Here is a 60138-nt window from a genome sequence, read left to right as displayed (position 1 = left end):
GCCGATCTTCCCTTGGATGGAAGACAATGACTATAATTTCAACCGTTATCCAACTGATAAATGTACATTGTACCTATATAAATATCCTCAATCCACCAATTAACACACACAACTTCTATCTATTTTCCGTTTTCACAAAAATTCACCTAATTTCTTCAATATATTACTTGTTTTCAGTCGTTACAATCAAAATTTACTTTTTATTATGGATCCTAATTTGGGAAATAAGGAAACACACTTAGATGCACTGATTTTTCTCCAACAACAAAAATCGTTTATGCAACAACTGGACCAAATGGATGAATATTCAGACGATGACCAACGCCATAATACAATTGTACACGGGGCAAATCCAGCGAGCTCTAAAACCAAGAGAAGTACTGAGAAGAAGATATACATGGAAATTTCAAGAGGAATGACATCAACAAATGATGCGTGATTTTATATTAATACTCCGATGAAGATTTTTCAACGTCGCTTCCATATGCCCCGACACTTGGTCATTAGGATTATTAGAGAGCTTTGTCGGGTAAACCCTAAATTCATCTATCAATTTGATGCACGTATTGTACGAGGAAATAATATTGAACAAAAAGTCATCGCATCCCTAAGAATTATAGTTAATGGTTTAGCAGCGGGAGCCTATGATGAGTATATGAAAATGTTGGTATTTTTTGCGAATAGAAGATGATATCGATGGGAAGAGAAGATTTCACAAAATGATAGGTAGCCTTGGTTGCATGCATTGGGTATGTCATGGATGTCATAATACTTGTCAGCTCAGTATAAGGGCCACTTTTCAAAACCAACTGTTGTTCTGGAACTGACGACTTCTTATGATTGTTGGATATGGCATGCGTTTTTCGGCTTCCCGGCTTCAAATAATGACATCAATATTTTGCATAAATCATCTTTGTTTGAAGAAATAAATTACGGAACTGCTTCAATTGCAAAGTTCAGGGTCAACAAGGGTTATTTTGTGGCTCCAGCATGATCAACTTTAGTTCAAGCTTATGCTGACATACCCAAATACGATGAGAACCGCGATAGAAAGTATTTTAAGCAGAAGCATATGAGGTGTATGAAGGATGTCGAACGAGCATTTTGAATTTTTAAGAGGAAGTTCCATATAGTTTGTGGACCATATCGTTTTCTTATACTAATAGAAATAAAAAGGGTTGTGCTCACTTGCATCCTTTTGCATACCATGGTAATCAAGAAAAGTCGACGAGATACTAGTTAGACAAGCTATCCATAAAAAGATTTAAAGAAATAAGTTTAATCTCGTTGGGTTATGCCAGCAAGAGAGTATATAATGGTAATATAGAGAATCCAAAACTGAGGTTTATATTTAAAACTAAGGGATGATCTCACAGTACACAACTGGGCTGTATTTGGAAGAACGAACCCTCACATGATTAGTTTTTTTTATTTTTTTAATCTTCACATTTTAGTTATCATTTCAATCATTTAAATTTTATTAATGTAATTTAATTTGTGTAAATGAACTAAACAAACATTGAAATTCAAACTAAGGATCACATTTGAAAAGAAAACAAAAAAAAACATACACCAAGGATTACATTGACATTTAAATGAAATATTACATCCATATGTTAAACCTAAAACTAAACAAGTGTAATGGCATTATTTTTATCCTCATCTAAGGTGTCTTCCTCCTAGTTACAATTAGTGTCAACTATTGTTGGGCGTTGTAGTTTCTTCTGTGTTTGGGTTTCATAAAATTTATCTTGTCAGAGTCGTATTTGTACCAAGATTTACCTTTGGTATGTCAATTCCTAGGATTTATTTTATGTGCGCTAAATAAATTATGTTTATCTGCTTTATGACCTTTTTTCATTTCCGAAGTCCTTTTCTTACACTCAACAATTTCAACAACATCGTTATTTTCTTGATTTTCAAAATATTCTTGAATGTTGAATTATGATGTTGATGATTGTGCGACGTCTTTTTTTTTAATTATTGGTTAATGAATATAGTGCTGACGAGTTTCGAACAAGTCAATGTTATTATCACCCAATGACTTTATATTGTACTATAATGATATAGGTGATTGTGCGGCATCTTGAGCTGCCTTTCAGTTTATTTTTGATCTTTTGACACCCGGTCCATCATATCTTTCTCCATTTCCATTAACACTAAGAATAGAATTACCATGATGGATACGCCAGTATTGGGTTAAGGGTTTTGTTTCTAGTGAAGAGTATGGAGATCCTAGAGAAACATTTGTAGTCTCATAAGGTGATTACTTTGTTATTCCAGCTTTCTGAGAATGTGGGAACAAGCTTCATACTGGAAACTGTTTTTTTCTTTGTCATTCTCTCGAGTTTTTCGTTACTGCAGTTTGAACATTTATAAATTAGTTATAACAACAAATTTAGCACGTTTTAAAAATCAATTAAATAATTTCAAATATGTCTTACCACATCAATTTCAGTATCACCACTCGCTTTGCAACGATTCATTTGCATCACCAAAGCTACCCAATTGTTCATGTCTTTGCTGATTGTATTTAAACGACCTGACAACCCAGTAGCATCACATTTTTTTAGATTTCTAGTTTGTTGACAAAGTTGTTTAAGTTTTTTTCCAAAGCATATTAAATTGTTGTTGAAGTACACCATTGATATGATCAAGTGTAAATGCTACATAACATCTGCCGATAGATTTATCTTCATCTGGATTATACTTTGAACCACAAACTTTTGGTGTTGAAGTATTTTATGTTGAAGTATTTTGTATTTGTGATGAAGTATTCATTTGTTGGATTCTTTTTCATTCTTCTTATTTGAACTTAAATAGTAAGAGTTTGAGATTGAAAGTTTGAAATGCAAAAGTTCCTGAGGGTAAAAACGTGTAATTTTACAATTGGAAATTGTCAAATTTATGGAGAATAAAATTAGACGTTGGATAAACTAGGCGACATCGTCTCAAAGAAAGCCGGTCGACCCTGTTTGCTCAAATTAAACATTTGCCACTTATTTGCTAGTTCCACTATGGGGGTGAAAATGAGCAAACTTGCTCATTTGCCCACACCACTAGACTTGCTCTTGGCAAATTGGTTTATGTTCAAGTGTGGTCTTCGTTTACCGACTGTGTAGGATCAAACCAAAAATCACACTCATCCTCTCAAATCTGAATTCCACTCGAGTTCCTTGAGTATTCGAGTCACAGGTCATCGAGAGCAAAGAGTATGCACCATCACATTCATTATACCTTTCATATATCGATACTTAAATCCACGGAAACCAAACATCCACCTTCAACAAACATAAACGTATACAGCCCCCAACCAACGAAAAACGTTCCTAGTACGTAAGTATCTCAATCTGCACTGCACTGCACCTAGTAATTTACATCTGGTCTTGCGTGCGCGTAGCTAAATACGCCAAGCCAAATGCATACGCAAAATCAAAAAGGTCAAAAAAAAAAAGTTAATCGAGTATTAATTATTAATTAATTAAGTTTAAAACAACATTCCTAAAAAAATCAAAAAGAACATAGGAGAATACTCATGGGCCTACTTGTCTGCCACTAGGAACACATAGATCTTCAACTTCTCCCTACATAATCATAAACCGGGTCCCACAAAATATTGGATGTATCTACACAAATCATCATCGTCATCTAAAAATGGACCCAACATCTTTTGCAACAAAAAACCATCCTCTTGGGAATGAAAAGAAACTTCAGCAAAACCCGTCAACTGTGCTGCGTTAAGTATAATGCGTCCATCTTATTTAGTTTGTCAAAATGTGACCTCATGAAGGAAATGATTTAGATGTACAATTTTGGCCCTTATTTTACCCGGTTAAATCGTGGCCTACACCAATTAATCAGGCTAGATGATAAAATATGGTCATTAAGAAATATTTCATAGAAACTCCTTACCATTATTTATGTTAATACATAATATATCCTTGTTAAATTAGTGCTAATTCGAATTATTAAATAATATTTAATCAAGCTAATCCTGAAATTAACTTTCATTAATGCATAATCAACTGTTGTCATAAATTTTAATTTTCTTTTGAAAGACTCGTTCCAGAATCGGTTTATGTTAATTAATTTGTAAATTGATTCTGGATTGAGTATTTTGAAGTGACTAAGTAAATCCAGAATCGGAGTTTGAACAATAACCAAATAAACCGATTTCCAAAATCGGTGTTTATATCTAGAATACAAAACAAGGATTGGACAAGTTAGGCATGATAAAGAGTAGCCAAGATTTTTCTAGGGAGAAGATAAATCTATGGTCATGGTTTATACACTTTAATTCCTCATAATGAATAATTTATTAATTTTTCATTTCATCATAAATAATTCCTTTTTTTTTTTGCTTATAACATATTTCCATCAATAAATTAGAGTAAAAAGTATTAATTATTTATAAGAAAAAGAAAATTATGGTTTCTACAAAGATAAACACTTATGGGACAATCTGAGAATTGAACTCGGGACCTCTCGCACCCTAAGCGAGAATCATACCACTAGATCAATTGCCCGTTGGTAAAAATTATTTCAATATATAATAGTGGTGGTAGTAGTAATGGGTGGTCAAAGCTATGGCGGGTGTTGGTGAGTGGTGGAGGTGATAACAATGGTGGTGGTGGAAGAAATTGTGGAGGTGGGTATTTTTTTTTTTTCCTGAAGCAAAAAAAAAGGACGGATAGCATTGTATTGTGAAAGATGTAGTTGGTTGTTTTTGACACGATTAATAAAGGTAGGTACTAAATAATACCAAACTATATATAACAAAATGATTATGAACATCGGATCAAATGGTGCCCTGCTATCTTTGGTAACCGATCATGTGAATCATTGATTTTAGTATTAAAATAAAATTAATTGTAATACAAAAGAGAATATAGCAAAAACATTAGAGAATAAATTAATTAACGACCTAAGTTTGTTCAACTTTATACATGACATTTGCGATTAATCGCCCAACATCCTTCAAGGGATGCGGTGGTTTTGTGGTTCTGACGGGCATTCGTGAGTAGTAATATACTATGTAATTTTGTGCCGCTACAAAACGAGTAACACTATAAAGTATAAGATGCGGTTGATCGTCTTAATGTTAAAATAAACTCGATTAAAATACATGAAAATTTAAATAAAAAACACTGGGATATCACGTTGTATAATAACTACTCTAAATTACATATTTAGCATCATTATTTCGCCTTTAAATAGATAAATTTATGGTTGTATTGAGATCCCGTAAGTAGTGCTCAAGTTGGCGCTTGGCTTTTTGAATGATTTTGAATACAATGAAACGCTCCCTCTCGGTTTCTCCAAGGAAAACCGAAACCTTCTCAAAAAAAATAAAATAATCAATCGAACAGCAGTTAGATGGAGCGCCATCACTACCACTGTAAACTTCTCTGAACTGCTACATATCCAATGAACTTTCCACATATTAATTTGGTGATTTCGTCCTATTGTAATTCTTGATAAGGCATGCTATTAAAACTCTAATGACGATTTTTGAAAGTATTTTCATATTATGAAATTCTATTATAAGTGTTGTTTATGCAAGTATTGGTTCAATTTGGGTTCTTCTATCTTTTTGTATTAAGTTGATGATTTTTTAAATTTGAATACATGCTTAGATAACATAATTTGATACATATAAGGTATTCTCTTTGTAACACCGGTGTTATTCTGTTCTTTTTACCCATTGGCACTCTATAATGATCCCGTATTTTTAGACATTATTTGACCAATGTTGGGGTATTTGTTTAATCTCAAGGCTGGTTAAACCTTATGTATTTTCTACAAATTGAAGGTGATATAAGTTTGTGTCGGATTGTTTTCCGAAACGAATGATATTTCTTCAAATGGTTAGTTCAATTTATATCGACACATACATCAATACGACTATATATGTTCTTTAGTGTTCCAAATTACTTGAGTAACACTAGATGTGAGAACGCCGCTCATGCACTACTTAGCATAGTTGATGCAACAGAAATTTATCCATGAATTTGTTAAATTTTGTGCTATCATTTTATGTTATCAATATGATTGAGGAATGATCTTTCACATGTTCTGATTTACTTTTAGAAGTTTATTTTTCATCTCACACATGTATATCTCAATCTTCCAATATCCAAGAGTTCTCTAATTTTATAAAACTCTCACATTTGCACAAAAAAATAGTTTATAGTAGGGAAAATATTATCGGTCTCTGCTTCACGCCGTAGAGCCTTAGGTATCAGTAATTTTGGAACCCATGAGTTCATAAATGTCATGGAATTGGGTTGGCAGGTTAGGCATATTTATTGTTAGAGAAAATATTTTCTTTGAAATTTAAAATTACGGTTGGATGAAATAGTAAACGAGATAATATCTATTTTATTTTATTTTTAATTTTCAAGTTGGGACAACATTGTTACTCTGGATGAATACTAAATAGAAATAACATGCTTAAGAAAAACAAAAAGGTAACTAATCATTTTCCTGGCCGGAACCTCTTTGAATATCAAAACTATTTCCCGTGGAAAAAATAAAATAAGTCGAATGCAAACAATGTCGCATTAGAGAAAAAGTCATCTTGTGCCGTTACGGAACGGGTTAAGCCCTAGTATATCTATATAATCCGATTATGCCTCACTTTCAGAAACAAAATATTCATTACATAGTTTAGGAAATTAGCGCAATACATATAGGATTCAATATGGGAATTCTAGAATTTGACACATCAAATGATCGTCAATGAACCTCCGAGCACGTAGGTACAACGTCGTGCATTCTTTGTGGTCAATGAACTTTCTTTCCCCATTACGAATTCTCCATAGCCCGTTGAAACGTTCCAGCTGGAATTCAATGAACTCTTATATGTTAGTATGTGAACTAGTGTAGTTGACATAGGTATAAAAATGATCGCATTACTCACTTTTTCCCTAAGAGGAGCTCGTGGATGATAGTGGTACACCATATTTCTAACTATTACGTACTCTCGCATTGCCCTTTTAATGTATTGGAATCGAAATGCCAAGTCTCTCCATTTGCGGTTGTTGGGATTTGCGGTACGCCCGTAAAAGAACTCTTTAACTTTCTTCCAAAACATTGAATAGATTTCATTCGGACGTTCACGGAATGTATTAGCAAAGGATTTGACGAGACACAAATCTTCAAACAGTTCCCATTCCATTTTATTGGCTAAGTGTGTGATATGGGAGTGGCTGAAAGAGGTTGTCCTTATATAGATAACGACTCAACCGCTATTTTTTTCAAATTCAAATCAAACTATCGGATTTTAGGTATGTCAACATAAACCGATTGTGTCCTTACAAAATCATATAAATTGTGCCTCTCAATAATCGTGCTTTTATAGTGCACATGTAAATCGATTGTCAAAGTTACAGAACTTTTCTTCATAAAAATCAGACTACATATTTATACATGTAAACCGATTCTAAAAGTTACAGAACTTTTCTTCATAAAAATCGGATTACATATTTATACATGTAAACCGATTCTTAAAGTTACAGAACTTTTCTTCTTAGCAATCGGGCTATATCTTGGTAGATGAAAACCGATTCTAAAACTGAACATTTGGAAACTGTCAGAATCGGTTTACATATAACTATATGTAAACCGATTCTGACAGAAAGAATGCCGGAATTCTCCATTTTTTCCACACACACTAAGTCATTCATAAACTGGAAACCAGATTAAGTCATTAATAAACAAGGAGTATCACCAAACATAATTCGACAATAACTTTAAGACAAGATATAAGTTTTGACTCCATAATTATCCATAATTAAAGACATAAACATGAATATAACCATTCATCCATGAACATCCCCACCACGACCACGTCCACCGCCACGACCACGACCACGTCCACTGCGTCCTCATTTACTAGGTTGGGCGCTGCTCGATGCACCTTCAGACATCTTTTTGGTAGGGGCTCTCTTTCTCTTCTTCTTTGGCTCATCCTCCTCCTCCTCCTTCTCCTTCTCCTTCTCCTCATTCTCTTCCTGCTCCCCAAACTTTGCACCAAATTCTACATCTTCAAGACCGTTTAATTCAGACTATTTATACATTAACGTCCATCGATTCCATTTCACATGCAGAACAATCGGTTTATAAGTTTAAGAACATAACCCGTTTCTAACAAGCATCGGGTTACTTCGACATTAACATAACCCGATGCTCTGAACACTGAAATTTTTTGATTTCAAAATTCTCGATTTCTAACCTAAAGCATGTTACTAAAACCTAGTTTAGAGGATTGGGTTGATAGAAAAGTACCTGACTCGACCCATTTCTTCCTCTTGTGCGATACGAGAGGCTTCGGATTGTTCTTGCACTTCCTTCGTTCTATTTCGAATCGCTTCAACAAGTCCGGGATTGTCGTCACTAGAATGATTCCTGTTAGTAGCATACTTAGTTCTTGGTTTCGACATTTTATAGAAGAAAGAAAACGAATAATCGTTTTTGAATTGTCGATCATCGACGATTTTGGTTTCAAAAAAATAAAAAAAGAGGGAGTAGAGGAGATGAAGAATCGGTTTTTAGGTTAGAAATGAAAACTGATTTTTGTTAGGTTTATTAAGGATTAATGGGGGTAATTTAGTAATATTAATAATTTTTTGAGGGTAATTTTGGTAGTTTACATAAATAATAGACACCCCTTATCATTGTGTATAGGTACATGAAGTAATCATAGGCCCCAATTTAGCCAGGTTATTTTATATCAAAAGATCACGATTCATCATGAGATATTGCGATAACGTTCAAGGTGTTAGCACAACTGCCAATGGTATGGGGATTTCAATAATAGATTATGAATTTTTGGTATTAAGATTTTGTGGTTTTGGTACATACTCCATGTTGTATTATGCGTGCATGGGATCGCATATTGTTGGGAGATATATATATTTAAAAACATAGTTTTGTAATTAATATCAAACTTAGAGAAATAGTGTGGTGGTATTATTTTGAGCTCCCACACTATAGACTTGGGTTCAAGTCTCACCCCATACATTTGACTAGGTATATTTATATTATTTATTTAAATCCGGGAGAGCGGGCCTTGGGGCTCTTGTGATTCATAAACTAATTTTTTGCATATTTAACTCTTGATTTCCAAAATCGTTTTTTTCAACTTAATATTCTCCAATTAATTCTATTAATTTGTGGTAATTATATTGTTACCGTTTTGTGACTGTTATGGAGGATTTTCAGTGAGCACTAATTGCAAGATTTTCATTAAAATCGTATTAAATTTCTTTTGAGTTATAAAAGAACAGTTGGAGAAGATGAAAGACAATTGTTTTTCATCTATTTCGAGTTCTGAGCAAGTGTAGAAAGAGTTGTTCTTGGTTCGATTTCTCACAGTGCAGAGAAATCGAACAAGATAGTTATCAGCTGTTTTATCCCATAGGGTTTTCGACAAGAATCGATTGCTAACACAAAATCAACAGGCAGAGTCACGAAACACCTTAAAGATAGCGACCTAGTCCGCGACTCAGCTGTTTGAGATCCGCTTTGATTTTGTAAATTGTTTCCAACACATACGGTCATATTCATCATCTCGAAAAGAACGAGATAAGGAATATGCCGCACAAGCCATATACTTGTCATGTCAAAGGCTAATAATCAGTAGAAGGCAAAAAAAAAAAAAAAAAAAAATAGAAATTGGATGCAGATTCTACAGACCGTTCTACTAATTTGGCTCATGAGTCGCTGATCCAAGCTTAAGAACTGAATCAACATTTCGTGATTCAAGCTCAGTTGGAAGTGGGTTTTACTGTTAAAGTTGCTGATACTTGAAAGTTGAAACTGGTCACCAACAACTAATAATAACCGTTACATCCGAGTTAATTCTTGTCATGAGTCATTTGAAATGTTCATGTGACAGTTTTGCTTTAATCTTTCAAGAAAGGAAAATCGTATTATCATCATCATCATCGTAGGCTTTTATATCATCCCCATAGTCCATACTACAAAACATGGAGAGGTGATGGTAGAAATACAATGAATAAATATGACTTGACAGAGAGATCTAGCTAGCTCATGGTGCAATAGAGTAGAGGATACGAAGATATGATTGATGCAGTTATCTAGGGGTAATCTTGGGTAAATAGGAAGTTCCATGCGTGGTGAAATGACAAATCAATAAACATGTCGAGACAAAATCAATGAGAAAAAGTTGTTTGTGTCTGTCTCATCATCGATAAGCAGAATCATAAGATTTCTCGCTAGTCCCATAAATTTAGTAGAACTAATCGAAAATACGTGAAATGTAGTACCTACAAAATCTTATAATTATTTTAATCAACAATAAGAAGAATTCTCATAAACATGATTAACTTAAATATTATTATTTTTTTTTAAAGGGAAATGATTAACTTAAATATATAAACATGAAAACATCAAAAATATATCCATGTTTTCCTTTTAGGTACACTACTGATTAGTGGACCTAAGGAAAGTGAGTCAGTGTCTGATTCAATGGGTTGATCGGACTTTTGAGTTCTCAGGTCATATATATAAGTAGAACTAATAGGATGATGGCCGGTGGTTTGGCACTCACCTCGCAAACCGGTGGTTAGTAACAAGGGATAAGTTGCAGAGTTTTTCGCCATTTACACCGGAATTGGCAGGTACAAAAATTTGCACTTTTTGGTAGATTAGTTAATGATCTTAGAGCAACTGCAATGGCGATCAAAACCAAAGATCAAAGATCAAATTTTGGGTTTAGTCCGTGTTGTCACGTAACGGTGGCGATTAAAATTTGGTCGCGCGTAATTTAAAGATCCGCCCCAAAAAAATTTCATCGGGCGTATCTCAAATGTCCGCCCAATCAATCACCAGGCGTACTTTAAGTTTACGCCTGTCAACAGGCGTACTTTAAGTTTACGCCTCATTTTTTTTTTTTTTTTTAATTTGAATTTTCATCGGGCGTAATTTAAATCTCCGCCCGTTAACAAGCGTACTTTAAATTTACGCCCAGCAACAAGCGTACTTTAAATTTACGCCCGACTATATTAGGATTTGGTATTTGGTCGCGACCAAATATGGTCTGGAATTTGATCTTTGGCTGGGATTTGATCTTTACTCCGTCCCACTGCGTCACGATCTCATCCCAAATTTTTGGTTATACTCGCCCACTGTGGATGCTCTTAGTCCATCATTCGAATAAGAAGAATTTAAGATGCATATTTCAGTTTCTGCGTTTATTAATAATGTTGATGCAGATTATGATAAAACTTGCAGTTTAGATAAACAGATTGTTCGGAACTAAATTTGTAACTGATGTTCACAATTAAAATATATATTCCGAAACTAGAACAAAGAAATAAAAACTCATCATTAATATCATTTTGTTTTTGTTTTGTTCTTTTCTTAAAAGAGAGGGGGTTACACTTTGACCAGAAGCATAGAAAAGCTGTTTAGTTATAAAAGCTAGCTTCCTTTCATTTATCGAAAGAAACTACTAACATAATTCTCAAGAAAATTATACTGATGATCCATCGGTTAGCTTCAGCCTATGGGAATGCAACGTCTTGCCAGGTAAAGCACTTAAGCATGGATAGTCCCGGTTATTTAAAAGATCCTAGGCCTCGGAGCCAGATGGTTATGTGTGTAACTAACTGCACACCCATATTGCTTAAACTGGCTTCGCCCTGGTTAGGTTATACCTTATTTTCTTTACGGACATTTTTAAATTTTAGTAATAGTGTTTAAATCGGTAGACATAATATCCGGCTGTCATGAACATGTGCGTTTCAGCTATTATTATTATTATTATTATTATTATTATTATTATTTTTGAAGCATAGATACTACAATTTAAATAGCTGGTAAATACTTCAGAAAATAGAAATAACCGACACAATATTAACCCGACCCGCCTACAGCTAGGATAACAGGAGATGGTCTAAATTTTGGACATGAGGTGACACAATCCTAATGAGAGGAATAATTCTGGCATCGAGATTAGTAACGGGGTGAAGAGGAGAATGATTAACGATCAAGATTCATTCTCTCATATCTCGATAATAACAATTGTGCTAAGTTCTAGAGTTTTCCATATTAACCCCCGTTAGATTAAATTGACCAGATCAGTGGAACAGACATATCGTATCAGTGGATAGTGCAAATTTATTCTAATTGGTGCATCGATGTAGATATCTTTCAGATGCATTTGATACATTTATCTTTTTATTTTTACACCAAAAAAAAAAGAAAAAGAAAGAAACAACAGTAGTAGACGTTCCAATCATTTCCGAGCTGACCTATGAACCGACAACTCGAGTCAGCAAAACACCCTAAAAGGGGAAAGTTTGCCGGCTATATTCCTACAGTATATCTATAATCTCGACACGTGTTAGTACCAGACGTTTTGACTTGTTTTGACGTAACAATAATAATGTTTTACGGTCAGAAAATAAGAATAAAAACCCTAGCTAGGAAACCCCCACTCTCTCCCTCCGGAACCAACTACTATTAGTACCACTTCTCTTTGGATTCCCTTAACTTTTCATCTTCTAAATAATCACTTCTGTAATTGTTTTTCATCCATCCATTTTCATCAGACATCTCGTTCTGCAAGACTAGTACTTTCATGGCGATTTCACCATCATCAAATAGTCCTTCTTGTTTAGACTTAACTATCTCTGTACCTGGTTTTGCTTCTTCTTCAGCTTCTTCCTCATCTCCTTTATCTCTTATTCCTTCTTCAGGTAAAACAGTTTTTATGTACCTAAAACTACTCTTTTCCTACCTGTTTTCATGTTTTTGTGGGGACGAGGGTATAGTTACAAAATGAGTATATCATCTTTTTTCTTTTTCTAAATATGTTTGTTGTTTATTTGTGTAGAAGGAGGAGGATCATGTTCAATGAAGAATTTGGATATGAATCAAGTACCAGCCTTTACTTATTCATTAATGGAAGAAGAAGAAGAAATAGATCATGAGTACTTAACAATAGGTACAAGATCATCACCACTGCTGGATGATCATGATCAAGAGAGTGGGGGTGATGGTAATGCTCCTCCTCGTAAGAAATTACGTCTCTCCAAAGAACAGTCTCGTTTACTTGAAGAAAGTTTCAGAGAAAATCACACCTTAAATCCTGTAAGTAATACTGTGTATATCTATTATATTTTCTTTATATTAATTGGAGGAGGGTGCTATTCTTAATTCTTCTTCTTCTTCTTCTTCTTTTGTTAAACAATTGCTTTGTTCTCCGTACAGAAACAAAAAGAAGCATTGGCGTTTCAGTTGAAGCTTAAACCACGCCAAGTTGAAGTCTGGTTCCAGAACCGTAGAGCTAGGTACTATAACATTTGTAGTAGTTGCATTAATACTTAAGTTACTGACATCCCATGCGTAATTTACCATTTTACAACCAATTGATTTTCCTAGACTTTTCTTTTCATTAATTCTCCATCACTAATTCTTCACCCACTTCCTACGATAGTTCTTATGAAAAAATCTCAATTATACTGGTGAGAAATGTGAATCTATTAGTTCATGGCATTTACGGTGGAGATCAAGTGCCTCATTTTGGGAAAACAATAGTCTGTACTCTGTACAATGGATTTTCCCACGACAAACAGATAAAATAATGAATTCAGACTAAGGATCATTATATGAAAAGACTTTGAAATATTTTTAAGGTTGTTCAAAGGTCCCCGTCATTTAATATTGAAGATTTGACTAACTCAATTATATTAGGCCAACTCTTGAATTTTTCTATCACCTAATTAATTTATATTACGCTTTGGTTCAGTGCATGCATGAGTCCAATGTAAGTTTCTAGTATGAATTTATTTTCAGAGCAACTAAAAATGGGAAGAATTTTATGGTTCAAAGGGATCTTTTATTTAGGCAGTTAACGTGGAGAGACCTAGTTACTTACTCATCATGACCATTGAATAATTACTAACTATTCAGTTTTTGACCACTGACTTTTTCCTTTTACATTGTAAAACAGGACTAAGTTAAAGCAGACAGAAATGGAGTGCGAATATCTAAAGAGATGTTTTGGTTCATTAACAGAAGAAAATAGAAGATTACAAAGGGAAGTTGAACAACTTAGGGCATTAAGAGTTGGTCCACCAACAATATTATCACCGAATAGTTTTGAACCATTACAAGCATCAAACCTCACTATGTGTCCACGCTGTGAACGTGTTGCAACAAATAGTGGTAATGCATCTGATAAGTGTCCTTCTGCTGGTAAAACTGCTAATAAGCAAGTTCATCAGCGCGTGCTACTACACTCAAGACAACCTTGGGCTGCTTGTTGAAAAGGACTTTGGAGGATTTTATTGCTGCTACAAGAAATCTTCTCTTAACAATGGCGGTGATGATCAGAAATCTTCCTTGGGGTTTGCAGCTGAGGATCTCTGATTTTGTGTCCTGTGTTCAAAAATTAACCTCAGTTGGATTTTTCTCATTTTGGAGCTTTTTAGTTTTTATGTATTTCACTCCTATTGTGTGTGAACAAAACCTACCATCATCTAACCACTTTAGATTCATCTGTTACTGTTAGATGATGAAGGGTTTTTCTCACCCACGTGAAAGTGTTTTTTGCATTTCGCGTTTTTTTTTTCCCTTTCTTTTCTTTGGATGTTAAAATAGAAACTGTACATATTTAATGGAAATAAGGGGGTTGGAAAGAAAATCAGCAGTGAATTATCAATCGGAAATTGGAGGAAGTTCTCTGTTGTCTACAGCACTAAACTGTCCCAAGTTCATGTATACTCATTTAGAGGGCGCCAATTTCACATGATCATTTATTTTCGTTTGATAATCAAGGAAACCTTTCGTTAATGTTAATTCGAGGACATGATAAGTTTAAGAACGAAAATAAAAAAATACAAAGAAACAAACGCATACTGTAAAAATACAATACCTAAAAATCCTACAAGAGAAAGAGAAAAATTACCAAAGTAAAGACAAATACGAGTACGAATAAGAGCAGATTAAACCAAACGGTTTTCAGAATTATATTTCAACCAATTTGTTTGTTTTTCTTCTTTAGAAAGATGTACTATAGAATAAGAGTAATTTGCTCAAATCTCTTGTGAGGAGAGATGAAGATTCAGTGGTAAAAAAATCATCGATGAAGATTAAGTTGCCGGATAAATTAATTATGATGGAGATTTCATCGCCGGAGACAACAAAGATGAAGGTTTTTTCGTTGGAGAGCATTTCTATTGATCTTAAAACCTAAACTAAAAAACATGAATCAGCCATTTTTTTTTGATACAAGAAGATAATTTAATTATAGAGAAAGGATGGTTACAGTTGGTTTATCCATAAGGATTACATCTTCAATATCACGAGGAAACACCTCATCATACTCAAAAACAGACATAGTAGTTCTGGCTTTTCTTGCCAGGAAATATGCTACACCATTTTTAAATCTCCTAATAAAATTAAAAGACCACCTAGAATGACTTTCCAAAATAAATTTTATGTCGAGAATGAGTCCATAGTTCCTCCAATGAACATAAGAAGTTTGTTCATCGATGGATTTAACTAAAGCCTCATTATCAGACTCAAACACTACTGAAGCTAATCCTTTGCTCACAGGCCAGCACACCGCACCATTCATCGCAAGGCATTTTAGTTGTTCCACTTCATGGTCTTCAATCAACCCTCCATCAAAGTTTTTTCCTTTTGCTCCTTTGCAATCACCTACAAAATCTCTCATAATTATACCAATGCCACCCTTAAGAGTTTCCTTGATAAAGAGGCATCTATGTTGATCTTGGAGCAATCTCTGACCGGGCGAATCCAAGCTGGTACCTGCAAAACAGAGGGGCTAGAAGACATATTCCCATTATTAAGAGATAAGCAATGACTACTTAGATTGAGGATTCCTTCGATAGAGAGATTCCTGTTAGGATTAACATTTTGGAAAACAAGGTTGCACCTATCTTTCCATATAAACCATATAGTTATCATCAGGTGGTAAATATTTTTCACAACATCCCCATTTCCTCCTACCTGTTGCTGTGAAGCAGTATCGAACCAACTCGGAATCTAGTTCAAAAGATTATCATACCTAGCCAGAACATTATTCATATTCACATTAATACCTATCCATACAGATTTAGCATAACGACATTCCATAAGGATATGATTAGTAGTTTCAAGGGGGGATTTAAAAAATTCACAATGAAGGTCAATATCATTTATATCTAGAGATCTTACTTCTAGAGGGAACAATGTCTTTCAAGCCTTTCTAAACAAACAGTTTAATCTTATGTGGGATTTTAGTTCTCCATAAAGCTATCCACACAGAGCTAGGAATTAGAAGATTTCCAAAAATAGATGTTTAAGGGTGAAAACGGTTTCAGCTGATTTCGGTAATTTCGTGTGTGTGGGTGAGAAACGAGTCTAAACCCTAAACAATGTACTGCAAGGGAGCACTTTGATTCGAGAGATCAATCTATACAAATCCGGCCTAAACCAAGAAATGGCCGTTCCAGACTTGCTTCGGTCACAAAGTAAAGGAGAAAGGTTGGTCTAGGGAGGGAAGCGAATAGAGTGTTGAGACCAGAATAGTTGATTCGGGAAGAGTAGTTGTTTGACGACTTGTATCAGAAAGTGGAAAGCTAACAGATGCGAAAGCTAACAAGTGATTTCTGAGTGTTGTATTCTCCTGACCCCAAAAACTTGTGTTTGGTGGAAATAGGTGAGACCTATTTATACAAGTCGCAACGAAACGTACCCTGGTCTCGTAAGAAGTGGAAACAGTTGAGTAAATGGAAGAAAATGGTAACGGGTAACGCCTGGAATTGGTATTTCCATAATGAAGGAAACGTTTCACCATTACTTCTTGTATTTACTAACCGCCTCACCCTTATGAAACTTTCCTGTAATGGGCGTAATGTACGTCGCACGCTGGAAACCGCCAGACCAATACCCTGATGAACATCCCCCAGTTTATGACATGCTTTGATATCTCGAGTGTTTTCGTGGAAAATGTGTAGCATGTTTCTACGTGTGGCGTGGCCAAAGGATTTGGCGTTTGTAGCCAAGTTGGTGCCGTGACCAAAGAATATGCATCGTAGCCAGGTTGGTGTGGTGACCAGAGAGTTAGCATCGCTACCAAGTTGGTGGCGCGACCAAGAGTTGCATCGTAGCCAAGACATTGCCACGAGTCGTTTAGTGGCAGGTTTGTACGGATAAGATCTGCATCTAAGGAGGAAGGTTAGCCGTAGATTGTTGCAACCCTTCGTTTGGAAACCAGCGGCATGGTTGCAACGCTTGCATGCTCTTGGCACGGCCAAATTAGGGTTTTGGCGTCATGGCCAAGAGATTGCCATAAATCGTTTGGTGGCAAGTTTGTATGGCTGAAATTCGTATCTCAGGAGGAAGGGTGACCGTTGATTGTTGCAACCCTTCGTTTGCAGCCAGTGGCATGGTTTAGGCGCAGCCGAGCTAGGATTTTGGCGTTGTTTAGGCGCGGCCAAAACTAGGGTTTTGGCATAGTTTAGGTGCGGCCAAAATTAGTGCTTGGCATTGGGCCAAAAGTGGCCATGCGTTTGATGGAAAGCTTGTACGGCTGAGATTTGCATCTAAGGAAGAAGGGTGGTCGTTGATTGTTGCAACCCTTCGCTTGGAAGCCAGCGACATGGTGGTAGGGCTGCGTGGCTTTGGCATGTTTTAGGCGCGTCCAAAATTAGGTTTTGGCATAAACCGAGATGTTTGGCCTTGGGCCGGAAGTTGCCATGCGTTAGGTGGCGAACTTGTACGGTTGAGATCTGCATCTCAGATGAAAAGGTAGTCGTTGATTGTTGCAACCCTTCGTTTGGCAGCCAGCGGCATGGTGGTAGGGCCGCATGGCTTTGGCATGTTTTAGGCGCGACCAAAATTAGGGTTTTGGCATAAACCGTGATGTTTGGTCTTGGGCCGGAAGTTGTCATGCGTTAGGTGGCGAACTTGTACGGCTGAGATCTTCATCTCAGATGGAAGGGTAGTCGTTGATTGTTGCAACCCTTCATTTGGCATCCAGCGACATGGTGGTAGGGCCGTATGGCTTTGGCATGTTTTAGACGTGGCCAAAATTAGGGTTTTGGCATAAACCGATATGTTTGGCCTTGGGCCGGAAGTTGCCATGCGTTAGGTGGCAAACTTGTACGGCTGAGATCTGTATCACAGATAGAAGGGTAGTCGTTGATTATTACAACTCCCCATTTGGCAGCCAGCGACATGGTGGTAGGGCAGCATGGCTTTGGCACAGTGGTGCAGCTGGCATGCCTTGGCGCGGAGATGTGGCTGGCATGGCATGCCATTGGCACTATGGTGCGGCTGGCATGCCTTGGCGCGGAGATGTGGCTGGCATGATATGTCATTGGCACCGTGGTGCGGCTGCCATGGTTGGCATGCCTTGACGGGGAGATGTGGCTGGCATGACATGCCATTGGCACTGTGGCGCAGCTGGCATGGTTGGCATGCCTTGGCGCGGAGATGTGGCAGGCATGGTATGTGGCACCGTGGTGCGGCTGGCATGATTGGCATGCCTTGGTGCGGAGATGTTGCCAGTCAGTATTGAGGGTTTTGTCGTGGAATATACCGTGTATAAAAAAAAAGATACCCCAGTAATTTTTACGTAGGCATGTTGAATGATTCAATAAATGTGTTAGTGGTCGTAGTGACGTCATCTCAGGTGTAAGGTTTTACGATTTTAACTCTAAGCTAAAAACCACCATCAACAATAGCATTAGTTATTCTACTAATGATGTTATAGGCACTCTTGACAGAAAAAATTCCATTTTTATCTGGATTCCAAATGAGTGTATCAACCCCCATATGAGGGACATGCATAGAAAAAATTTTAGAAGCAATCTCAACAGGAAAAACATTATTGAGTTCTTGTACAAGCTATAAAAAGATCAGAAACTGCAATAAGAGATTGAGAGATAGCCAAACCTGTAATAGGAATAGGAGGACAGTCCAACCCAACAGTGTAACCAAATGTGGATCTTGGTACCACATCTAACACACCAAAAACTATTGTTTTTTTTATAATTTCTCTGCATTTATATATACCCTTCCATATCCAAGAACTTGTGTCACTAATATCATCTTTATTTAGGAAACTAACATCTCTAAAATATTTAGCCTCCATGATTTGAACCCACGACTCATTTCTATTGGTACTGAGCTTCCAAGCCAGCTTAGAAATAAGAGCTTGGTTAAACAATTCTAGATTTCTAAAGCCTAGACCACCTAAATCCTTAGATTTATATAAATTAGACCAAGCAATGAACTTAATGACCTTATTAGTCCTATGACCCCACCATAAATTCATTTGAAGTGAATCTAATTTCTTTATGATAGTAAATGGGATTTTAAAACACCCCAGTTGATAAGTTGGCAGAGAGTTAAGGACAGACTTAATCATAGTGGACCTACCAGCCTGGCTTAAGGAAACACTTACCCAATTTTTAAGTATAACTTCAAAGGATTGGGCAATTGGATCAAAAGACTTCAGTTTAGAGCGACCAAGTAAAAGAAGGGGTCCTAAATATTTTCCAGAGTCGTTAACAATAGTCATATCAAGAGTTTTGGCTAGGCCAGCACAATCTTCAGGACTAATATTACCACTAAAATGCACACAAGATTTATTAAAATTTAACAATTGACCAGAATACTTACCAAAGTTATGCAAAATATCCAAAATACTATCAATATGATTCCTACTAGCATCACCAAAAATGAGGATATCAGCTGCAAAAAGTAAATGGGTTATAGGAGGATCTCTCCTAACAACTTTCACACCTCTAATCACACCATTTCTCTCGGCATACATAAAACTTCTAGATAAAAATTCCATGGCAATGATGAAAAGATAAGGAGACAAAGGGTCTCCTTGTCTTAAACCTCTAGAAGGATTATACTATTCACACGGGGAGCCATTGAGAAGAACACTAATACTAGTGGTGGACACACACAGAAAAATCAGGTTGCAAAAAGTTTTACTAAAACCAAATTTTTCAAGGACTTTAATAAGAAAGTCCCATTCAAGCCTGTCAAAAGCCTTTGACATATCAGGTTTTAATGTCATAGTACCAAAAATTCCCTTCTTACGTTTCATGGTATGAATCATTTCATGAGCTACAATAATATTATCATGAATAACCCTGCCTGGAATAAAAGCATCTTGATAAGGAGAAATAAGTTTCTTCAACAGAGGCATCCTGTTAGCTATAATCTTAGACACAATTTTATAAGAAACATTACAGAGACCTATTGGTCTAAAATCAGATGGCAATTTGGGATCCTTGGTCTTAGGAATGAGAGAAATGTAACTTTTTGTTCAAGCTTTTAGGCATAAAACCACATTCAAAGAATTTCTTAACCACATCAATGACATCTCTACCTACTAGATCTCATGGGGTTTGATAGAATCCAGCTTGAAACCCATCAGGACCAGGGGAGCTCCAAGCAGGCATACTTTTCACAACATTTTCAATTTCATCATCAGTAGGCATTGCAATCAAAAAATCATTATCTACATCAGCAAAAATAGCAGGAATAATATCAAAAGCATCATCAGGAAAACATGGATTAGAAGTAGTACTAATATTTTTAAAGTGTTCAGTGAGAATATTACTGATGTCAGACCTATCACTATGCCAAATACCAGCAGAATCACAAATAGAATTAATGTTATTGGTATGCAGCCTTTTATTCACAAGAGAGTGAAAATATCTAATGTTGTTATCCAAATCATAAATATTCTTATCCTAGATTTTAACTTATAAAATTCAGTTTGTATACTGTACCAATTTTTCAAGTCTTTAGTAAGAGCTTTCACTCTACTAATTTGTTCACTAGAACTAAAATCACTTTGAGCATTCTCTAGCTGAATCTGAATATTTTTTATGTTCTGATGGATATCACCAAACTCCATCTTGTTCCATTGGGATAAGGTTAGCCTGGCACTTTGTTGTTTAATCTTAAGTTTAAATGCAGTGCAGCCATGCACGTATAAGTTCCAAGCAGAATCCATGGTAGCTCTAAAAGACTCATGGTTAATCCAAGTACTGAAAAATTTGAAAGGTCTCCAAAGATTTCTAGGAATAGGATCCGTAATCAAGAGAACAGGATAATGATCAGACCCAATAAAATTCAAGTGCAAAAGCTTAGCTTGAGAGAAATTTATAAACCAGTCATTATTACCAAGAGCCAATTCAATTTTGTCTCTCTTACTTCTTGTGCCAAAACTATTATTAGTCCAAGTATAGTCTTTTCCTTCAAAGTCAATATCCATAATACCTAAATCCCTAACTTTATTATGAACCCAAGAATCAGTGCTATTATCACTCCTGTCTAAATGAAAATTTAGATCACCGATGACTAACCAAGGTTGAAAAACCTCTTTACTAAGATCATGCATAAAATTGCATTGCTTTTTCTTTGGATCAGTATATGTTGAACCATACATAAAAGATATCAAGACTTCAGGCTTACTAGGGTCTAGTCTAACAACAGCATGAATGATGTTATCAGCAGCCGAAAAAATGTCACAACTAATTCCATCCTTCCACATTAAAATGAGGCCACCACCATAGCCTACCCTATCAATATAGTCATAATTATGATAATGTAAAGATTGGGCAATATAGATCATCCTATTTCTATCGATTTTAGTTTCACAAAGAAAAATAAAATCAGGGTTTTGAGATTTAGCAAGATTATGCAACTGTTGTTTTGTAAACTTATTAGCAATTCCTTGGACATTCAAAGAAAGAATTTTCGTTTTTGCAAATATTAAAATATAATTTAAAAGGCTGATTAAGTAAATAGCTATATTAAAAAAGTGGTTTTGAAAATCAAAAGCTTGAGGGGATTGCCGCCTTATCTGCAAGAAATAATTATCTGCAAGAAATAATTAGAGGTTAATCCCATCTAGGGACCCTCAAGCTTTTGTTACCTATATTCCTGCTTGTAAGTCTTGTTTGTTCGTACAACAGAAGCACTTTAAGTTGAATCACCAGAAGACATACACCAAAACCTCTTGGATAGAAGAATCATGATGAAAGAAAAGGGTGATTAAGAAGGGAGATACTTGAAAAAATGGAATCAAAAGATGGGGCTAGCTTACCTTTGGTTTTATCGGGTCAGAGGAGCATAGGGTTAGATGAGATGTTTTATTACCGGAAAAAGCGTGATGATTTAATTCAAACTAATATATCAACGTGCTAAAAGAACACAACAAAAAAAGGGGATAAAACCAATTATGACTCGTAACAATAACCAAACAAACAAAAGCAAAGATTTGCCTCTGAAAATAGCAAACACATAAAAAATTAGCTGAAGTTTTAAACACCTGAACATTTGCTAGTGCCCACTAATCTCTCGAAGCTAAATGAAAGTACCTTTAAAGCCATACTCAAACCCAGAACGTAAAGCTTGATATTCAAAACGGACAAATTTACTTACTAGAGACTCCAACTTTGAGCCTACCTATACAGACACCTTATACCTCATGAAGATGTTTAGGCCAAAAATGATGCTAAAGTTAAATCCAGATTCACTCAATCAAACAACCCTTTTCTATATATATTTTCTAAATAAAAGTCAAATCAGATCACATAATCTGTTTTGAAAACTACAACTAAAGATGTCGGAAACCACACACAATTCCTGAGAATACCAAAGGCAGACCTTCAAACTTGAAATTCAAAGATGATTCCTATAAAACAAAGTGCACATACACTTAAAAGCTCGATGCATAAAACATACGAAATGGAGACAACTTGAAAAATTTTGCACGAACAGGTGCACATACACCTGAACAGGGATAAGAAACCAAGAATTACAAACTTTAAGAGGATAACCGCTCCTAGAAACGAAGATGCAGACAGAACAGAAGAGGCCCAGCTGTTCAACAACTCCAAATAAATTTTAAGATAAAGATGAATTTATACTGATTTGAAGACACAATTTTATATTTCTAAAAAGGATTAAGAAGTTGAAATTTTACCTAAACGATGCGACCAACAAAAGCATTAGAAACCAAAGATCAATAGGGGATGCCGGAGAACCCCATTACACTAATGCTTCTCCAAATACACTAAGGAAACTAATCCGGACTTTTATCAAACAACTCATAGGCAACAAAATGAAAACGACCCAATCAATATTGGGGTTTCTGGATAATTAAAATGGATTGCATACTCAAATCCACATACCCAATCAAAATTGGGATACAAACAACATATCAATCGAACACAAACAATTCCAGGGACCCCAAAATAAACAGAAAAAGCAATCATAAGGAAACAGGCCAAAAGGAAGAGAATAAACTTTTGAACCCCTATTGTTTTGTATGAAATGTTACCATACGAACAACAACCTTAAAAGGGGAAAGAAGCAAATAAGCTCGAAAGAACAAGGCAGGGCAATATCAAATTTGAACAAAAAGGTTTTGAGAGAATAAATCCCCTGTTATTGTAGTACCTAAAACAACAGTACCCACAACAACCTAGAGAAGGGGAAAAAGATTCAATCAAAACCAAAGACAAGAGCAACAATGCGCTGAAATACCTGTGTCTAATAGAACCACAGCTTGTATTCCAATTCGAACTAAAGAGAAGATTGATAAAAACAATAAAATGAAAACAAGATAAGAAAGAACCTAAAAATTCATCATCACTTTGTCAATCAAAACATTCAAATCCGCTCCTCATAGCTCATGACCCATTAATCATCCAAAGGTTTGCCTAAGGATTACTCCTCCATGACGGAAGAGTGGAGATGCTTTGGGTTTTTTGTTTTTTCGAAATAGAAACACTATTTCAGAGAGGAGAGAGATGGCAACAAGAAGACTTAGTTTCTCCTCTGGTCCAGAGTGTGACCGACTTTGCGTGAACCATACTTAAAAGCTAAATCAACCGTTAAAGAGTAGATAAACCTTCAAAAAGGAGATAAAACCACCATAATAGTGTAAATAAGTGGAAGATACGATAACAACTAAATCAAAGTAACTAACTAAACTAGAAAGCAAGAAAAAGTGATCAAACCTGCTCAGATCTAACAAACGGACTAGATTTGAGCAGGGAATGCATTACTGGTGATCTGACCCTATTTATCTCACATGATGAAGTCTATAATGTTGGCAAATCATTAGTTCTTTCAATATATTCGAAAGCATATAGTCAAATTTTCAAAGTCTTGATTGACCTTATTTCAGAAGAGAATTACCATAGAATAAATAAGAACTTATCTAAAAAATAAGTATGTGTTAGTTCAACTATAATTAATAAACAATGAAAACTAAAGCGTGGTTCTTAGTTTTCCACCAACGGTCTAGAACTTCTTAGTCCTAAAGAAGGTTTTGGTGCTTTTTGTCCGAAACGAGCCAGACTTACTCCTCACCGTCGAATTAACTACCACACACAGTTGTGTTCAGGAATGAGTTTGTAAAACTACAAATCTCAACTATTTATAATGTTATGACCAAGGCTTGTTTGAATACAAGATCTACCAAAATCGAAAATCAAAACATATCCAACAAATGCCATTTCTGATTTTAGCAAAGATCCTGATACAACGGCGGATCCATCCCAGTGCAAGGGTGTGCACTTGCATCCCTGCCCAGCTGGCTCCAAAGCCTAATTAAGGCCCAATAACAGTTATTAGTCTATTAAGAGGCCTAATTTTACTCTTTTGCACCCCTTGAAACTTTTTTGTAACCCAAAACTGATTTATTGCACCCCCAACATGCAAATCTTGGCTCCGCCCCTGCTTGATACTATATGATTATACTACCATGTATAACTCATTTGTAATAAGCACAAAATTGTTTCCAAAACTTATAATCAATAATGTTTTCCAAACATTAATACTTGAGGTATCCTACTAGTATGAAAAATAATATTACCTAGTTGTATATCGATATACGTTGATAAATTAGTCAACTAGTTATCTGCAATCTTCTGGGAAAGGAAAGTACATCAATTTTTGATATTAAGATAGTAAATAAAATTAACCCAATTGAAAAGGAAAGGGTACCGAGTACACCATACAGAATTAAACCACTACAGACACTAACCTACTATCAGACTTCTAACTGGAATATGTAGTTGAGACTGAATTAACCTTTCAAAAATCCATCTGCAGTCGTGTTCCTTACGTCTCTTGAACCTTGAAATATTTTTCGTACTTGATTCCCTTACATGACATCATTAAGAGTTGCTTCAACCTCAGTGAATACTCTTGATATCAATCATCCTCTAACTTACAAGCCTATTTGATTTCCCATTTGGTTTTTCAATTTGGGTTTTCAAATATGTCTGCAATAGACAAAGTCTAACACATCACGAATACGAAACACTTACACTTAGTTAGCTAAGAAGCCTGGATTACTAACCACCTCTCCACAACAATCCAAACAAATCAAAGAAGAGTTTAGATATCTATCTTAAGGAATCACAAAGTCTGAAATGAAAAGAAACTTGTGTCTTCTATAATTTATCTAGTTTTTGATCTAAAATTGCAAAAGTCTTTTAACATCAACAAAATCAAGATCCTGATACAAGAACTAATTAACAGGTAAAATATAGTCTGGCCGGGATTCACGAATCCCTGAGTGAAGTTTTTTAAGTCATAACCTAATTATGTTTCTCAGCGGAAACTTAGGTTTTTACAGGACGACTCTAGCAACAATTAGGACACAGAAGTGCCGGGGATTAAGAAATAATGTTGCATGAGTCTCTTTGTTTATAGATTTTCAAGACTCTAGGTAGATTTGAAGTCAAAGTCAATAGTTACTAATCTTAATCTGAGAGATAATGTCTTCGTATTCAGTGAGTAACTAAAGATTGTCTCAACGTTTATATATCGTAAGCCTAAACTAACGAAATTGATTTTAGCAAGTAATTCAAGCGGTCAAATTTCGGAGCTAAATTGACAACCAAACTTGACATACCAATGCTTGGTGGGTTCAACGGAGCAGTGTTCTAGCATCTAACTTATGTTGATTCCATCATGCTTCAAGCCTGATTTTAATGATTTTCCAATCAACATTGAGAGATATTTTTTACCAAAGGAGCTCTAAACTAGCTTTGGAATTTAACCCTTACATCGAATCTTCCCAATTTTGAGTTTCACTTTGCAGTTTTTATATAGCAACAAAGTTCATAATAAAATTGCCAGAAAAATAAAATAAAAAATCTAGAATGAAACACTATCAGATTTCTCAAATATGCATACAAACTTGTCTAAAAAAGATTAAAAACCCTTATCTTATCTTATACTAATATAAAGAAAATAAGTATTTTGGGTGGTTTTGGTGTCATACTGTGGAAGTACCTAAATTATCCCTCAAATAATTATACTAGCATATAGAGCTTAGGAAGGTTATATCTGTAAAATAGGAAACTAAAGGATCCAGGGTCGGACCCCACTGAACGCAATTTTGCGATTTCACATTCCTTTTTTTTTTTCTCTTCTTCGACTTTAGTTTCCAACTTCTCCTCCTCTTCGTTCACTGTTTTTCTCCGTAGAAAGTATTGGAAACCTAACAACCCTATACTAGAAAAAATTGTGATTTGTGATCAAAGAATCTCCAACAATTTATCTCATTACCCTCTTTATTCTCTGCAACTTGAAAAAAACCTGTACTAATGTTCTCCTGTAACTTGAAAAAAACATAGGTTTTAAATTTTGGGTTTCTCGAGAACAAGATGAAGTGAGACGCATGAATATTGATTTAGAAATTGAATTAGGGTTTTAACAGAAGTGGTTGGTGAATTAACAATTCAGAGAAGATTAATGTTTGGTAAAGTCCAGTTGTTTAATTTTCAGTATTTGAAGTTGAAATTGAAACTATGCCAAATTTAAGTTCAAATTGGTTGCATGTAGATTTCTGTTCTGGTGTTTCAAACTATGAAAAACACTGAGTTAAGGGAAAACTGACTTTAGGTTGTATATTGAATTTAGGGAAAATTGGTTTGGTTATATATTGAATTTAGGGAACATTCAAATTCAAATTGGTTTTCGGTTCTTATGTTAACTTTTTGTTTCACGTTTGCAAATTATGGAAAATAATGTAAACTCAAATTAGGTCAGTTTTAAAATTTAATATGGTTGGGTTCTTATACTGAATTTTGATTTGGTTGTTAAAAATTATGATAATTTTAAATTGGTTCATATTCTTTGCAACTAAAATTTAGGGCACAAATTAATAGATCTTATTAGCAAAGTTACTTTTTCTGAATCCTCCCATTACCAATTTTTGGATATCCCATTGATAAACTGTAGTATATTATATGAGGTTTCTTTAGTTTATTTAGAATCTGAAATTCCATGGGTTGAAGGTGATGCAACCTCTAGGTTAACTTTATGAGCAATAAAAACGGTACAAACCCGGGTTCGTTTCCTGGCTGGTGCATTTTCTTTGTTTTTTGTGTGATATGGTTGTTTTCAAATTATGTTAATAAGTTTGAGATTTTGATCTTGTTTTCATCATGATTTAGGGGTTTCAGAGGTGTAGTAAATTGTGGGACCTATATGGGATCTTGAAATATTGGTGAAGGGTTAGGTTTTTTGGGGTGCTTTTCCCCTTTTTTCTTATGAACTTTGTAAATTTGTTATTTAATTAATACAATTTGGACTTACCAAAATAAATAAATTATGAGAAATAAAAACTCTTATTTATACTTCACTAATTACTCATTCGATGTTGTCCATCTTCTCTGGTATCGGGTAGGGTAACATTATAGTAAATATCAGAGAAAAGTAAAGTTTGTCGGAATCGTCAGTTCCCTCATCTTATAATGTTTGGTTGGTTTGTAACAAATTGAAGGAGGAATTAGCAATAACAAGATTCATAAGGTAAATATGAAAACTTAATTTTGATTCTCTTATTATTTGACAATAAAATAATTAATATAGACAGATCAATAATTAATATACCCAAAAATATTAAAAGAACCCGACATTAACTGTGTCGTGGACCATAGTAAGAGTGGAACCTACATATTATTTATGAATCAATTCTGGTATTTTGTATTAGGTTGTTCTCGGAGTTCCTTTTTTTTGCTTGTAGGAATCTTTGATCATGTACCATTTTATGATTTAGCTTTATCTTGATTCTTGATGCACTGCATATGTATGTAATTTTTGTTTACTATATTATTATTATTATTTTTGACTCAAAAAGGGCAAATATAATCATAAAATTAAACTCACCACCAAGTCAGTTGTGGGTTGAAAAAGAAAGAAAACAGAACCTAGATCAATTATAGAAGGGCTACAGAAAAACTAGAAGAAGAAAAAATGCAGAAAATAAATTATCTCACGCCTGCCTCCCAACTGTTTATAATTGTATGCAAGGAAATACCGGCAAAAATATCAGTTCCAACCCACCGATTATAAACCCGAGTCTTCACACTATCAATGATTGAGTCCAAAGACTTGTATTTTCCATTAAAAATTACGCGTTACGTTCAATCCAAACCACCCACCAAATAGTAAAAGAATAAATATCACAAATTCTCTTTCGTATGGAATGTGCATTGGAGGTCTTCTTATTTATCCATTCCCGTGTGGTACTTCTGGATGAATCATGAAATACCCAATTGAAGTTATAGAAATTCAAGAAATGATGTCATCCTAACCTTGTAGTCTCACAATGCAAGAAAATGTGTTGGTTTGTCTCAGCAGCTTTATTACATAATAAGCACCCATTCACCATAATAGAACTCTTGTAAGTGTCCAATATAGGAGCCGCATCGTAACAAAGACTCCATACAAAGAACATTGTCTTTTGTGAAATTCTAAGGTTTCATACAAAATTATAGGAAAACGTTAGTAGACCATCATCTTCCAGATTTTTGTAACATTCAGCCACGGAAAATCCTTTATTCCCTCCTTGCCGGATTCTTAAATCAGTCCCACTATTATTGTTAATATCCGGCACCAGATTCAAAATATGAGCAGCATCCTCGACTTCTTCATCTTTTAGTAACCTACAAAAGGAGAAATTCCAGCCACTAATCTCACTTAACACCAACATTTCTTATATAGTTGCATCTTGTTTTCTACTAATCTCGTGAAGTGCCGGAAATAATGACCTTGGAGACTGCCCATTTAACCAATTTTCCTTCCAGAACAAAACTCTATTCCCACTAATCACTTGTAAAATTAAATTCTGCTACATACTAGAAATGCTTTTTAATATGCCTGCCCAGAAGTTCTTACCAACCGGCTTGTTATTCTCATTTGGAAAGAATCTTATTAGCTTACCTCCAAATTCATGATTAATAACATTTCTTCTCGATGCCTTTTTTTCATTTCCATACATCCATATCCACTTTGCATGAAGTGCCTTGTTCATTTACCTTAATTTTCTGATGCCGACTCCTCCTCTTTATCTATGTAAACTTAGCTTTTTCCAACCTACTCAACTTTTCTTACTTTTGTTTGGAGAAAATCCCCTGTCGCATAATTTTCTCCATCTGTTTTCCCACAAAAGCATGAATTTGAACTAAAGACAAAAATTATACCTGCAATAAGTTTGATAGTACATGCTTGATCGCCACCCTTCGATAAATATCTTCTCTGTCAAATACTTAAATGTTTCTGAAATTTCTGCAAGATAACATCCCAAATAGCAATAACCTTCGGTTTATTACCTAAACGGGTATTTAAATATTTCATAGAAAAATAAGCCATTAAATAGTAGAAAGCATCTCTTTCTAACACCTGAGTTACACTTGTGTGTGATATGTAATTACTTTACAGGTTGTCTTTGCTTTGATGTATACTGTTTATTGGTCAACTTTCTTAATGACGTGTCTTGTATTCATTGGTCCTGTCTGATCTATTACAGGATGTCTTTTCTGTATATAACACAGCTTTGTCTGTGTGTTTTGGTTAAGCTTTCTGTTAATAAAAAAATACCTCTTCTTGATTTCTACTATGGTATCAGATACCAATTAGGGTTTTCAATCCATCTCGATCCTCACAATTTCTTCATTCTTTTTCTCTGAAACTTCATTCTTCATCATGTCAAGAACTCAAGATTCTTCTTCTGCTACTTCTATTTCACAAATTCCCCTTCATACCCTATCCAATACCATACCCCTTAAACTTCAGGAAGATAATTGGTTGACATGGAAGACTCTAATCATTCCAGTGTTACGAAAATTTCATGTTCTTGGCTATGTCACAGGCGAAACTCCCCGTCCTGATGAATTTGTGTCCATGGCTACCAGAACCACTCAAACTGTTAATCCTCTCTACACATTTTGGAAAGACACTGATACAACAACTCTCTTGCTTCTCAATAATTCGATATCTCCATCCATTATTTCTTATATTGCTGGATCTACTACTTCTAAAGATCTTTGGGATACTCTATAAGAAAGATTTGGTTCCTCATCTTCAACACATGTTGTTCAATTGCGAACAAAACTTCAAAATCTCGAATTAGGTACGTCTTCTGTTACTGCCTATATCTCAGAAATCAGCAAAATTCGAGATTCTCTGGTGGCTTGTGGATCCACAATTAGTGATAGTAAATTACTTGTTTATGTTCTTCGAGGTTTACCATCTGAGTACTCATCTTTCTGTACCTCTATTCGAATTACAGATCCACCAGTTTCTTTTAGAAACCTTCATAATCTTTTACTCAGTGAAGAGATCATTATCTCATAATCAAAACAATCTTTAATAACTGAAGTCAATTCTAAAGATTTTCTTGCTAGTACTTCTGCCTGTAATTCACACTCCAACAACAATAATAACTCTCGTGGTGGTAGAACCAACAATTTTAAATATAGAGGTAGAGTCTTTAATCAAGGCAAAGGTGGTGGTCGTTTTCAATTCTATAATGGGAATTCTAATTTCTCTGGATCTAATGAGAATTCAATTGGAAATTCAAGTTTTTCTGGGTACAACTCTTCTCCAAGAATGGGTTCTGAATGTACTACATGTCAAATTTGTGGAAAATATGGACATTCTGCTATTGAATGTCGTCATAGAGGAAATTTTTCTTATCAAGGGAATTTTGCTCCTCAAAACTTCTCAGCAATGATGGCTTCTACTTCAAATGGTGCTGGTGTTCTTGGTGAAAGTCCCTGGTATTTTGATACTGGTGCAACTAATCATTTAATATCTAATATGCACAATCTCAACAATTTTGTTCCTTATTCTGGTCCTGAGAAAATTAATACTGCTTCAGGAGAAGGTATGTTCATATCTCATTGTGGGAATTCAAACATTAATGTGCCAAATCGTAATTTTTCTCTACATAATATACTTCATGTTCCAAAAACTTCTAGCAATTTGATATCTGTTCACAAATTTGCTATTGATAATACATGTTCTGTGACATTTGATTCTAATGGATATTCTATTACGGATCTCAAGTTGGGGAAGACTATATTTCAATGTCCAACTGAGAATGGTTTATATCCAGTATACTGCAACAACTCTACACATCATCAGCCATCCACATCAGCATCTACTTCAGCCTTTTCAACCACCAACACCTCAACTGAAACTTAGCACGGAAGACTTGCCCATCCTTCATTTGAGTCTATGTCAAAAGTTTTTAAATCATTAGGATTACACAATGTAGCAAATAAATCCTTGTTCTGCAGTGAATGTCGATTAGCTAGAAGTCATAAACAACCCTTTTTTATATCTTTTTCTGTATCCATTTATCCTTTACAGCTTCTTCATATGGATGTTTGGGGCCCAGCTCCAGTCAATTATGTAATGGGATACAAATACTATGTAAACATAGTAGATGATTTTTCAAGATATTGTTGGGTGTACCCACTTAAATGCAAGAGTGATTTCAAAGTTATTTTCAAATATTTCAAGTCTTATGCTGAGAATCTACTATCTACACATATTTCAACTATAAGGACATATAGTGGGGTAGAGTTTGTCAATCATGAATTAGGAACTTTTCTTACTACTGCTGGAGTTGGCCATGAACTTACTTGCCCCCATACTCCAGAACAAAAGGGAGTGGCTGAATCCAAACAATAAGCATTTGTTAGATATTACTAGAGCTTTTTTGATACAATATGGATTATCTAATCATTACTGGGTAGATGCTCTACAAACTGCAAATTACATAATTAACAGGTTACCTGCAAAGCTACTCAATTCTTCTTCACCTTATCAGGTACTACTTCAAAAATCTCAAGATTATCATTTCTTAAAAAGCTTTGGTTGTTTGTGTTTTCCATGGTTAAAGCCTTATATAACAAATAAATTGCAACCAAGAAGTATTTCCTGTGTCTTTTTGGCTACAGTACAAACCATAAAGGCTATAGGTGCTTAGACTACAAAACAGAGAGAGTCTACATTTCTAGACATGTAGTATTTAATGAAAATTATTATCCTCTGTTAGCTAATTCACCTTGTAAGTCATGCTTACCTTCTTTACCTGATACTTTTGTCACTACTTCTGATGATGATATTCATTCTTCCATCACTGCTTCTACTTCTGCTGCTTCAACCACTACACATTCTGCCGATAATACTTCTACTAGATCGTCTACTATTTCTACAGATAATGTTTCTGCAGTAACTTCTACTCATTCTATGACAACAAGAGGTATGCATGGAATCTTTAAGCCTAAAACTTTCTTTGATACTAAACATGTTCTCCCTACAACATTGTTATCAAATATTACACCACCAGTTCCTACATGTTTTACTAAAGAAAATAAGCATCCAAAGTGGAAAAACTCAATGGTTGTAGAACATCAAGCTTTGCAATATGCAAACACTTGGACCAAGGTATCACCACATCCCTCTCAAAATGTAGTTGGATGTAAATGGGTATTTAGGTTAAAATACAAACCTGATGGATCCATTGACAAGTATAAAGCTAGACTAGTGGCTAAGGGTTATCATCAATAGGAAGGGATTGACTTTACTGAAACATTTAGTCCAGTTGTAAAACCTACAACCATTAGAACAATTATTTCTTTGGCGGTAAACTTTGATTGGAATATCAAACAGATTGATGTAAGCAATGCCTTTCTGCATGGAGACTTACAAGAAGAGGTTTATATGGTTCAACCACCTGGATTTGTGGATAAAGATCATCCAGATTATCTGTGTAAGTTGCACAAATCTTTGTATGAGCTTAAACAAGCCCCTAGGGCTTGGTATGAGAAATTACATGAAGTTTTGATTAAGTTAGACTTCAAACCATCATTAGCTGATTCTTCTCTGTTTGTTCAAAAAGTAGATCCAGAATTGCTATTGTTTTGGTCTATGTGGATGATATACTTATTACAGGGAATTTTTCTTCTTACTGTGATGAGGTTATTTCTTTTTTCAATAACTATTTTCCTGTAAAATATTTAGACTCTCTCAACTACTTCTTATGAATGGAAGTTAAAAGAAGCAAAGATGGTTTATTTCTTCATCAAACTAAATACAGCCTGGATTTACTTCAAAAATGTAATATAGTTGGTTCAAAACCATGTATTTCTCCTTGTCCACCTGGTGCAAAGCTAAGTGCTACAGATGGTGAGCTTCTTCAAAATCCAACAGAGAGTACAAGTCATTTGTTGGGGCTCTTCATTATCTAACATGGTCAAGACCGGAGATTACTTATGCTGTAAATCAGGTATGTCAATTTATGCACTCTCCAACAACATTACATCTCACTGCAGCTAAACGTATCTTAAGATACATAAAAGGTACTCTTGTCCATGGGATGCTTTTTACAAAGGTTCTTTCTGCTATATCTGGTTATTGTGATGCTGATTGGGGAGGAGATCCTGACACTAGAAGATCTACAAGTGGTTTTTGTTTATTTTTTTGGTAATAATCCAATTTCATGGTCTGCCAAGAAGCAACCTACTGTTTCGAGAAGCTTCACATAGGCTGAATACAAATGCTTAGCATCCACAGCTGCTAAAGTTCTTTGGGTATGTCAGCTTCTTAGAGATTTACATATATTTCATCCTGCATCTCCGCAGTTGCTATGTGACAATAAAAGCTCTATATCTCTTGCTTTTAATCCTGTTATGCACAGTCGAATGAAATGCATTGCCATTGATTATCACTTCATCAGAGAATTAGTTCAATCCAACTCATTGAAGATTTCATACATCTCTACAGTTCGACAGCTAGCAGACATCTTCACTAAAGGTGTTGCAGGACCACAATTTGATTTCTTAAAGGAAAAACTGAAAGTGATTTCTCCATTTCAGTTTGAGGGAGGCTAGTAGAAAGCATCTCTTTCTAACACCTGAGTTACACTTGTGTGTGATATGTCTTTACTTTACATGCTGTCTTTGCTTTTATGTGTATTGTTTCTATTGGTCAACTGTCTTAGTGACATGTCTTGTATTCATTGGTCCTGTCTGATCTATTACATGATGTGTTGTCTGTATATAACACAGCTTTGTCTGTGTGTTTTGGTTAAGCTTTCTGTTAGTAAAAAATACCTCTTCTAGATTTCTACTATTAAACACCCAAAAATAAGTGCACTGTTATAACATTCATAGCTCCCCCACATCAAGCTAGGCGCTTTTCTGGAAATTTATTTTTGAATATGCGACCAACTCAAAAGCAAGCAAAACATTTTTAAAATTTTGAACTTGTTCCACATCGTCGTCATCTGCAAAAATAATCACATCATCCGTGCATGGCAAATTTGTGACTAGGTGCATTAGCAGCAAAACTGAAACCAATGATGAGTTGCAACTCAACAGCTTTTTTAATTACAACAGAAAGAACTTCCATTACCATTACGAAGAGAAATGGAGAAATTGGGTCTCTTTGATTAATTCCTTTCCCATTCCTGAACAACTCTAACGCTGTCCCATTCATAGTCATTGCAAACCTTGTAGAAGACAAGCACCATTTAATCCAATTCCGCCAAATGTTCCCAAAATCAAACCTAGACATTGATTTTAGTTTATTATACTAACGAATGAATCGGCAGAAGTTTTCATATTTTTATAAGTCAGTTTTGACAATGTTTAAATCTCTGTACGCAAAATTTTCTCATACTTCTTAGACGGCCAACAGGAGAGGAACTTTTTGCGATGAGAAATAGGTTGAAATCCTTCGCCAACCATGTATGCATGGTGGGCTTGGATAACTTGTTAGGATCTTATGCCTGGGAGCCTTATCGGAAAACATGCAATTGACGCATGAAATTTGTTGGAGACCAATTCATACAACATGTGTATATGCCTGGGAACAATATCGGAAAAAAAATGCAATTGATGCATGAATTTTGTTAGAGACCAATTCATACAACCTTAGTGATCCACTCACCATTGCAACCTATTATAAATCCCTTGTAAGAACAGACGTTCGCACTTTTGATTTTCTTTCTATTGTAGTTTGCTTTTCTAATTTGCTTTTTTCTACTTGACCGATTAAATTTTTTTTGCCTTTTTATACCGTGTCTTTTTACATGTTTCTCCACTGCCCTCTATTTTAAAATTGATTTTGAGACGTTGGAGAAAACTAATCGAAGGGTGGTTCATACTATGTCTCCACGCTACTAATAATCAGGCAATGTAGCCTCAACTACTTTTGGGTAAGCATGGCATGCTAATTTTACATACTCTTCTCAATGCTGGACTTGTTTTGTATATATATACATGTACATGATTATTGCAATATGATTGACCTGTTGTCCATTTATTGTAGATGAAATGGAGGAAAACTTGGTGTATATACTTACAAAAAGCACGAGAAGATATACAAACGATGGTAGACCTGATCAGACTGTTAAAGAATCCGTAAATTGGTTGAAGGATTCAAACAGTTGGGGTAGTTATTAATTTTAAGGTCTGAGTATCACAAAGACGTTATATGGAATAGATTGGGTTTGATTTTCCAACTCATTTTGAGATCGAGTTTAAATGGAGCGACAATAAGCTATAATCACCAAAGAAACAGGTATTCTGAAAATGGTTGTGAACATCATGACACAAAGATTGTTTTTTATGAAGTTTAAATTCTTTGATTTATTTTTGACCAAACTTTTACTTGGCACCTTTTGTTTTACCACCACCTTCATGAACAACCAAACACCATCGTCACCTCCACCATCTCCAAACAACATTTCACCAAACAAACTTGCACCACCTCTACCGAACAGTCCAAACAACACTAGCAACACCTCTACGTGTAAAACTGCTACCACCAACTAAAACCCTAGTTGTTTGAATGTAATGGCTAAAGAAAATTCACTACACTACTACTGAAAATCTACTCTTCAATCTATTCTTTTCTCTAACTACTCTCATTTGGAAAGAAAAAAAAATGCTAACTACCAACAGCAATAATGTTTACCGCCATGAAGTTCATATTTCTGCGCTGCTGGGCAGCATATTTGAAGTCTCCCACATCATTTGATGCAACAATCATATCCACAAACTTTTGGCCTCCAAAACAGGTATAAAAAAGAATGATCTCTCATTATGTACAAATCTATAACCCAAAGATCGGCATACAGCAAATAAGCAGAAGCATTCCTAGAGGGGGTGAAAAAGAGTACATTGTTGTTCTAAACTAACCAGTATCCTGAACTTGTAACTTTTGCCAATTTCAAAACAAGACCGCCTAGATCAACGTCGAAATTGGCTTGTATATCTAGTTACTATCTTATAAAACAAAACTTCTAGATTGAAGATATCCTGTCAGCTTTAAATTGCTGAACACAAATTCTGAAGAATTGTGTTCCTATATAGCCATTTCTAATATTCGCTATAACTTTGAATAACCAGTGGTACTGTTTGTGCTCCTATTAGCTTAGACTGTCCAAAAGGATATCTATTCAGAGGGAAGAATGAGATAGAACTGGTGAAATTGCAGCCTTGAAGTCATCATAAAATCTTTCCTCTGAGAATCGCCTAGAACGTCTTCTGGCCGCGTCAGCCATCTCAAGCCTTTCGGCATCTGACATCTCTAGCAGCTGAAGAATCGCATCTGCATATTCTTCCAAATTCTGAGCAAGAAATCCCGTCCGTTGCCCTTGTTCTTCTAAAACGATGTCCATCTTTGGACCTGCTGAATTATGAGCTGCAGAAGTGCAGATCATATAAAAAACATGTGGTAAGTGAAACAATCACATAATTTGTCCATGAGGCAACATAAAAGATATGTGAATAAAAGATTCAAGAAAGATAACCACCAATAGGGATTGCACCGGCAGCCATGTACTCTACGATGCTTATGCCAAAATGCTCATCTACCATGGAGTGGATCCCTGCAATTGCACCTCCCAGAAGTCTCACTAAATCCCTGCTCATAGTGGAATCGTACCCGATGTAAAGCACATAAAACAAAATTGATCGGGCGACACATGGATATTATTTAGTAAAAATATGAATGTGAGAATTTGTTCTAAGCAGCTGCTAGAATGACCTAAGGAAGAAATCATCACTCTCACAACCAACCAAAATGAGCGATGTATGCATCTAGAAAATTAACTTCAAGGTTGACGAAAAGTAATAGGGGTGTGGTAATTGAGAATATACCTGTACAACAAATTCCTATAGAATTCAACATCCTTTTCCACATTCAATTCAATAGCTTTTTCTTTCAATTTCTGTAATCTCTGTTCATCCTCCTGATTTCTACAGCTGCCCACAAATTGGAGCTTGGGTCTAGGTGACCCTGGACCTAGCTTTTTTATAGCAACAGAAAATGCCTCCAGTTGAAGGGTATGGGCCTGTCATATATAAGGGAAAAATCAACAAATTCTGAACTTTACTCATTACCAAATCAGAGATCCTACAACTAAAATACCTCTTTCTAAATTTATATCTTGGTTGTATAGAGATGCCCACCTTCTCAGGACGAAATTGCGCAACAGATATGATTGTTGGTGTATTGATAGATCTTTCCAGTGAAAGTTCCTGTTTGAATAATGTCTCATAAGTCTCACTAATATTTGCACAAATTCAGCAGCATAACAAAGTTTGAAACTGCTCGAGATGAAATGGAGGCCAATGAAAGTCGGGCCAAATGAAGCTATGTTATCCAAACCGTTAAAACACCTGAAGGCCTTTAGTATCACAAGGGGGATAAATTCTCTTTGTATGTCTCGGAATGCCCCATAGTTTCACTATATGAGCTTGCGTCCATGAGGAGTTGACCACTGCTAGGTGAGCGCATGAACCGACAAACCCGTACATCCAGCTAAAGAGCGTATAGTAGATGACTTTGCAACGGGATAGCCAAATGCTGCCATAAGGTAGATAAATGTAAGGTGCTTGGTCACAATAGATTAGGAAAACACCAAGCATCAAGATAAACAATATGCATTTACCCGAATCATGATAAACGACTAACAATGATATCAGGTGAAACACTAAAATATATGCAGAGAGAGTATATCACCTAATCATGTGAATCATATAAAGCCTACAAGACATTAACTTGCACACGTCACAATCATACAAAAAATATTACTGACAATACACCAAATTTACAAAAGACACCATTTTATATCATGGAAAAAAATAAAATGATACTGCAGTAACGGGGGTGTATCTCGAACTGGAGCCTCCTGCTCCAAAGTTGGTTGGATCAAATCCAAGCAACCCTATAGGTCATTAATATACATTGGAATCACACAGATGTAAACATGCAACACAAGACATACAACTGTGCTTGAGAAGGATACCTCTTTGCAATCAGAGGGTCATTATTATACATTGGATCCCGTTGTCGGACTCTTGAAACCATATCTGAACTGATTGTAGGATAATGTGTGTAACATAGAACTTTGCACCCAAACACCCTCGCAAGTGGATAAGTAAAAGCATAACCACTAGTATCAATATAAACTAGGGGAGTATGTTTACACAGAGCTTCCCAACACAGATAAACTGAACCAAAGCTTTGCCCAACCATGGTGAAGCGTGGGTACGTTCCTTCCTCAATCCACTTTCTTTTATACAAATGAACCACCTATAATCAGGCAAAAGGATGCAGAGAGAACAACATCTATCAGAAGAGGAAAATGCAAGGAAAATCATTCTCCCTCCGTTTCTGCAGAAGTGTCACTATCACTTATTCATGTTAGCTTATTTTTAGGCTAAAATGAAAAAGTGATAACCACACTTTTGCAGAACACGGAGGTAGTATTTCATTTCAAATATCAAATCACAAAAATGTTACTCCTGCGTTTGTAAAATGATAGGTACGGTAGATAAGTATCGCGAAGCACCAAATTTCTTAGTCCTGGAAGCGGGTTGGAGGGTGTATGCTATGGCATGTAAGGAGGTGGGTGTTACTTCAAACTATTCAATTTGTAGGTGATTTGAAGATCTCATATATTACTTCAAGAAAGATATTGTAATTCAAAACACCCAGTTTCAGCAATAGGCCAGCAACAGCTACACAGAACCAATAAAACAAAAGTACAAAAAGAATCAACACCTGAGGTGGGTGAAGGAGCTTGACACCAAAACGATCTATTGCTCGAGTTAACAAGCTTTCAGGAGAAGCATCATGGTCACCAGTGTAAATAATGCAATCAAGATTACTGTTCACTTCTTGGAATGCTTTCACGGCACACCACAGTACCCTCTCTCCACCTCCACCATCATTAGTGTAAGGGTGGAAAAAACCGACAGATTTTTTCCTGTTAATCCTTCCTTTGATGATAGCTGACAAGAAATTCAAAAGGAGAGATGCAGTCGCACATATCAACGCCCAGAACAGAAACCGAATCCCCATCAATCCTCCTGCTGCTGCAAACAGCAGAACCAAAACTTCAAAACAGGTGGTCTAACACAAATGCACATATGCCTTGCTTGGTGCACATCAAATTCAATTTTTTGCATACTGCAAAATCTGCTCAGTACACTTGCAATTTGCAAATAGGAAAGCAACTTCACAATTCTATCAGAAGACATAGAATCTCTAGGTCTACTTTCTAAATAACCCATTGTTGTTAACTGGACAATTCATGTCTTAATGTTACTCGTTAACTAATGTGAACAGATCTAGGTTAGAACGGTGAATGGGTTCACTAGAAAAAATGTACGAAAATAAATAAAACAAATACCTTCCTTTTACGGTGGAGAAGACATAAACGAGGAACCCTAAACACGCCTGGATTTCTGTGCCAAAACAATGAAAATTATCCTGGATTCCTCTCAACTGTGATTACTCTGGCCTACGACTTGATTCGAATATCAAGTAGTGAAATCTGTTGAAAACTTGAAATTATCAGTTGCTACGTCTTTTATTTCTTTCTTTTTTTCAGAAGTTGTTATTTATTTTTTTTTTTGAAGCATGCTTTTGGTGAAAGATTTCAGGTGTGTGGAGTCGTTTTAACTGGGCAGAGAATTTTGCTGTTACTAGAATTTCAAGTGTATGCTCTGATCTTGTTGGGGTGTTCAATTTTAGGCCCAACATAGAAAATGCCACTTTGTCCGCGTACGCGTAGTTTTCTTTTAAGAAAAGGAATTGAACCATAATTTTGGGCATACCAAAATCTTTCAAGGCATACTGAATGAAGACAAAAAAGGTTGTTGAATAGCAAAATCAGATAACCCCTTAACCCAAATTTTTTTAATGGCAAATCTGCCCTTTACGTATTAGTGTTAATAATCTTGATTAGTGATTAAATATTTTGTTTAGAGATTAAGATAATTTTCAGAATTATAAGAGTTGTTTAGATGAAAAATATGAGGAAAAAAAAATCAAAGTTTTGGTTTGGTTAAGAAGGAGAGAAAGAGAAGGAGAAAGTGAGAAAATTATAATTCTTGATTCAATGGAGGATGAGGAGGGTCATATATCATCTAAAAAACCTAGGAAAATACACATCAACTACACCAATGATTCCCAAATGGCTGATTTCTTAGATTATGAATCATGGTTCGGCGAAACAGGTTGAGATTCGGCTCACATCTATGAGCCGAATCTACCAATTGATGAACGGTTCGGCTTACTGAATCTGTTTACTGCATGCGCCGAACCTATAATTTCCAATTCCCACCATTTTGCTAGACACTAGTTCGGCTTATATGAAAGTTTCATAGTAAGCCGAACAACATCCTGAATAGCCCGGAATAAAATCATTACTAATTCGGCTTACATATCCAAATTCGTATGTGCCGAACATAATTTTTTAATTTCTGGGTTGAAATATTGTTACTGGTTCGGCACATATGGAGAATATCGTATCAGCCGAAACCTCTTATGTTCAAGGTTCGGCACATAATATGATTATCGTCTGAGTCGAACATGAATTTATTAATTTTTGGGTTAAAATATTGTTCGCGGTTCGGCACATATTGAGGATATCGTATAAGCTGAAACCTGTAAATGTTCATAGTTCGGCACATAATGTGATTATCGAATGCGCCGAACCTGAAGGACAAATGGTTCGGCGTGTAACTAACATTAGAGGATAAGCCGAACTCTGTAAATTCGACACATAACTGTTAAGCTATTCATTAAAACATGAAATTGACGGTGTCCATAACCCAATCCCAGCACCATTAAAAACAAAGTTCAGCACCTTAAAGCAAAGGTGTTTGCAACACCATAAAAGTGTACTTAAAACTTAAGAAAAAGTGTACCATAAAAGTGTACATAAAAGGGCATTTAACCACGACCCCTCTTCTTAGTTCCACGACCACCTCTTCTTCCATCTTGGTCTTCATCTTCCGTCGCATCATTACCGGGTTGGACGGTAGCACCAACTTGGCTTGTACCTTCACCAACTTGTCGAGACCTCTTAGTGGTAGGCCTTTGTTCGGGTTCCTCGGGTCCTTGTCCTTTTTTGATGATTGCATCCCACTTGTCGATGAGGTATTTTTGTTCTTCCACGGTCATTGTTGTTTTGCAACCAAGTTTGTCCTTCATTTTCTTCAACATCTCCCTACCCGCGGCAACCTATTTTTCATTTGAGAACAACTTATAACCATGAGGTTGAAGACATTTTTACCATAACTAATATATGAAAACAGTATAAAGTGAAGTCATTCTTACCATAACCTTGAAAGCCTTGACTACATCTTCGGAAGTAGACTTGTTGGTGATCTTGATTGGCCTCGCCTTCCCCTTATCAGATATCTTTTGCCTTTTCTTATTGATAATGAAGGGATGAGAAATTTGGTTGTACCAATCCATATAGCCCGGATCCTCTTCACATGGATCATCAAGTAAAGGTGTTAACTTGGACGCATCTAACGTGTGATTGTCTAAATTATTCCAAAACTCAACGGTGGGATCAGGATCATACTTTGGTTCCCAAGATGAAGTGGTGCTTTTAGTTCCCTTACCACTCTTTGGTAACAACCTGAATTTCTCGTCAAACAAAGGAACCTTTTGGACACATCCTAATTGACGGAGTACTCGCCTAGGATCGTATATAACATAACCACCGGGATACCACAATGGCCCATGATACATACCTACCGGCATATCCTCATCTTCAACAACTTCATCTTCTTCATCTTCATTCTCATATGGTTGAAAAGCGACATCATCAACACCAAGACAGTCTAACGTCTCTCTCAAACTTTCCACCAACTTCTTTTTGTTCCTTTTCTTGGAGTCCTCGTACGCGTACCGTGCTGCAGTTGGCTAAGTATCAACATAATCGACATCTTTCTCAAATACTTTGGCCAAGTTCAAAATTGGGAAATGGTCATATATCCACACCTGCATCCAAAGAACCACATTAAAAAATCAAAGGAATTTAATTGATAGAAACAAGTTTTACTTGGAAACATCAAAGTAAGACTAAAGTTTGCAAACTCAGAGAACTGTTCGGCTTATATGGATCAAGTATTATAAGCCGAACCAAGTAAGAAAAAACTTCGGCTTAAAAGGTTTTATGGTTATAAGCCGAACCATACTCTGAACTCTCAAAAGTTACCTGGAGCAAAGTGAAGTTCCCTCCGATGTTTGTACTTGTCAACCTAGACGCGGTGGCAAGTTGGTCCAGCAGGTAAGCGAGCGTAGCCGTTCCCCAAGCAAACTTGTTACAAGTTTCAAGATTCTTTACCAATTGGAGATAATTAGCATTTACCTTGTTTCCGGTAGTGTCGGGAAAGATGTCTCTACCAAGAGTATAAAGCAAGTAGGCAGTTCCGGTTTGCTTCACTTTGACGGGATCCATTATCAACAAACCTTGTGTGACTCTTTCGTTTGTGTTCTCAAACTCCCTTTTCAAGCTAGTCAACTTGATCTTCTTATTCTTCTTATTTCTGCCACCTGGTATGAAAACGGTATCGACATCTTTAACTGATCGACAAAACTCCAACTCAGTTTTCATTGAAACCCAACCAAGGCATTCCAGGTACAAATTGTATAGCTCATCCCAACTCATGTCATAAAAACCAGCATCCACACTTACACCCCTTGCTTTAAGACCTTTAATCTTACTAGCCTCATCAGGAGTGATTGACATCTCTCCAAAAGGTAATTGAAATGTGTAAGTTTCTGGACAAAAGCGCTCGGTAAATGCAGAGGCCGACACACTATCATATTCCTTATGTCCATAATTGATAGCAGGCCATAAAGCACTGGCTTGTACGTAAGCAATCACCTCAGGAACCTCTTCATCAAGACTCCATTCCGCTGCCCTCTGGTGTCTCAATACTCGGACTGCACGGTTGTGATCATGAGTCTCATAAATTTTCTTCGCCCAAGAATCGGCATAACTAATCAACACATTTCCTCCATCTTCCGGAAGAACATGAGGCAAACCATCTGATCGAGGTGTAATTACGTCATCTTCATCAAGAATGTGTAAACCAGTGATCCGTCGATCATCATCGTTCTTCTCTTTCTCTGGTTCTGCCACCTTCTTACCTTTCTTGTCTTTCTTGGGTTTTCCTTGGGGTTGTGTTTCTTGATGAACTTCTTGATTATCATCAACTTCTTCATCTTCAGCTATTCCTTCTTCTTGTCTTTCAATTCTTACTTGTTCAGCTTCTTCTTATAAAATTCCTCCTCTAGCTCCCGCTCCCAATTTTTTCTTACCTCCTCCTCTAGGATCGGGAGTTTTAGAAGTAGAAGGTGTTACCTCCATCTTCTTCCTCTTTGTAGCTGCATTGGTCCTGACACAAGTATGAAAGTTATAAGACTAATTCGAACAACAAAGAGATTTGGAAAGCCAAAAACTTGTAAGAAAATAAGAAGGCTCGGCTTACCCGAAAAAACACATATGAGCCGAATCATGTCTTGAAATTTTTATTAGCTTACACATAGAGTGGATCGGCTCATACCACAAAACAATTATAAGCCGATCCCATATATTCGGCTCACAACCGATACCGTCGAATAAGCCGAATCTATGATTATGAACTCAAACATGTATTCGGCGCAACATGATATAATATAAATAAGTCGATCCTACACACTTGTAAAATTTATGAAATTTTAACAATAATATTCGGCGCAAAACTAATACTATCGAATAAGCCGAATCTAGACTTATGAATCGAAACCTTTATTCGGCGCAAAACTAATACAACCATACAAGCCGATCCTAAGCACATGCAAAAATTCTGAAATTCAAACAAAAATTATTCGGCACAAAACTAATACTACCATACAAGCCGATCCTACGCACATGCAAAATTATTATCTGATCCTATATATTCGGCTCACAACCGATACCGTCGAATAAGACGAATCTATGATTATGAACTCAAACATGTATTCGGTGCAACATGATATCATATAAATAAGCCGATCCTACACACTAGTAAAATTTATGAAATTTTAACAATGATATTCGGCGCAACCCTAATACTATCGAATAAGCCGAATCTAGACTTATGAATTCAAACATTTATTCGGCACAAAACTAGTACTACAATACAAGCCGATCCCACGCACATGCAAAATTTCTGAAATTCACAAAACATATTCGGCACAAAACTAACACCATCGAATAAGCCGATCCTAAATATAAGTCTCTGTGTCACCAAGTTCGGATCAAAACGGATTTCAGATATACGCCGAGCCGTTCATATGCACTTTCAGGGTTCAGTTTCAAGAACAGCTCGGCGCACATCTAAGATATGTTTTGCGCTGAACCATACCCTGTAACCGCCGCAGAAACATGATTTTGACGAATTAAATCAGTCAAACCAATCAAAAACATCAAATACGAGATGGGTTTGTAAAACTAACCTTCTTATTCTCATTTGTGGAGTTGGATCTTCTTCAATCTCTTCTTCCGGTTGATTTTGTGGTTGATTTTGAGTTTCTTCTTCACTCTCTAAATCTTCTTCTTCTTCTTCAATGGGTTGTTCAATCGCTCGATTAGAACGAGATACTGGCTTATGGCGAACCATTATATAGATGAGTTTAATTGTCGACTAAATTTTCACGAATCGACGATTAAATTTCCGTGATGATACGATGAAAAAAAAGGAAGAAGAAGGGTTCGGCTGTTGTGGAGGAGGAAGAAGAAGGGGTTAGGGATATGAAACTGATTTTGGTTTATTGATTATAGGTTTTTGTATTAGGGATAGGGATAGATTAGTAGTAATTTAGAGAATTTAAGGGAATATAGGTAATTGAACCACCCCATAGGGTACCCCTTATAAGGTCACCCAAGTTAGGACTAGTCCTTTGTATGCCTTGAAAGTTTTAGGCATGCCCAAAATTAGTGTTCAAGGAATTACCCTTTTACCGTTTCTTATTTTAAAGCAAAGTTTCTATACTTTTGATTTCTAAGAGGTTTCTAATATTTGGACGTGCTGCGTCTATAAATATCAGCAGTTTGGTCCGTAGTAATCTCACTTATATTGATTTGGATCTCTCATTTTTAAACTTCATCGTCGTCATGAATATGTACGAGAATCGCAGAGCTGTTTCTCCCACTGTTACTACGATGGAAATGATCAAACAGATTCGAGGATCTGAGGAACAAGTTCGAACTTCGTCTACATCTTTTGAATTCCATTGCAAAACCTTCGAAGAATCTAACAAAACCTTTGAGTTTGAGGAGTCCTGGCTATCAGTTTTAGGAGTCTTGGCCATCTGTCTCTTGGCATAATTCTTGTTGGATATGGAGTTTGGCTCGTTATTCTCAAATTAGGACTCTTTAAAATCTTTCTCTTAGTAACATGTCTTTGTATTCAGCATCAAATTCTTTACCGATCAAAAAAAAACAACATGTCTTTGTATTATATTGAGGTTTGTTCCTCCAAAAAGGACCAAATTCAAGGAAGAAAATTTGACTGATTCAAAGTTAGCACGCTTGCTCATCTTTTTCGTTTTAGGACTCATGTCCTTTTACCTCCTATTCTACCTCCTGTTAGGACTCTTGGCTGCATTTTTCCTAATAAATTGTCTGAAGATATTATTAAGGTGTTAGGTGGGTGATGCCATCTTTGTGAATATATATGGGGATTATGCAAGGATTTGTGGTGGCATGTCTAATGGAAGGTAGGAAGACAGGTGGCAGCATATGGGTTACCCTTATAATGGTATTGGTATTGGTGATGTTTTTATTTTACTTGTTGATATTGGTATTTGTTGTGAGATTTATTAGTTTAAAAACTATCTCTTTTCATATATGTTGTTGTTAAATTGGAGTTATTCAGCTTTTGATTAATTAAAAACATTGGTTTTTCTGGAAATTATCTTAAAATTATTATGTGTTTTAATTTTAATAATTACAGTACTGCCTAAATCAAGGAATGAGAAAACTACGCAAGCTTATGGTTCCAAAAATCAATCCACAAGAAGTTTGGTATTGCCGATTCTTTGTCCTACTTGTGGCACAAGTGCATCTGCTAACACATTTGATGTCATCATGTGAAAGTATCAGTAATTGGCATGCTCGATATAGGTAATGTAGCTGACTGACAGTTGCCAATAATGTCTCCGGCTTACCAGTCCAATGATTTTGTGTCATCGGCACTTCGCGCTTCTTGTCTAAACATCCTTCCCTTAACTGGGATCCAAGGTGATACTTCTAAAGACCTCTAATAGTGTACCGGATATCCTTGCGAAAAACTCAAGGAATAAGATGAAGTCTGGAATGACAACCCACCAGAACTTTTAGCTGGAAGTTTGGAAAAGGATATAACTTCTGTAACAACATAGTTTTCAACAAAGTTTTTTATTTCTTAAAAAAAAAGGATTCCAACATGCTTAACTTTCTTCTTGCGCGTTGCTTCTACCACCCCAAACCACGATGAAAATGATAACAATGAAATCTCCTCACCGTACTGTGCTATTATGGTGACCCTATCTCACCCTTACCATGGAGGTTTCACTAGTGCATTAACGCAAGCAGAACAAGAAGCAGAGAAGATACATGGAATAAAGATAGCAAGAAAAGCTCTTCGGGTTACACATTTGTTGTTTGCAGATGATTGATTATTATTCACAAAAGATGATATACACAATGTCAACAATCTTCTTCAAGTAATTAACTCCTTCAGCAAAATGTCAGGGCAGCAAATAAACTTCCAGAAGTCAGCTATGTTTTTTTTGTAAACAAGTTCATCCTAGAAACTGCAGACTTCTTCTGAGACGTTTGAAAATGAAAAAAAAAAAAATTTGGAATAGAAATATATGGGTATCCCACTCTTTTTGAACAAAATATGAAATGACTTTTCGTGGTTGGTAGACAATATGAGATCAAGACTAACTAGGTGGAAAGGTAAATATATCAATCAAGCGGGAATAGCTGTGCTTGTAAAATGTGTCCTTAATGTCATGCACCCCATCATATGGGAATATTCAAGACACTGGATTCCACTATTAAAGAAATGAACAATAGACAAAGAAAATTATTGTGGAATAAGTGTGATAGTAAAGGATTATATTTGACAACTTGTCTGAGTGTGTGCATACACAAGCTTGAAGGTGAAATGGGGTTCAGGGATCTGAAATGCTTTAACCAAGAGCAGTGCGGCGTCTTCTGCATAATGAAAAACAACTTTTGGCAAAAGCTTTAAAGGAAAGATATTTTCCTAGCACATCTGGTCTTTAAATTTAGCTTCTGGATTATAGGAGATGGCAAGAATATATCTACATGGAGTGATAACTGGACACAATGGAGGAAGACGCCTCCAGTACCATCTGTTGGGTTGTATGAAGCAGAACAATATAGTCAAGTGAGTGATCTGATTGATCAAGATACTAAAGCAAAAGTGGGAGTTCTCCATAGTTTATTCAAGTAAGAAGATGTAAAAAAGATTCTGGAAATGAGAGTACCGTATAATACAAAAGATAGATTGATTTGGACTCTGACGCGTAATGAAGTGTTTACTGTCAAGTCTGCTTATAACAAGCTTGTGGAGATGAAGAACAACAATGCAACAGCTGATGCAGATACGGTCAAGTTCTAGAAAAAGCTTTGGGATATTCCTACATTACCTAGAGTACAACATTATACATGGAAACACATTACAAATATTGTCTCATCAAACGAGGAAATGGCTAGAGTAATAAACTATTCCTGTGAATAATGCAAGATGTGTAATTAGGGAATTGAAACTACCATACTTATACTGTGGGAGTGTCCTTTCTCCAGAGCAGTATGGACATCTCGACCAGGTGCAAGAAGAAGTATGTTGAATTCAGACACACATGTACAAGAATGGATCAAAAGATGGTTAAGTTAAGTAATGACTTTTGCAAACTCGAAGATGACTGGATTATCAAGATGACAAAAATAACCTGAGAAATTTGGAACACACGTTGTAGATGTGGTTTTGAGGATATTAAACCGAATCCGGTGGAGGTTATGAGGCTAATTGTATACTTAACAACTTCACAGGGAAGAAAATGGCGTCGAAACACCAACCCGGTGTTACTATTACTAATATACTCCCTCCCTCCGGTGTTACTATTACTAATATACTATCAGGCTAATTGATAGTAACACCAACCCGGTGTTCCTATCATAGACTTTGGAGATCGTAGCCAATTAAAATGTGCCACATATGCTTGGGTATAAGGTGGTTCACAATTTTGGGGTGTAGGTAGTGATTTCGATCCATGGATCCGTCGTCACTGGTCAGTCGTCCATATATTTTAGTGTACCCCAGATAAAACCTTAACCATAGTACGCGGTTCCATTCTAGGCCCTACTTAAAACTCATCTCTACCCTTCCCTATCTCCTCATCCAGTCATCCTCATCAGTCCTTTAAATCCTTAGTCTCACACACCACTCTCTTATTTAAATTCATCTAAAGTTACATCACTCTGTAAAACCCATCTCTCTTTCTCTCACAAAGATCTCTTCTCTAGGCTCTAACCATCTGATCATCAGCAGTAGCTCTAGTTGAGAGCAGTACCTGAACCAGAAATCTTCAGAAAAAGACATACAAAAATCTAGTTATCAAACGGTAAATCTGATTCCCATTTTACCCTCCTCGTCATCTTCACTACTGCTCCCACGAATTCTGCCTGCATTTCATACAAAAAAGAAAGATGATTTCATGGAAAGATCTGTACACGGTTTTAACAGCCGTGGTTCCATTATACGTAGCTATGATATTAGCTTATGGTTCAGTACGGTGGTGGAAGATTTTTACACCAGATCAATGTTCAGGAATAAACCGTTTCGTAGCAGTATTTGCGGTTCCTCTTCTTTCATTCCATTTCATTTCATCAAACAATCCTTACGAAATGAACTTCCGATTTGTTGCTGCTGATACGTTACAGAAGATTATTATGCTTGTGGTTCTTGGAATTTGGACAAAATTCACAAAGAATGGTAGTCTTGAATGGATGATTACAATATTTTCATTGAGTACACTGCCGAATACTCTAGTAATGGGAATTCCTTTGTTAATCGCTATGTATGGTGATTTCTCTGGTAGTCTAATGGTTCAAGTTGTTGTTCTACAGTGTATAATTTGGTATACGCTTCTACTCTTCTTATTCGAATACCGTGGTGCCAAAATGTTGATTATGGAACAATTCCCTGAAACTGCAGCATCAATTGTATCCTTTAAAATCGATTCCGATGTTGTTTCGCTCGACGGTCGTGGATTTTTAGAAACTGATGCAGAGATTGGCGATGATGGAAAGCTTCATGTTACTGTAAGAAAATCAAATGCTTCAAGAAGATCATTAATGACACCAAGACCTTCAAATTTAACTGGCGCTGAAATCTATAGTTTAAGTTCTTCGAGAAATCAAACACCGCGAGGATCCAATTTTAACAATTCTGATTTCTATTCTATGATGGGTTGTCAAGGATTTCCTGCTAGACAATCAAATTTTAATCAGAATGATTTGTTTGCTGCTCAATCTTCATCAAGAGGTCCAACTCCAAGACCATCAAATTTTGAAGAACAATATGCTAACGGTGTTAGTTCATCAAGGTACGGTGGTCATTATCCAGCACCTGTTCCTGTCGCGCCAGCATCTAATTCTTATCCGACACCTAATCCAGAGATTTCTTGTATTACTACTACCGCCGCTAAAAATCACGTTACGAATACGAATAAGAACCAAAATCAAGAAAAACAAAATCAAATGCAGCAAATTACTACTGCTGCTGCTCCTGCTTCTGCTGCGATACCAGCAGCAGCAGCTACAGAGGGGCAAAAATCTCAGACACATCAGAGTAGTAATAATGTTGCGAGTAAAACAGGAAATCATCATGATGCGAAAGAACTTCACATGTTTGTATGGAGTTCAAGTGCTTCGCCGGTATCTGAAGTCGGTGGGTTACATGTGTTCGGCGGTACTGATTTCGGTGCATCAGATCAGTCTGGACGGTCTGATAATGGCGCCAAAGAAATCCGGATGTTAGTTCCTGATCATCCTCAAAATGGGCCGAAAAAAGGTATTTTAATTTTATTTTATTACCTTAATTTTAACAAAAAGAAGAACAAAATCAATTAAAAAATTATCAATTTTATTGACTAATTGTTTTTATTTTGAAGGGCATACGGGAAATGAGGAATTTGGAGGGGACGAATTTACTTTTGTAGGGGACGAAGAAGACAGGGAAAAAGAAGGATTAGGAGGTCATTTAACAAAATTAGGCTCAAGTTCAACGGCTGAATTACATCCGAAAGCCGGCGGGGGAGGAATGTCAGAATCCGGTGGTTTAAAGCAGATGCCTCCGGCAAGTGTTATGTCTCGTCTCATCTTAATCATGGTTTGGCGTAAACTTATTCGCAATCCCAACACTTATTCTAGTCTTATCGGTCTCATCTGGTCCCTTGTCGCTTACAGGTAAAATTTTGCTCGTTCATTAGAATACACGTAAATTTTGCTCGCCTCAATTTTAATCGAATTTTTTATGGGAATTTTTCAGGTGGCATGTGGCAATGCCCAAATTAATCGAGAAATCTATTTCAATATTATCTGATGCCGGTTTAGGAATGGCTATGTTCAGTTTAGGTGAGTGTAATTAACACTTAAACAGTATTATTCATTCATATTGTTTTCTCCGTCAAGTTTTAGTCATTTTCATTGGACCTCCAGACTAATAAAGGAATTTGGTTTTTTCCCCAATTTTTCCCGTTTCAAGCAGACATTTTTTTCTTAATAAGTCAAAAATCTCAACTTCTGAAGGCTATTACTGGAATCCAATTTTATTTTCCTCTGACTGAAAATAAATTTGAACTTGACCACCACCCGACATAATGGACCATTTCGAATAGTTAGATGGTGGTCCAATTGGAAATAAAACAACCCAGTCGGTGATTAAAGCACACCGAACTTTTATGTGGGCACCCCTTAACATAAGTCGTCTGACTTTTCCTTCTTTTTCTCCTATGTAGGTCTTTTTATGGCTTTGCAACCGAAGATTATTGCTTGTGGGAACTCGGTAGCAACATTTGCAATGGCTGTTAGATTCTTAACTGGTCCAGCAGTAATGGCAGCAGCTTCCATTGCCGTCGGATTACGCGGTGTTCTTCTTCACGTGGCGATCGTACAGGTAACCGATCTTTTTTCCAATTATTTTTTTTATTGACCCACTAGTTATTTTAGGTTAATAAAACCCTACCATGTGAATGGTGGGGACTTAACTGTCAATAACGTACAAACAACCCATCTTCATCGTCTAAGACTCTGATCCCCAACCCATTCACGTGGTGGGGTTTGTTTGACGCATGTTGCATGCTGGTCAACTGAATTGGACTTCTGATAGATTTTTTTGACAAAAACATTAAAATTGTCTTCGTTTTAACCAACTTATGTTGTTTTGTTTTCATATGCACAGGCTGCACTTCCTCAAGGGATTGTTCCATTTGTGTTTGCAAAAGAATACAACGTTCATCCACAAATTCTTAGTACTGGGTGAGTTACCATTAATGAGTCTTGCATTCATTTTGAAATTCACTTGAAATTATAAGTTCTGATTTTGGTTTTTGGAATTGCAGGGTTATTTTTGGTATGCTAATAGCATTGCCCATTACATTGGTGTACTACATAATTCTTGGATTATGAAAATTAGAGAAAGGAACAAGACTAAACACAAGTGTGACATATAGTTGCAATGGAGGAGGACTCGATTTTGCGTCCATCCCGGCCGGCTTAGCTTTTCGATTTCATAGAAGAATTCAATGCTTTTTGGAAGCATCGAAGATTTGATTGTAATACGCAAATTGATCAAAAAGAAGCCCATGAATTTTGTTGAAGCGATCAAAGTGGGAATATAGAGAAACTCTCTCTTTCTCCCTTTATTAAGAAGCAAAGTAGAGTAGAAAATGGGAAGAAAAAGAAGAGGTCAAGGTGTAAAGTTTTTGAGCAGCTAGAGTTTATCTAGAATCTAGCTACACCACTCACAAATGTGGAAGATTTCGGATTTTGCCCATTTCAAATATTCCGGAGGAAGAAAAGACTTCTCTTTTTCCCATTGAATTTTTTTTTTCTTGTATTTGATTTTTCGGTTTTTTTCTATATGCCTGGCTAAAGGAGGAAATTTTAGCTAAGACATCATCAACACAAGATCACCACCAGCTTACTTTGTTATTAATACATAAATTTATTTATCATTAGAGAATATTTCTTTTAATTTTTGCATGATTTTGATATCTCCCTTAGATATCATCTGCTTCGATACATCTATTGGACGTGTACACATGCTCTACCATAGCAGTGGCACAACAACAACCAGAGCAAGCCGTCAGTAACCACCAGAACAAGTCTCCAGGAAGGTCCGAATCATATGCAGTCATAGTTTGTTGTATTTAGTTGAAACTTCCCTGTATATTCGTGATAAGTTGAGCTATTCTCTGTATTTTGTATCCATATATATATCTAATGAAAAGAAAGAGTCGACACAGTTGTGAGACAATTCCACATAGAAACCGTGTAGTTTTAGATGGTATCCTTGTAGATCCTAGGAACCCTAATCTCCAGACTTCCGCTTCACCTCTGTCATCCTTTTTTTTTTCTCATCATGACTGAATCTGATCAATCATCTCCTAATTCTCCAGTTCACACCTCTTCAGGGAACCCTACCCAACCCAATGAAACCCATATCAATCATTCAGGGAATCCAAAACCTCTAGACCCTTATATAATCCATCCTAGTGACAACCCTGCGACAGTGATGTCTTCTCCACTTCTGCAAGGGGATAATTATGGTTCATGGGTCAGAGGAATCACAAAATCTCTGAATGCTAAGGGAAAACTTGGTTTTGTTGATGGCTCTCCCCCTACTCCAACAGATGCATTGCAGTTCCAATGCTGGAAGAGATGTGACGATCTTGTAGGCAGTTGGCTTCTCAACTCATGCCAACCAGACATCAGGGCTAGCTTTTTATCCAGAGAAATGCAAACATGGTTTCATGACCATGGTATTCATCATCAACGGAGTTGTGTTTCCACTCCTCAACAGAATGGTGTTGTTGAACGTAAACATCGTCATCTTCTTAGCGTGGCTCGTGCTCTTCGTTTTCAATCACATTTTCCAATCACTTACTGGGGAGAATGTTTACTCACGACATGTTATCTCATTAATAAAATGCCTACTCCTGTTTTGCAACATAAAACTCCACATGAAGTTCTCCTTGGTATTGTTCCTAATTACCGTCATTTACGCGTTTTTGGTTGTTTGTGTTATGCTCGAAACACAAAAATAACTTCTAAATTTGATTCACGAGCTAAGCCTGGTGTATTTTTGGGATATCCCTATAATCACAAAGGTTACATTATTTTGGATCTTCTCACAAAGACAACTTTTGTGTCCAGAGATGTTGTTTTTCATGAGCATTTGTTTCCCTTCAAAGATGCTCAATTGACATCTGACAATGTAATTTCACCTTCTATAGATTCTGATGATGTTTTCTATGAGGAATTCATACCTGTTGTTCCATCAAATCATGTGACAGATACATCTTCTCCTAGTCTTTCACCTTTTTTGCAAGAAGATGATTCTAATTCGTCCACACACACTTCGAATGATTCTTCTTCTCCTGTGAATGACTCTCATTCTACATTCAGTTCTCCGGGCGTTCTACCTGACACAGTTGTTTCTCCTAATCCTATTTCTGCCATCGAGAATATTTTACGCAGATCCATCAGAGAACATCATCGTCCTTCTCACTTGAAAGATTACATTTACTCTGTTAACAAAGGTTCTTCCAACTCTCTCTATCCTCTTACCAATTATATTTCTTTTGATAAATTCACTCCGCAACATCGTGCTTTTCTCTCTTCGGTCATTGCTAATGATGAACCACGATCCTTTACGGAGGCCATTAAATCTCCAGCGTGGCGTGATGCCATAATTAAAGAACATACTGCTCTCCAAGATAATGGTACTTTTACTATGACTACTCTTCCCCCTGGAAAATCTGCCATTGGCTGTAAATGGGTATTCAAGCTTAAATATAAACCAAATGGTGACATTGAACGTCATAAAGCCCGGCTGGTTTCCAAAGGATACACACAACAAGAAGGTATTGACTATCATGATACTTTTGCTCCTGTTGCTAAATTAGTCACTGTTCGTGTTTTATTGTCTATTGCTACCATTTTTAATTGGCCTCTTCATCAACTTGATGTCAATAATGCGTTTTTACAAGGCGATCTCCATGAAGAAATCTACATGAAACTTCCTCCTGGTTTTCAGAAAAAGGGAGATACTCGTGTTTATAAACTCAATAAATCTCTGTATGGTCTTAAGCAGGCATCTCGTCAATGGTTTGCTAAATTTTATACTGCCTTACTTGAGGAAGGTTTTCAACAGTCTCGTGCTGATTACTCTCTTTTTCTTTTTCACAAAGGTGCAGTCTCTATTTATGTTTTGGTTTATGTCGACGATATCATCATTACAGGTAACAATGACTTGGCTATTCACGAACTCAAACATAAACTAGAAGCCAAATTCTCGCTCAAAAATATTGGGCGTTTGCAATATTTTCTGGGAATTGAAGTTTCTCGTTCTCCAAAAGGTATTTTCCTTGGACAACGTAAATATATTCTCGACATTGTCCAAGATGCAGGTTTTTGGGCGCTAAACCTGCTGCTTCTCCTATGGAGCAACACCTTAAATTATTACCGGATTCAGGAAATCCTCTACCTGATCCAAGTGTCTATCGACGATTAATTGGTCGTCTACTATATCTTCAGGTGACTCGCCCTGATATCACTTATTCTGTGAATTATTTAAGTCAATTTCTGCAACATCCTTGTTCTAGTCATTTGGATGCTGCTTATCGTGTGGTTCGTTATCTCAAAGGTACTGTTAGTCATGGAATTTTTCTCTCTGCAACTAGCTCTCTTTCCCTAGCTGGTTATACTGATTCAGATTGGGCAGGTTGACCAATTACTCGTTGTTCTACGGCAGGATATTTCACAATGCTGGGTGCTAGTCCTATTTCTTGGAAATCCAAGAAACAACCCACTATTTCTCTTTCTTCTGCTGAGGCAGAATATCGAGCTCTCGCCAGGGTAACTTCTGAGTTACAATGGCTACATTAGTTATTCACTGATCTTCGTGTTAATATTCCGAAACCAATCCCAGTCTATTGTGACAATCAGGCTGCTATTCACATTTCTGAAAATCCGGTATTTCACGAACGAACTAAACATATCGAAATCGATTGTTATTTTGTTCGCGAAAAATTGATCTCCGATCCCATCAAACCGACCCACATTTCCTCTGCAGCCCAATTGGCTGACCTTTTCACCAAACCACTTGGTGTGGATCACTTTCGCCATCTTGTCAGCAAGTTGGGCGTTCGGCAACATCATCCTCCCGCTCCTACTTAAGGGGGGGTATTGGACGTGTACACATGCTCTACCACAGCAGTGGCACAACAACATCCAGAGCAAGCCGTCAGTAACCACCAGAACAAGTCTCCAGGAAGGTCCGAATCCTATGCAGTCATAGTTTGTTGTATTTAGTTGAAACTTCCCTGTATATTCGTGATAAGTTGAGTTATTCTCTGTATTTTGTATCCATATATATATTTAATGAAAAGAAAGAGTCGACACATTTGTGAGACAATTCCACAGAGAAACCGTGTAGCTTAAAAACATCTAATGTGCTGTTAATTGTTACAAGATTCCAACAGTCTGCTTCGATGCATCTAACGTGCTGTTAATTGTTACAAGATTCCAACAACTTTTGCTACCCCATGACTGCACACTAAGTGCAGATGCATGTGGTGAGAGGTTTTTTTTTCCTCTTTTCTCTATGTTTTCCTTCGGTCTCTTTGGCCTTGAAGTAAAGGCTCTTTTCTATGTCGTACATTTTTCTTTTGAAGGTTGCAAAAGTATGGGAAATTGAGACTTGAGAGCTCAACAAATCAAAAGCAATAGTGAATATGGACCATGCATCACTTCATCTTCATCTATTAGTAAGCTGTTGTTTTTCTTCTTTATAATATTCTAAGTACATATGGACCATGCATTACTGTTTGTTATTCGTGTAGTCTTTTCACTGTATTGACGGTGGTATGCATGTCTAAGTTCGTGTCACTTATAAAGTTTGTATTAGGTAAAACACATCTTCAACATTCTTTTCATCTTTTTAATGAGATTAGTTACGCCTTCATTGTATAGTTAGTACAAGGTATGGACTCTAGGGAGGATAAAAATTCCCATGGCAGAATTTCCGACATCCTAAAAACAAAATCAGGTCATTACATTTTTCAATCGTCATACTGGTACATGTCTTTAACAATCACGATAATTCTGACCATGAATTCCTCCTGTTTTATTTTTATATATATGTCTTTTGTGTTGACGAGTTTCAAACTTAAATCACTAACATATCGCCCAGTGATTTTACTATCGCACTAAAATGACACCGGCTTTCTTTATTATACTTAAAATGCATGAACACTGAAAGAAAATAAAAAGCCTCTTTGGCTAAATAAAATATGAAAAAAAATACTCATAACTGCAACTTAATAACAACTCTATTAACTAAAAGAAGGTCGCCTTGCTTGTTTTAGGGAAACATAAAAGGTCAAGTTCCATCAACTAACTAGGAATTAGTCGATTCTTACCAAATATACACCAGACTTAATCATTTCAAACCTTAATTCTTCTTCCTAGTTAAGTTTCTTTTTAACAAAGGTTGGAGGTTACTGAACCACGTATTAACATAAGAACAACGATACCCTACCATGTGATAGCATAGGGATTTAGACTGTCAGTTCAAGTTCAACCCATCCTCTTTATACATTACAAGTTGTTCTACAAATTCCGACAACGATACCCTACCATGTGATAGCATAGGGATTTAGACTGTCAGTTCAAGTTCAACCCATCCTCTTTACACATTACAATTTGTTCTGCAAATTCCAACTCACTTTAGTCATATGAAATCAAACCACAAAGAAGCCTCATCTTTCTCATCTAACAACATATACGCCAACTGGAATCATATCGTCTTCTACGAATTTTCATAAAGATTACTAGAAGGATTTGGAATCGTACTTCCAAAATCAATAAAAGTAAAAAAACAGTTAACAAGTCCCAACAAGAGGATTTTTGCATATTTCACGTGTACTGAATTGTACCCATAAAATTATGTCAGCAAATCATGACATGCAACGTGTTCCATTCTTGGACTAATCTGCTTGTTGTCTCTAATAAATCTTAACTTTTGGAAGCTTATAAAGGTCTTACCGGTTACTAATGAATTCCCGACACGTTTGTGCATGTAATATTTTCTCATTTCCAAAAACCCGGATTTTGATAAAGGTTTTCCTCAAACGGTGGTTTGTGGGGATTAGGAGACAAACGGCGGAATGGAAGGCCTAGAAACCCGATTCATCTTGTCTGGTTTTTATAAAATAGTATATCTATCAGAGTGCTCGAGTATTTGTTTGCTTCTATCAGCAAGCGAGGTTCTTATGGCTGTCATCACCAGTCTTATACCGGTGTAGTCGATCTCGGGCGGAATATCATTGATAATACCAGTTTTGGTACTGGCAAGATACGATACATCGTCGATATGAACTAGCCGAGATGGCTGACTGATATTAGTGTAGGGCCGTTAGGCGGACCCAAAAAAGAACCTTTTTTTCCCCTTATTTTAGAGTATCGAATTGTGCTCATGTTGTGGATTTCATCTCAATTTCATGTCTCGTTGATTCATGTTGAATAATCGATGATATGGTGCGGAAAGAATGTTGGAGGGTTGTAGCAGCTTCATTTCGCTATATTAAAGCCTAATGCGAGATACCTAGTTGACAGAGCTGACTTATCAATAGAAATGCTGCAAATCCTTCTTAGGCAGGTTAATGTTGTGTAAAAATCATGTGACCGTGGATCTCAGTTCTTAACAACTAACCTAAAAGAATCATGTTAATCCTTTTTGGACAAGTGATCGTTATCTTATTAGAAAATCATGAGATTGTGGATCCCAGTTTTTAACTTCCAACCTTATTTATATTCGAAGTTTTCACCAATCTTCAGTAACAAATTCTTTAAAATTTGTTTTCTCAAACTGAATTAAAGGAAATAAAAGACTTTGGAATTCCTTACAAAGAGGCTGTAAATTCCATACATTGGGGATTAACTACAAATGTCCTCTTTTCAATTAAACCTACTCACAAAATACTCATAGGAAATAATAGCTACAAAGTCAGCAAGGAGGGGCAGAAATTCCAGTTAAAGAATTGACATTTAAAAGTCTCATACAAATTAAACTTGTTCCCGCGAAGATGTCTCAATGATGTTCTGCAGACCAGAAATAGGATTGGCAGACATTTCAGAATACAACTGTCTTTCTGTAATCACCGTACATAAACTGACTTTCATTTGGTTTGCTCTCCTCTAAGAAGCTATTCATCCGCAATCACAAGCAAGGTCCTTACAACATTGGATTAGAACTTGGGGTCTAGAAGAACGTATTATCTCTTTCACTTTGGCCACTGTAATAACATGGCAGATTTAGAAGCACAGGTGTAATAAAGTTTTTTTATCATAAAAATACTCACCCTTGTAAATTATTGGTTGCATGAAGAGATTTTGTAGAAAACATAATATTTTTGTTACCGGAACCGACAATCCTTGCAGGAGAAGACATAGTAATCCAAAAAAATGGATAAGTGGAAACCCCCACCTCCTAATTTAATAAAAATTAATTTTGATGCAGCTTTTAATTTTTCTAAGAAAATTGCTGGCATCAGTCTAATTGTTAGAAATCATGCAGGAAATACATGGAGGCAGTAGTGAACTTATGCAACTCAGAGATGAGGCTTGCTAGAATCTGATGAAAGGATATGCTAATGTAATTGTTTAAGAGGGCTGCAAAATTGTTATTGAAGTTGTGCCTTCAAATTTTATTTCTTCTAAATGGTAGGACTTTAATATTTTCTTGGATATAAGTAGGTTATTGGAGTCTATTTGGGGTCTTAAGTGTTTCTTTTATTGTTTCTATTAATTTTAATAGTGTGGATGACGCTCTTGCTAAGCATGCCAAGTCTATTTTCGTTAAGCTGTCTTAAGTAGGTGCTCCTCCAAATTTCATCATTTCTCATTTAGGGAAGGATTATCCTATGCAATATTCTCTTTTTTAATATAAATTTCATCTTTATGATAAGAAAAAATCAGCGATTAGTTGATATCGTTTTTAGGTTAGCTAGGTCTACCTTTTCCCAAAACATTTTTATTTTGTAATTTTATGGTTCAAGTTGTTAGGAGACAATTAGGACGACAAATATAAACGACTCGTAGTTAATCCGTTTATGTTTACCATGCTATTAGAGTAACATCTATTGAGTTTATAT

The 60138-nt window shown here is 36.1% G+C and overlaps 4 protein-coding genes and 1 non-coding gene across 6 annotated transcripts; 2 read left to right on the top strand and 3 right to left on the bottom strand.

Moving 5' to 3' along the window:
• Positions 1 to 4454: 4454 nt before the first annotated feature.
• On the bottom strand, positions 4455 to 4526 carry TRNAP-AGG. Its single transcript has one exon. It is a non-coding gene; the product is annotated as a tRNA-Pro (tRNA).
• Positions 4527 to 12487: 7961 nt separating this feature from the next.
• LOC113273874 (homeobox-leucine zipper protein HOX3-like) lies at positions 12488 to 14595 on the top strand. Its single transcript, XM_026523463.1, has 4 exons — positions 12488 to 12728; positions 12866 to 13122; positions 13243 to 13322; positions 13985 to 14595. The coding sequence occupies exons 1-4, from the start codon at positions 12611 to 12613 to the stop codon at positions 14298 to 14300; spliced, it is 771 nt and encodes a 256-aa protein (XP_026379248.1). The 5' UTR covers positions 12488 to 12610; the 3' UTR covers positions 14301 to 14595.
• Positions 14596 to 20402: 5807 nt separating this feature from the next.
• On the bottom strand, positions 20403 to 21565 carry LOC113272516. The gene is made up of 2 exons (XM_026522339.1): positions 20799 to 21565; positions 20403 to 20643 (listed from the first exon to the last, which is right to left on the bottom strand). Exons 1-2 carry the CDS (start codon positions 21563 to 21565, stop codon positions 20403 to 20405), a joined length of 1008 nt encoding a protein of 335 aa, XP_026378124.1.
• A 14859-nt stretch (positions 21566 to 36424) lies between these two features.
• On the bottom strand, positions 36425 to 40312 carry LOC113275484 (GDP-Man:Man(3)GlcNAc(2)-PP-Dol alpha-1,2-mannosyltransferase-like). 2 transcript variants are annotated; one of them, XM_026524989.1, is made up of 8 exons: positions 40046 to 40312; positions 39415 to 39728; positions 38657 to 38943; positions 38028 to 38214; positions 37818 to 37886; positions 37506 to 37699; positions 37160 to 37269; positions 36425 to 37047 (listed from the first exon to the last, which is right to left on the bottom strand). In XM_026524989.1, the coding sequence occupies exons 2-8, from the start codon at positions 39712 to 39714 to the stop codon at positions 36803 to 36805; spliced, it is 1392 nt and encodes a 463-aa protein (XP_026380774.1). In that variant the 5' UTR covers positions 39715 to 39728; positions 40046 to 40312; the 3' UTR covers positions 36425 to 36802. The 2 variants fall into 2 exon arrangements, with proteins under 2 accessions (XP_026380774.1, XP_026380775.1); XM_026524990.1 differs by having other exon boundaries at positions 36705 to 37047; positions 39415 to 39725.
• An 8833-nt stretch (positions 40313 to 49145) lies between these two features.
• Positions 49146 to 52955, top strand: LOC113275483 (probable auxin efflux carrier component 1b). Its single transcript, XM_026524988.1, has 6 exons — positions 49146 to 50771; positions 50872 to 51166; positions 51249 to 51334; positions 51718 to 51875; positions 52161 to 52237; positions 52321 to 52955. Exons 1-6 carry the CDS (start codon positions 49406 to 49408, stop codon positions 52385 to 52387), a joined length of 2049 nt encoding a protein of 682 aa, XP_026380773.1. The 5' UTR covers positions 49146 to 49405; the 3' UTR covers positions 52388 to 52955.
• Positions 52956 to 60138: the final 7183 nt, after the last annotated feature.

This window comes from Papaver somniferum, chromosome 4 (assembly GCF_003573695.1).
Source record: "Papaver somniferum cultivar HN1 chromosome 4, ASM357369v1, whole genome shotgun sequence".
Classification (NCBI taxonomy): Eukaryota; Viridiplantae; Streptophyta; class Magnoliopsida; order Ranunculales; family Papaveraceae; genus Papaver; species Papaver somniferum.
The sequence above is the reverse complement of the archived record's forward strand: the minus strand, read 5'-3'. Positions and strand labels throughout refer to the sequence as shown.

Excerpts from the sequence above, each read along its gene's own strand:
- LOC113272516 (XM_026522339.1), bottom strand. The coding sequence starts at position 21,565 with ATGTGGAAGGATGGAATTAGTTGTGACATTTTTTCGGCTGCTGATAAC. Across the intron at positions 20,644-20,798 it reads ACTAAAGACTTGAAAAATTG|TGATAGGTCTGACATCAGTA; the intron begins GTACAGTATACA and ends TATTTGGCATAG.
- LOC113275483 (XM_026524988.1), top strand. The coding sequence starts at position 49,406 with ATGATTTCATGGAAAGATCTGTACACGGTTTTAACAGCCGTGGTTCCA. Across the intron at positions 50,772-50,871 it reads TCAAAATGGGCCGAAAAAAG|GGCATACGGGAAATGAGGAA; the intron begins GTATTTTAATTT and ends TTTATTTTGAAG. Across the intron at positions 51,335-51,717 it reads AATGGCTATGTTCAGTTTAG|GTCTTTTTATGGCTTTGCAA; the intron begins GTGAGTGTAATT and ends TCTCCTATGTAG.
- LOC113275484 (XM_026524989.1), bottom strand. The coding sequence starts at position 39,714 with ATGGGGATTCGGTTTCTGTTCTGGGCGTTGATATGTGCGACTGCATCT. Across the intron at positions 37,700-37,817 it reads CGCAATTTCGTCCTGAGAAG|GCCCATACCCTTCAACTGGA; the intron begins GTGGGCATCTCT and ends TATATATGACAG. Across the intron at positions 37,270-37,505 it reads TATAGGAATTTGTTGTACAG|GGATTTAGTGAGACTTCTGG; the intron begins GTATATTCTCAA and ends CACTATGAGCAG.
- LOC113273874 (XM_026523463.1), top strand. The coding sequence starts at position 12,611 with ATGGCGATTTCACCATCATCAAATAGTCCTTCTTGTTTAGACTTAACT. Across the intron at positions 13,123-13,242 it reads AAAATCACACCTTAAATCCT|AAACAAAAAGAAGCATTGGC; the intron begins GTAAGTAATACT and ends TTCTCCGTACAG. Across the intron at positions 13,323-13,984 it reads TTCCAGAACCGTAGAGCTAG|GACTAAGTTAAAGCAGACAG; the intron begins GTACTATAACAT and ends ATTGTAAAACAG.